Source organism: Cnephaeus nilssonii (assembly GCF_951640355.1).
Source record: "Cnephaeus nilssonii genome assembly, chromosome: 9".
NCBI lineage: Eukaryota > Metazoa > Chordata > Mammalia > Chiroptera > Vespertilionidae > Cnephaeus > Cnephaeus nilssonii.
In genome coordinates, this window is record NC_137080.1 from 96,886,919 (window position 1) to 96,947,866 (window position 60,948).

Sequence of the window (60,948 nt, forward strand, 5' to 3'; positions counted from 1 at the left end):
CAGCAGCTCAGCACTCTCAGCGGCGCCTGCAGCAGGGTGCCCTCTTGTCCGTGAGCAGCTGTCTCTAAGGCAGTTATGAAAACACTCGAGGCCCGGTGCACAAAATTCATGCGGGGGGGTGGGGGGCTGTCCCTCAGCCCAGCCTGCACCCTCTCCAATCTGGGACATCCTTCTCACAATCCGGGACCGCTGGCTCCTAACTGCTCACCTGCCTGCCAGCCTGATCACCCCCTAACTGCTCCCCTGCCAGCCCAATCACCCACAACTGCCCACCCCTGCCAGGACCCGCCTCCTCCGCTGGCCCCGCCTCCTATGTGCCAGCGGCCATCTTGTGACGCCACCTAGGCTATTATTAGTATAGATGTTGATTCTGTCCTGAGGTACTTCCATTACCACAAGATTTGCATGATGCCTTGCAGTTTAAAATGTTCACATGAATTTTGTAATTTGACCCACACAAGGGGCAAACCTGGGAGACACTAACCACCCGCCTTTGCATTCGGGGATCCTCTGTCCAGCTTTGTGTGAACACCAGCAGGTGAATGCCGGGCTGTCCCTGTGTCTGCGCCTTCGCTCTGCATAGCGTGTGCGTGTACATGTGCATGTGTGCGTATGCGTGTGTGCGTGTGCATGTGCGTGTGTGTGTGAGATGTGCCTGGTGAAGGGCCTCGCTGGCGTGTGGTTGCTCCGAGCTGAAGCCATTGAGACGCAGGGCCTGGGGGAAGCTGTGCTCTCCTTACCCGCCTGAGCCCCAGGCAGGGCTGGCCCCGGGAGGCCGTTCCTCTCAAAGACGTGCCTGCTTGGTGAGGGAGCCTCTGACGACCCAGTGCCCGCCCGCCCCCCACACACACACAGATACACACACACATACACACACACATACCCCCCCACACACACACACACACATACACACACACCCTGGTCCCTCCCCCCTGAGTCTCAGGTCGCCCTGGGCCCTTCCTGGGAGAACGCAGTACAATTTGTTTTCCCCTGTTAATGTCTTACGTCAATTTAATGATTACACCGGCCAACGAGCCCAGAAGGAAAGAAGGGGAAATGCCCCCCCCACACACACACACACACTGGTGTGCTGTGAATGTTGGGGTGTGTTTCCTGCGCGCTTCGCCGCTGGGCTGGGTCTGCGTGCGCCGAGTTCGCTCTTCTTCCTGAGCTTTGCTGTTCTGTACCCGTCCGGGGTGTTTTCTTGTGGGCCTACAGGCGTGCGCGTGCCCCTGGCTGCTGGTTCCCACCTCGCTGGGTCAGGCGGCCAGACCCCCTCACCGTGTCCCGCTGCTCCCGGGTGGGACTGCGGCCGCGCCTCCCCCTGACGCTGCCACGGCATCCTCAGCTCCACGGTCCGGACGTGTGCCCGAGTGCGGGATCTCGCCCACCCCACGCACAGCTCACATCACACTCACAGCATATGCACAGCTCACACACGCACAACTCACACACACATAGCTCACATGCACAGCTCACACACAGCACACGCACAGCTCACACTCACAGCATATGCACAGCTCACACACACACAACTCACACACACATAGCTCACATGCACAGCTCACACACAGCACACGCACAGCTCACATCACACTCACAGCATATGCACAGCTCACACACGCACAACTCACACACACAGCTCACATGCACAGCTCACACACAGCACACGCACAGCTCACACTCACAGCATATGCACAGCTCACACACACACAACTCACACACACATAGCTCACATGCACAGCTCACACACAGCACACGCACAGCTCACACTCACAGCATATGCACAGCTCACACACACACAACTCACACACACATAGCTCACATGCACAGCTCACACACAGCACACGCACAGCTCACACTCACAGCATATGCACAGCTCACACAAGCACAACTCACACACACATAGCTCACATGCACAGCTCACACACAGCACACACACAACTCACACAGCATATGCACAGCTCACACAGCACACACTCACAGCTCACAATCACAGCTCACACAGCACACACTCACAGCTCACAATCACAGCTCACACACACAGCTCACACAGCACACACTCACAGCTCACAATCACAGCTCACACACACAGCTCACACAGCACACACTCACAGCTCACAATCACAGCTCACACAGCACACACTCACAGCTCACAATCACAGCTCACACACACAGCTCACACAGCACACACTCACAGCACACATTCACAGCTCACACTCACAGCACACACACTCACAGCTCACACTCACAGCTCACACACAGGCGCAGCTATGGGTCACAGGCCAAGCCCCCACCCCTCCCCCCGCTGAGCGGTAGGAATTTCCGCGCCGCCCGCGCGGGGGGCGGAGTGAGAAGGGCGGCCCCGCCGACTGTACTTAACTCGCCCGGAGGCTCCGGGCCCCACTCGTCTTTCCTGCGCTCACCGCTCCGCCGCCATGTGTCGCTCCCGCTGCTCCCTCCCCACCTTGACCGTCCTGCGGGCCCCGACCCCGGCACCCTCCGCCAGCCCGGGGCCCCGGCGGGGCTCTGGGCCCGAGGTCTTCACATTCGACCCCCTCCCGGAGCCGGCGGCGGCCCCCGCCTCGCGCCCCAGCGCCTCCCGCGGGCACCGAAAGCGCAGCCGCCGGGTGCTCTACCCGCGAGCGGTGAGTGCCGCCGAAGTGGGGCGGGCGGGGGCGGGAACGGCCGCCGTCGGCCCGGCTGACCTGTCCCCTCGCCTGTCTCCGCGCAGGTCCGGCGCCAGCTGCCCGCCGAGGACCCCAGCCCCGCCCGCAGGCTGCTCGTCCTCCTGCTCGCCGTCGTCTTCTGCCAGATCCTGGCGGCGGAAGAAGGGGCGCCGGCGCCCCCGGCCGCGGAGGACGCCCCCAGCGCCGCGCCCCCTGCGCCCCCAGCCCTCGAGCCCCGCAATCTGACGGCGGCGCCCTCGGACTACGCTCCGGACCTCAGCGCTTTCCTCCAGCGCCCCCCGGCCGCCCTCTGACCGCGACCCCCTCCGACAGCGTCCGAGGCCGCTCGGCCCCGGGGAGCCGCCCGCCGCACCCGACGGGACGCGCGGACACTGGGCCGGGTGGGGAGGGGCTCTAACGTGTATTTATGTGTATTTATGTCCCCTGGTGACAGGGGCGTATTAATATTTATTTAACTTATGCGAGGGCGCCAGGCCCGCCGCTGCGGCCCCTGGTCCCTGGGACCCGGAGCGGGCGGCCCGGGGAGGCGGCTCCGGGCGGGCGCGGTATGTTCTGTGAACAAATAAACGCGGAGACTGTGGCCGGCGTCCGAGTGAGTCTGTCAGCGGCGAGTCCCCTTCGGGCGCCACGGACCGGCGGCCGCGCCCCCGACCCCGGGCCCCGGCTCCGGGCGCACAGGCCCGCGCTCAGCCTGCGGCTCCAGCCGCCGCCGGGCTTCCCGTGACGACGCCGCGTCACGCGCCGGGCGGAGCGGGGGCTGCGGGAAGCGGAGGTGGGAGCGGGGCCTGCCGGGAACGGGGCGGGGCCGCCGGGGCGGGGCGGGGCGCTGCCGCAGCCCTAGGGTGGGGCGGGGTGCGGGGCGCGCGGAGGCCGCGGGTTGGGCTTCCGGGACGCTGGTGCGCGGGTGGCCGAGGCTCGGCTCCCAGGTCCGGGCGGCGGGAGGCGGGGCCGGGCGCGGCGGAGCTTTATCGGACCCCGGAGAAGCGCCCTCGCCGCGGGCGGGGACGCAGGCGGCGGCCGGGCGGGCGAGCGGCGTCGCTGGAGTCTGCGGGCTCCCGGGGAAGCCTTAGCCGGGCCGGGGCGAGGGGGTGGGGCGGGCGGGCTGACGGGAAGCAGCCGCTCCCGGCCCCGCGGACGCCTCCGCTCTCCGCCAGCCCCACGCAGCCATGTTCTTCACCTGCGGCCCCAACGAGGCCATGGTGGTCTCCGGTAAGCGCCGCTCTCCCCCCGCCCGCCCCCCGCCCCCAGCCCCGAGCCTGGCTCTGCCCCCCCCCCCCCAGCTCCGCTGCGCCAGGGCTCCCGGCCCCCCTCGGCGCTGCTGCGCCCCCCACCCCCCTCCCCGCTCCCGGACTTCCGCCTGGGGGTAGCCCCCCCCCAGGTTCCCTACCCCCCGCACCCCAGCGCGACGCCAGCTCACTGCCCGCACCTTGCAGGCTTCTGCCGGAGCCCCCCGGTCATGGTGGCCGGCGGCCGCGTCTTCGTCCTGCCCTGCATCCAGCAGATCCAGAGGTGCGTGGGGAGAGCCCGAGGGCCGGTTTCCCCTCCTCCTCTCCTCACTGCCCCCTTCTGGTTCCCTCTAGGATCTCTCTCAACACATTGACCCTCAATGTCAAGAGTGAGAAGGTTTACACGCGCCACGGGGTCCCCATCTCAGTCACCGGCATCGCCCAGGTGCGCTTTCTGAGCCTCTCGCGGCGTCCACGCCCCACTCCCTCTGCGGCGCCTCCTCTCCTGTCCCTGCTCCCTCGACTCCAGACCCGCACCGCCCCCTCCCCACCCTCCTCTGCCCGCAGGTGAAAATCCAGGGGCAGAACAAAGAGATGCTGGCGGCCGCCTGCCAGATGTTCCTGGGGAAGACGGAGGCCGAGATCGCCCACATCGCACTGGAGACGCTGGAGGGCCACCAGCGGGCCATCATGGCCCACATGACTGTGGAGGTGGGCCTGACGCAGGGCAACACCTGGACGGTCCGCAGGGGGGCCGTGCCCCGGGACCGAGCTTACGTTCCTCCTCCCACCTCCTTGTCCTAGGAGATCTACAAGGACAGGCAGAAGTTCTCAGAGCAGGTCTTCAAAGTGGCCTCCTCAGACCTGGTGAACATGGGCATCAGTGTGGTCAGCTACACCCTGAAGGACATCCATGACGACCAGGTAAGCCGGGCAGGCGTCCTCTGGGTCCCTGCTCCTTGCTCCACCCTCTGCAGGACTGCAGCGTCTGCATCTCTCCCACAGGACTACTTGCACTCCTTGGGGAAGGCTCGGACCGCTCAAGTCCAGAAAGATGCTCGGATTGGAGAAGCGGAGGCCAAGCGAGATGCTGGGATCCGGGTGAGTGGGGGGCGGGGGGGCGGTCTGTGGTCCCCATGGGCACTTGAGCACGTGGGGGGAGTGCACCACGACGGGGGCTGATGGAACTGGGTTGGCAGAGGACAGAGATGAGGCCAGGGCTGGCCAAAGGCAGGGGAGCCCGGGGCCTTCCCACCCTGCTCTGACCCCGTGCCTGGTCTCTGTGCGGACAGGAGGCCAAAGCCAAGCAGGAGAAGGTGTCTGCTCAGTACCTGAGTGAGATCGAGATGGCCAAGGCCCAGAGGGACTATGAGCTGAAGAAGGCCACCTATGACATTGAGGTCAACACCCGCCGCGCCCAGGCCGACCTGGCCTACCAGCTGCAGGTCAGGGCCCCATCCGGCAGGCAGCCACGGGCCTGCCCGCACCCCCTCTCAGGCTCCCACTCTCATGTTCTGACTCTGATCCCCATATCCTGCTCCCCACTCTGACCCCACTCATCCAGATGAGGGGAATTTAAAAGACCCAACGTTTCAGCTAAAAAGCAAAGAAAAGGTCAAGAGGTATATGATCTGTAGGCTGGTCACGTGTTTGGAGCAGGTGGTGCCTGTGCGATGGCACCTGGATGGGGGTGAACCAGAGCTGAGCTCCAGCCCATGCCCCTCACCGGGCTGTGCATTCTGCACCCCCAGAGGACGAGCGCCTCTTCTCATCGCACCGGGCAGCCCTGGTGACCACAGGGTGTGAGGGCGGAAACCCTGAGGTCGGGCTCCGCCCCCTGCTGAGTGAGGTCCGGCAGCGCGGGCATAGCGAGGAGGTCCACTGGTCCTCACGTGTGGGCTCTGTACTGAGAACCTGCCTGCTCACTGAATGTATCGGTAACTCCCAAGTCGGCCCCTTGCAGACCCGCAGCGAGAGGCAGCCCCCGAGCTGCCGGCACACAGCTCCCAGCTGAGGTTGAGCAGATGTTCCGGAAAGGCTTATCCTATTAGCAATGTTGTCTTCGTAGTGTGTTTACTTCACAGTACATTCACCGCCACGTTCTTGTGTTCTTTGTTGGTGATCGCACTGTGTAAGTGGCCCGAGCACAGTGCTGGGTGCTGCCTAGTTTTCCTAAGTGCGGGGAGCGGTGCCGTGGCGTGTGGAGGAAATGCGTGTTAGATGAGCTTCGTCCAGGCACTCGTGCTGCTGTTGGCTGAAAGTTCGTTGGTAATGAACCAACAACATCTATTACATAAGATGGCTTTACACCAGGGTGGGGAACCTTTTTCCTGCCAAGGGCCATTTGGATATTTATAACATCATTCATGGGCCATACAAAATTATCAACTTAAAAACTAGCCTGCTATATTTGGCCAAACATTTATTTTTTTGGTTAATACTCACCCCAGGATATTTTTCCCATCCTACATAATAAAGAGGTGATATGCAAATTAACCCTCACAAGATGGCTGCCTACTACCAGGCATACAGGGGGGGTTAATGAGAGATCACCAAACGACTGAACAGCAGGCTGCATGGGGCAACCAGGCTGGCAGGGGGGGCAGTTGGGGGCAACCAGGCTGGCGGGGGGGGGGGCAGTAAGAGGTGACCAAGCCAGCAGGGGGGTAGTTAGGGGTGAACAGGCTGGCGGGGGCGTGCAGTAGGGGGCAACCAGGCCAGCAGGGGGGTAGTTGGGGGTGATTAGGCTAGCAGGGGGGGCAGTGAGGGGCGACCAGGCCGGCAGGGGGGCCGTAAGGGGTGACCAGGCCGGTGCGGGGGGCAGTGAGGGGCCATCAAGCCAGCAAGGGGAGGCAGTTAGGGGTGACCAGGCAGGCAGGCAGGTGAGTGATTAGAAGCCAGCATTCCAGGATTGTGAGAGGGACGTCCGACTGCCAGTTTAGGCCTGATCCCCAGCAGTCGGACATCCCCCGAGGGGTCCTGGATTGGAGAGGGTGCAGGCTGGGCTGAGGGGATTCTCCCCCCCCCCCCTCTGCCCCCATGCACAAATTTCGTGCACTGGGCCTCTAGTTGATATATATATATTTTTAGAGCGAGTGCAAGGGAGGCGAGGAGAGAGAGAAACATCAATGTGAGAGAGCCACATCAATTGGTACCTCCCACACTCACCCCCACCAGGGCTGGGGCCGGAACCTGCAACACAGGGACGTGCCCTTGATCAGGAATCGAACCCAAAACCCTTTGGTTCTCAGGCCAATGCTCGAACCACTGGGCAGCTCGGGCCAGGGCAATGGGCAGTCATTTAATAACTCACCCCTAATGCCTGGGCAGGGCCCTGCTTTAAACAGAAACAGGAAACAAGGTTATATGTTGCCCTATTGATAAAAACGTTGTGGCCAGAGGCTCATACCACCTAACGCCACATTTCCCCTGGGAACAAAATAAGTATTTTGTTCTACTGTATACAACAGAACTACCACGAAGAACGAGAGTCCACTGCACTTTGAGTACCCTTTACCCAAAGAATAGCAATATTAGGAAGTCCGTTTTTGCCAAGCATCGGTACAGGCTAAAAGCATAATAAGTGCAAAACACCTTTGGTTGCGGGGAGAAGTCCCTGGCTTGTGCGTTCCTACTTGAAGTGTGGTCTGCCTACCAGCAGCAGCCACCCTGGAGTGTTGGTTAAAAATACAAAGTCTCAGGCTCCAGCCCAGACTGAATCAGAACCTGCATTTTAACAAAAGCCCTAGGTGATTCAGGCATGCGTTGGAGTGTGAGAAGCAGTAACGTAATGAAACCACTAGCATGGGTAGGACTATGGATAAGGTCCTTAATGTAAATATGGCTTTTTTTTTTTTCTACAAATCAACGGATTGGGCTGGTTTGGGCTCTGTTTAACTTTAGTGAGTTCCTCATTTTGTGCCAGGCTTTGTGCTAGGTAATCATGAAATAATGATTCAGTCAACAAATACCTATGAAGTGCCTACTATGTGCCAGACGTTGTTTTAGAGGCGAGGGTATGAATGAGACAGAAGATTCCTGCTCTCAGAGAGCATACAGTGGGACAGAGCACGCCAGCGCGGCGCGGAGCGTCCGGGCGCCGGGCTGTGACAGCGGTGGCTAACTGTATGAGGCCGGGTGGTCAGAGAAGACTGCTGTAAGCAAATGATCTTTGAATTGAAATCTGAAGACGCGAAAGAACCAGCAATGTAGAGAGTTGTGGGCCAAGAGTTCTCTAAACCAGTGATGCTCACACAGAACCTTTGTGCTGATGGAAATGTTCTGCATTTTGCTGTGACGCTGAGCACTTGAAATGTGGCTGGTAGAATTGTGACTGAGGAACTGCATTTTAAGCTTATTGGCTACGAATTTAAATTTAAAAAGCCGCATGTGGCTAGTGGCTAGGCAGGGGACCAGCACGGGAAAGGCCCTGAGGTGGGAAAGAGCTTGGCGTGTCCCAGAAACAGAAAGGGGGGTTCTGAGTGGTGTGGCTGGCGCGCTGAGGGAGAGGAGGCCAGGCCAGGCACGGAGGGCTCAGGGAGCCGCGATGGCGACTTAGAAGAGACTCCAAGCACACTGGAAAGCTACTGGAGAACTCCAGGCAGAGAGGTGCTGTGGTCCAGTTGATGTTTGTGTGAGGATCAGACTGCTGCTGTGTGGAGAACTGATTGTCAGAAGAAAGGCAGTAAGGAGACAAGCTTTTTCAAAGATGATGGATTGGATAAATGCAGCTAAAACCTCATTAAAACCACGTGGCGTGATTTTGAGACGAGAGAAGGAAGGGAGGGAGGGAGGGAGGGAGGGAGGGCCACCGTAGCATCACTTTGGAAGCTGGAAGGCCTGGAAGGCCGAGGTAATTACTAGCATGGCTGAGCTGGCGCCATGGCTGAGGCTCTGGGCCTGAAGACTGTCGAAATCAGCAAAAACGGGAAGAGCCCCTTCGTGGACTCCCTGCCTCCGGGTCCCTCTCCCGGTCTCTCTGCCCAGCAGATGCCTGGAGGGCTATCTGGTGTGAGTAAACCAGAGGATGTGGCCTGGGGCAGCCAGACACAGGCAAGGACCTGGCACTCGGCAGCAGGGCCATGACCTGACCGTGGGCCTGTCGCATGCCACATGCTGGCCCCTTCCCTCCCCCGGCCCCACTCGGCTCCCAGAGCTCCGTCTGCCAAAGAATAGATTGGAAAAGTGCCCTGGGAACATGACCACTCCAAAGGGAGAGACTTAAAGTTCCTGGAGCCGAGGTTTCCCAGCTGTGGCCTGCCCAGACTGTGAGAGTGAGTTCTCAGCCCACAGGCCCCACCCACACCCCGGAGCTTCCTTCCAGGCCGGCCCGCCGCTCCTGCCTGGGAGGGAGACCGCAGAGCCGAGTGCAGGAGGCGGGCTGTGCAGGGAAAAGACAGCTTTGGGAAAGTAAATGTGCTCAGTGAGATAGAACAATCCACTTCCAGGAAGTCAGGATAGAGAACAAGAAGCCACTCTTAGAAATTAACAAACCCCAATAAGTTCAATAAAGGGGGAAGTAATAAAATGGCATAAATTTAAAAATCACTTTGGAAGAGAAATTCTAATAAAACTCCCCAGAAAAATAGAACAGAACAGATGGGTGGAGGAGCGGCCAGCCCAGCAGCTCCAACAGACCAAAGAAAATGGGAGGAAATAGCCAAATGGAAAATTTGCAAAATGTTTATGTTTTGAAGGGTGTGAGTTTCTAAGTGAAACAACCCACCAAGTGCCCGACACAATTAATGAAAAACATCTACATTGAAGCTCATCTCTGAAACTCCAGATCCCTGAGAACAAGGAAAGATCTAGACGCTTCCAGGGAACTTTTCTCAAAGGGTCAGGCACCAAAATGACTAGATTTCTTCACAAGTTAGAAGGCCATGGAGCAATGCCTTCACAATTCTGCTGAAAATGCTTTCAACATAGCAAGTGCACTCGGCCTGCCTAATCCGGATGGAAGGCAGAAGGAAGGTCTCGGAGAACCTACTGCCACGCACTCGGTCCAAGGAAGCTGCTGGAGGTTGAGTCCTCCGAAGGGGCCGGGCGGGCCGGCGGGGGAGGAGAGCGGCAAGTCCAGTTTGGAAAAGGCTTGACATCTTCAGGTGGGCCCAGTCCAGGCAGGGGCGCCCGCGCCGTGATGTGATGGGGGCTGGAGCAGCGGGACGGGGAGGACTCGCCCTCCTGCCGGCCAGGGCGCGCTGCTCCCTGGGTGCCACGGGGAGTGGGAATGGACTCTGCCCACTCCAGAGGCATTCTGTGTGCAGGCCCTGGAGCGCCTGTCGGGTGCCCTGGGAGGGTACACGGGGCGCCGGGCACTGGTGGCTTGAGGGGGAGGGAGCCTGGTTTCTCTCGATTGGGCACCAGCCGCAGAAGTAAGAGGGAAAAGGGCGCCGCGCACAGCCCCCAGGAAGGAAGCAGCGGGCGCAGAGACGGGTGGAGGGAGCCGGACGGGGTTGCCCTCATGCCGCCAGGTGCCCACACCAGAGGGAGAGAAGGCGGGAAACGAGTCCGGGGGCCTCCTGGAGGGGCTGCGGAGGCCGCTGGGTCCCAGCCCTGCCCAGCTCTGACAGGCTGCCCGGGAGCCCCGGTCCCGGGTGCGGGTCTGAGGAGGGTCGGCCGTGCATGCCTTGGGTCTGTATAAGAAACGGACCGCTCCACCTCCCCCACCCCGGACCCTGCCCTGGCCTCTCTGGTCCTGGGCACTTGCCGCTCAGCCCCGACACTGAGCACCCTCCTCCAGGTGGCCAAAACGAAGCAGCAGATCGAGGAGCAGCGGGTGCAGGTGCAGGTGGTGGAGCGGGCGCAGCAGGTGGCCGTGCAGGAGCAGGAGATCGCCCGCCGCGAGAAGGAGCTGGAGGCCCGCGTGCGGAAGCCGGCGGAGGCCGAGCGCTACCGGCTGGAGCGCCTCGCGGAGGCAGAGAAGTAAACGCCCTTCCCTGGCCCCTCGGCCCCTTCCCGCCCGGGCGGGCGCCCCCAGAGAAAGAGCCGAGGTCTTCACTACCCGGACTCCTATGGAGCTCAGGTGGTCGAGCCTCCACCCGCTGGGGCCTTCCCCGGAGCCCGGCCTCAGCTCTGCACCCCTGTTTGCCCAGGTGCCAGCTGATCATGCAGGCGGAGGCCGAAGCGGAGTCGGTGAGGGTGAGTTCGGGGCGCTGTTGTGGAGCTGGGGTTTCTCGCCCTCACCTGCTCCCCTCACATCACACTGTCCTGTGCCCTCCCCAGATGCGGGGGGAGGCCGAGGCCTTCGCCATCGGGGCCCGGGCCCGGGCTGAGGCTGAACAGATGGCCAAGAAGGCAGAAGCCTTCCAGCTGTACCAGGAGGCTGCTCAGCTGGACATGCTGCTGGAGAAGCTGCCCCAGGTCGGGTATCACCGGAACCGGTGTCACAGAACCAGGCTAGGGGACCACGAGTTAGGCTGCGAGTTATAAGCCAGTGACCACAGTGAAAAAGGATGATCTGTAAGACGGGCTCTTAAAAAACCCAGGGTCGCCAGCCGGCGTGGCTCAGTGGTGAGAGCATCCACCCCTGCACCCAGGGTCGTGGGTTCAATTCGCGGTCAGGAGCATGTACCTGGGTGGCAGGTTTGATCCCTGGCTATCAGGACACGTGGGAGGCAATCGATCGAGATGTTTCTCTCTCTCCCCCCTCCCTTTCACTCTCTCTAAAAATCAGTGGGAAAAATATCCTCGGATGAGGATTAAAGCCTTTCAGGAGGGTGTGATCGGGTCACGGGCGCTGAGTGGGCGTCTCACCCCCAGGTGGCAGAGGAGATCAGTGGTCCCTTGACCTCGACCAAAAAGATCACACTGGTGTCCAGCGGCAGCGGGGCCGTGGGCGCGGCCAAAGTGACGGGGGAAGTCCTGGACATCCTGAGCCGCCTGCCGGAGAGCGTGGAGAGGCTCACGGGCATCAGCATCTCCCAGGTGAGGCCGCGGCACGGGGACCTGCATCAGTTGCTGTCTCTGTGCCAGTGCTCAGCTTCGACATAAACCTTTTTCATAAAAGGATGTTTTACTGACACCAGCCCTGGGGTACGGAGTGTTTACAAAGTAGAGAAACTGAACTCCCACTTGGCCCCGTCATGCCTCTGGGCAGCCAGCTTCCAGCCCGCCCCGTCCAGGACAGGGAGCGGGGAGGTCTGTGGGCGTTAATTCCAAGGCCTCGCACTGCTCTTCTCCGGCCTGCTGGCTCACCTGAGTTACGGCAGAGGTCAGAGCGCCGCCGAAACCTGCCGTGCACATCCTGGCTCCAGTGCGTGCCGTGACCTCAGAGTTCTCAACTCTGCCCACGTCTCCTCACAGCCTGATAATAGCAACTACCTGTTGAATGGTTGCGGGGATTAAATGCATAATATTTGCGAAGTGTTTAGAACACTGCCTGTACGTAGTAACTACCATGTAGGAGTGTCTTAAATGAAGAAATTCATGTGTAAGGAAAAGCAATGGGCCACTTCGTGGCCTCCTTGAGGCCTGCAGTGGAGGGTTGGAGTCCGCAAGCCACGCTCCGGCCCCTCCCACACGCGCTCAGTAATTCACTGCTGTGCACGGATCCTGTGGCTGGGCAGGGGGGTGAGGGAGGGTGCCAGGAAACGGCAGACCCCTTACTGTGCCATATGCCGGAACTAATGCCAGTGCTATTGGTGTAAACTGTAATTGGGGAAAAAGAAGAAACTAGAAAAATTCTGGGTGTGCATTCCTCCTGCAGCCCATTCATCCAAATGGAGAGTGAGGGAAGCTCCCATGTCACCCTCTGTCGTCTTTTTTCCCAGGTGAACCACAAGCCTTTGCGAACAGCCTGAGCCCTCCACCTTCGCCGCGCCCAGCCTCGTGGTTCAAGCTGCCTGAGTGACCCCCGTGCTGCATGCCTGTCAGCTGGCCCCGAGCATGTCCTGGGGCAGTGGGATCCCACCGCTCATCTCTCCTTGCCAAATAGCCGTGCCTTGCCCTGGAGGGGAAGGGTTGCTCCTGCCCGGGCCCACACCACCGAGACTGCCAGTCCCCCGAGGGTTCCGTGCCAGCAGTTTGGCCACCCCACTCCACCCAGCCTGTTCAGTTTCCTAATTAAACGACGCTGAGCCTGTGGTCCACAATTGTTTTCTGGTGAGGCTGAGGGATGGCTGCAGGTTCTCAACTTGCCAGATAAATTGCTGTTAAGCATTGACACTTGTGAACAATTAAGGTAAAAAGAGCTCACTTGGAATGAATGTTAGAATACAGCTTGCTTCCTTCCAGTCGGCGTTTAGAATGGGAGAAAGTCATTTGTACGCAGAGGGATTGTAGAATTAACTCCTCCCCCAAAAAACCTTGGTTTAGTCAGAAAGCATGTTGACATGGGAGGAATGTGAGAATTGCATTAGTCCCTAGAATTACTGAAAATTGGCCAAGGGAAATGGACTTCAATTTCCAGGGTAACTTTGAGACTGACTTTGTGCAATCAGTGTCATCCGTGCACCTGGAGGTTGCCGCGTGCACCCCAGGACGGGGCGCGCAGGAGGCCGACCCATGTTCCACTCTCACAAGGATGTTTCTCCCTCTCCCTCCGTCTCTCTAGGAATCAATAAAAAATCTTTAAGAAAAGAACATGATAGAGCCGCAGTGTTTGGGCCCAGGGGCGGCCTCCCATGCTAGTTACCTTCATCTTAGGCTGACGGAGAAAACCCACGTGGTTGCAGATGCCACCCGCGGAGTCCTGGGTGCTGTGCCCGGGGCTGGCAGCAGTGGCCTAACTCATTCAGGATCCCCCGGGAGCGCGGACTGCTAGGAGCCGGCCGGTTTGGGTCAGTGCATCGACGGAACCTGCGTTTCTAGACTCCAAGGTGCTGGTCTAGGAACCACTTCTGCTCCTTCGACTTCCATCCGTTTCCATCCCAATTCCTACATGCTGCCCAAGCCTGCGCCGCCCAGGCCCACCCTAGTTAGGACTGTTGGTGGGGGTGGGTACCAGGGGTGAAGACAGGGTCAATTAAGGGTTTTCTCATCCATTCACAGAGAACAATACGTGTGAGTGAACCAGTCCGATAAATGAGCAAGTCTTGCAAATCTTTTTTCAATTCCCATTTACTTTAACTCCTCCATCCAGAGGAAGGAGTGACTTGATGTGAGGAGGAGGTAAAGTGGAAGAGAAGGATCCTACTGGGTAGAGGGGGCGAAGCTGGGAGACGGAACATTGAGACTGCCATTAGCACCTCCCCCAAAGCTAAAGGTGGAGCAGGAAAACACACCTGGAAACTAGGACTTGAACAACCCGAATCCCATTCTCCAAAAGCAGGGTGAACCCCGCCCATTCTTCATAGGAACTTCTACCAGCTGGTTAGCGTGGTTTTCCCCTCAGCTACCATGCGGGCGTAGCGTGTTTTCAGTACAGTTCTAAGTGGGATCTGGGTGACATCCAGCTTTCTTGGAGAATTATGTTGAAAACAGGAAAATATTAACTGGGCCCTGACTGGTGTGGCTGTTGGTTGAGCATCATCCCATGCATGAAAAGGTTGCTGGTTTGATTAGAGGTCAAGGGCACAAGCTCAATCCCTGATTGGGGGGGGGGGGGGGGTATGCGGGAGTCAGCTGACCCATGTTGTCCTCACAGTGTTTCTCTAAAAAACAATTTTTAAAAACCTATATACATAAAAGCCTGTGACTTACAACTGGTGGACCAAACGCTATGACACACACTGACCAGCAGTGGGCAGACGATCAACACAGGAGCTGCCCCTGATGGTCGGTGCCGTCCCAGCCAACCTCCTGCCGCCCTTCCCCCACCCTCCCACCCCCATCGGCCAGGCCTAGGGACCCCTCCCGCGCACGAATTTGTGGACCGGGCCTCTAGTATATATATAACAAAATTTTACTGGATAGGAGGAAATAAGGCATGAGAAGGAAATAAGTTACCCAGCAGAATGGCAGAAATATAGATTTCCCAGTATGGAACAAGAGAGGAGACATTCAAGAAACAATGAATGTTTATTGAGCCCTGTTATGTGCCAGGCATTGTTCTAGAACACCCCTAAAAGCAAAAAAAAAAAAAAAAGGCAAATGTTGAGGGAGAAGAAAGGGGCAGCTGAGGGAGCGGAGAAGGGGGTGCAGGCGCGGCCTCAGGCCTCCTCCTCGGCCTCCTCACCGAAATCCTCCTCCTCCTCGGCGGTGGCGTCCTGGTACTGCTGGTACTCGGACACCAGGTCGTTCATGTTGCTCTCGGCCTCGGTGAACTCCATCTCGTCCATGCCCTCGCCCGTGTACCAGTGCAGGAAGGCCTTGCGCCGGAACATGGCCGTGAACTGCTCCGAGATGCGCTTGAACAGCTCCTGGATGGCCGTGCTGTTGCCGATGAAGGTGACGGCCATCTTCAGGCCCCGCGGCGGGATGTCGCACACGGCCGTCTTCACGTTGTTGGGGATCCACTCCACGAAGTAGCTGCTGTTCTTGTTCTGCACGTTGAGCATCTGCTCGTCCACCTCCTTCATGGACATGCGGCCGCGGAAGACAGCAGCCACGGTGAGGTAGCGGCCGTGGCGGGGGTCGCAGGCGGCCATCATGTTCTTGGCATCAAATACCTGCTGGGTGAGCTCGGGCACCGTGAGGGCCCGGTACTGCTGGCTGCCGCGGCTGGTGAGCGGCGCGAAGCCGGGCATGAAGAAGTGCAGGCGCGGGAAGGGCACCATGTTCACGGCCAGCTTGCGCAGGTCCGCGTTCAGCTGGCCGGGGAAGCGCAGGCAGGTGGTGACGCCGCTCATGGTGGCCGACACCAGGTGGTTGAGGTCCCCGTAGGTGGGCGTGGTCAGTTTCAGGGTGCGGAAGCAGATGTCGTACAGCGCCTCGTTGTCGATGCAGTAGGTCTCGTCGGTGTTCTCCACCAGCTGGTGCACGGAGAGCGTGGCGTTGTAGGGCTCCACCACCGTGTCCGACACCTTGGGCGAGGGCACCACGCTGAAGGTGTTCATGATGCGGTCGGGGTACTCCTCCCGGATCTTGCTGATGAGGAGGGTGCCCATCCCGGACCCCGTGCCCCCGCCCAGCGAGTGGGTCAGCTGGAAGCCCTGCAGGCAGTCGCAGCTCTCGGCCTCCTTCCGCACCACGTCCAGGACGGAGTCCACCAGCTCGGCGCCCTCTGTGTAGTGGCCCTTGGCCCAGTTGTTGCCGGCCCCAGACTGACCTGGAACGGGGCCAGGAGGCAGGTTGATTAGTGAAGGGCAGCACACACACCACGCCCTCACCTCGCACCTCCTGGGACAATGCCTCTGGGTCTATTTTTTTCTCCCTCGCCTGTGAGATATGCCCCCAATAGTTTACCAAGTAAGGCACCACCCCCCACCTCCATTAGGTCTCAGAGCATGGCCCTATAAAAGCTCTCCAGTACAATGATCATTCCTAACTCTAACGGCCTTCTTGCACCCAAATAAATGGAGTATGATGGTATCTACGTGTATCTGTATAACTTACCAAAAACAAAGTTGTCCGGTCTGAAGATCTGGCCAAAAGGACCAGAGCGAACCGAGTCCATGGTACCTGGTTCTAGATCCACCAAGATAGCACGAGGGACATATTTCCCACCTACAGAGAAGAAAAGTAGAGGAGTGAAAATTGGCAGAAGGTAAACAAAGTGAGGCTGGATGACAGCCAGGGACCCAAACGTAATCCCAGGGGCTGCTACCAGGTGACAGCTGAGCTAGTCTTAGACCCCCGCGGTGAGAAATTAAGCAGGGGAAGGCTCACAAAGGGAAAGGATAGATCCATTCGAAGGAGTTAGGGGTTCCATAGGAATGGAAAGAGACACCGGGCGTAGGAGCAGATGGGCCTGATCTTCCGGCTCCTTCCCTCACCTGTGGCTTCATTGTAATACACGGAGATGCGGTCCAGCTGCAGGTCGCTGTCCCCATGGTAGGTGCCGGTGGGGTCGATGCCATGTTCATCACTGATCACCTCCCAGAACTGTCAGGAAAGAACGGTGACTCCTCAGTTATGCCCCTGCTTCCACCTCTTTAAGTCCAAACACACTGCAGGCATCCCCTCCATCTGCCCGCGCGCCCCTCCCTCGGACACCTCCACCCACGGGACAGCCGCCTTGGGGTGTGAAATGCTGTCCAGCTGGGAGGGCCGGCGACGGCACACAGATGAGGTGGCTAACCTAACTAGGTAAGCTCACCGCTCGCCCCCACGCAGGGCATGCAAGCCGCGCACAAAGGGCCCGAGAAACCAGCTGCCGCAGCGGCCGACCCCCAGCCCTCCACGCGGCTGTAGCGCTCGCCAAGCTGCTGACAAAGGGACGCGTCACGCGTGGGCGGGGCCGAGGCGCGAATTCAGCGCGCGAGGGGCGGGGCCTGCCTGAGCTAGCGCGCCCCCTGGCGGCCCGCGGGGTACAGTGCCCGCCCTGAGCCCAGCCCTTTTGCTACAAAGTAGCGGCCGATAGCGGCCGCACTTTCTCCCCCGCTACACTGTAGCCGCGCGCAAAAGGAAAGAAAGAAATACCCGCTTAGCCTCGGAATTGTATCCCTTGACTGACTTCCCCTCCTCTTGCTTTAAATGAGGATTGTCTTCCTTCCTCCCACAACTGAGTCCTGAGGGGACCCTTTAAAGAGAAGGAAGCCCTCCTTTTCTCCTTATCTGTTCAAGCCCTAAAGGGGTCTCTCAGCGGAAATAAAGGAAGCAAAATGAATCCAGCTCATATTAGCCTTCCATCCACGGGAAACTACAGGCCCGCCCCTCGGGAATCACAGGGGCGCGCTGAGACCCCTGGCCTTCGTGGAGGTAACGCGTCCCCAGCTTGGGAACCGGGGTCTGCAGGTGTCCCCCCAGCCTCGCCCCTTTCCCCTCGGCTTGGCCTCCGAAACCCCGCCAAGGGGGGGATGCACATGGAGGAACCTCGCCTCGCTTTGTCTCGGCCAGTTTCCGCATCTCCTTCCCTCCTCGACCCTCGGACCGTTAGATTCCCTTTAGGTAAAACCTTACAGAACCTCGGTCTTCCAGTCCCCCAAACCTCAAGGGTGCTTTTGATAGCTTCCCCAAAATGATTCTGCCAAAAAAAAAAAAAATCCTCATTTTCCAAAAGCAAATTCTAGTGCAAATGTGTGTTATACATATAAAACTTCCTTTTGGCCAAGGTTGGCTAAGGCTGGCGACTGCAAACAGCCCACAACCATTCTTCATAGTTTATCTGGATTCTTTAATTCTCAAAAAGAAAGAGTTAAAAGAGGTTTAAAATCCTTACCTTGGCACCGATCTGGTTTCCACACTGACCCGCCTGGATGTGCACGATTTCCCTCATGGTTCAAATTTAAAATTTTTGCCCGCTTCCAAAGTGTGTATGGGGCAAGAGAATACCTAATCTTTTTTTCTCCGCTGCTGCTCAAGGCTGATAGAATGGGACGTGGCCGGGAGGCTGGAGCAGCGAGGTCCGCACGCCGCGGCTGGCAGGCTGCGAGAGGCAGAAGAGCGAGCGCAGGGCGCGGGCGAAGGAGGGAGGGCGGGGCGCGCGTGCGCCGGCGGGAGGCGGGAGCCGGCCCGCGCCGCGCTCCGAGACAAAGCCTCCGCGAGGCGGGCCCTGATTAGTCGACGCCGGTCAGGTAGCCGACGTCCATTGGTCTCCGCTCGGGTGAGGGAGCGCAGTCCTCTCTGGGAGTTGTAGTCCTCCATTGTTGTCCGCACTGCAAAAAGAAGGGGCGGATGGGTGGATACTGGTTTGGGGTGTTTTGGATTTTAGAGGTTTTATGAAAATGATCTTGCCAAGATGACTTTCCTCTAGGTCTGAGTTTTTTTTTATGAAAAAAGGGAGTCGTTTTCGGGGCTGCAGGAGTTAGGAACTATGTGGTGCTGGCGTTGGAAGGTGGGGTGGCCACGCCCCGAAAGCTCCGGGCTGCGGTAGCTCTGGGGAAGCGGGACTGCTTAGCTCAGCGAAAAGTGCGGAGGACCCGCACTCTGCTCTGCTGTCTCACACGGGCCCTTCGGGGACCGCAGACAGGAACACTGCGCCGCTGCTCCCGCAGATGCCTCAAGAAGGAGGGGATTGCCTTCCTGCTATTTCCTTGGGCGTTTTCTAACGATAACATCTAGAAAGAGAAACAAAATTGCAGCAAGGGCTTACAGGATAGAGATGTAATTGTCTGGAGGGTATGTTCAAAGAATAAACGGAATGGTTTAGAGAAGCTGATATCCGGATCTGTGAGGCCAGAAGTCTCCGTCCGTGTAGGACATCTGGGCCTTAGAGCAGCGTTGAAGACTGTGGTTTTGTCAAACACAGAACTATGGGGTGAGATGCCTGCTAGACTTTCATTGTCTTTCCAGCCTGCCTGTAGACACTTTGAAGTCAGTGGTTTTTCAGTTCGCTGGTTTCACTGACTAGGACCTAGTCACTAGTGGCTGGCTTTCAAGAGCCTCAGGATACAAATTTCAAAATGGGGAGAGGGGGTATTCATGGGAGAAAATTGGATGGGCTCAAATCAAAGTGCCATGCTTTTCCTCCCGGATTAACTCACTTGGTAGATTCTGAATGTCCCCAAGCCAGGAGTGAGGGATACAAAAATAATTATGAATTAGCCTCCAGGACCTTGCAATTGGGTGAAAAATGGACAAAGAATAGAGTGTAGTAAGCACTATAATAGAGGACATGTGATATCAAGGTCATCGTTGTTAGTTCTTGAAGTCAATACACATCTCTGTCATAAATAAAAGAACATCCAATTGTGTAAGAAAACCCCTCTACCCATTTAAAATAGAATGTTTGGGGGCATAATCACGATGAAAGTAGTTCTTTTGTGGCAGTGGAGAGTTTAGAGTTTAGAATCAAAGGACTTGTTTCAATCACTCCCTACCTTACATGAGCTGTAGAGACCTAGCCAAGTGATTTAACTTAGCAGAGCAGAGCTTCCCTCTGTAAAATCTACTTCTGTTTGATAGTTGTGGTCAGAATAAAGTGAGATAGCGAATGAAAAAGGACTTTCTACATTATACACATGTCAAACTGTTACTATCCTCTTCTTGCTTGTCTTAGTATGAGATAATGAAATAAATTATTTTATCCTTTCTTCACTCCTTGAAATACCTCGGTCAGCCTTGAGACGGTTCGTAAAAAGGGTTCCCTCTGTGGGCCTAGGGAACTTTGCTTTAGGTAAACGATCTCAAAAGATCCATCAGGGCTATATTCTCACTTCTACACAAACAAATCAAAAGGAAATAAACTTCCATGGCAGTGAGGAGTCCTCAGGCGCCACGCCTGCGGGCTGTGCTCCAAACTGCAGCCTCCGGCCACGACAGCAACTCGTTTCCATTTCCATGAGTCAGCAACCACCGGGTCTGGGAGGACCTTGGAAGGACGCTCTGGCCGAACCAGGAGCCCCTCTAGGCGCCTCCCGCAGCGAGACTCTGTGGTCGTGGTTTGGGTGTCTGCGCGGAAATGGGCGGCGGGCGGTGACGCGGCCGGGGGTGGTTCCTGGACGTGCCCAATCGAGGTGCGCTATTTCGGGCGCGCGCGGCGGCCTCGCCTCTCTCAGCGCGTGTTCAGCCCCGGAGAGCTGCCACTTAGATGGGTAGGGGCGGGGCGGGGGCGGGGCCTCCGCCTGGGCTGCGTCAATCGGCTCGCAGCGGGCTGTGAAAGACAGCGGCTGGAACCAATCAGCGGACCGGCTCGGCTCGGCGGGAGCGCTCGCGCCACGGCGTCGCGGCCGTTACTGGTGGCGCGCGCGGGTCTCACCGCGGGTGAGTTCTGGGGGCCGAGCCCGCCCCTGCCCGGTGCCATCTTGTTCCTCCGGGGGCGGGAGGGGCGTGCTTTGGTGCGACTGGGCGGAGGCTACTTCGAAGCTGCGGGTGGGGTTATAATCCTCAGCCTTGCCCGACGCCCCGCCCCGAGCTGGGGTGCGGGCGCTGGGAGACGGGCCGGAGGGCGGCCTGTGGGTGGGAGCCGGGGTCCCTGATCCCGGTCCGGACGCGCGGGCACTGCCCTCCCTGTCAGCGGCTTCTCCCTAGGGTGGCCTCTCTCAGTGAATTCCTCTCGTGCTGTTTGAGTTTTCGTCCCCCTCGTTGGTCCTTTGGTCGGTAGAGTGGGATGTGCCTCCGGGCGGGCAGGGTTGCCTTGGCGTTCGGTTCATGAGTGGGTCTGACACTTGGGTCGGCACCAGGCGTGCTAAGTTCTGTGGGCGAAGATGACGGACCCTCGAGGGAAAGACAGTGCTGGTGCCGTCCGCGGGGGTGCCGGCGGCCGTGGCCACGACACGGTGAGAGCGCGGGAGCGCCGGCCCGAGGGCTCCGCGCAGCAGGCGGCGGGCGGGCGCAGGGAGGCCGCGCCCAAGCGGCGGCCTGGAGCCGAAGCGGCAAGGGTGGGTGGGAGCTGGACCGGGAAACTAGGAGCCCGGCGCGCAGAGGGGACGGCGGGCAGCGCCAGGGGCGGGGAGCTGCACGCGGCTTGGGACACCTCGCAGGACCCCGGTTTAGGTCCTGTTGGCTCTCGCTAAGGAGTTTACGTTTTATTTTATCCTGTGGACATGGAAAGCCATTAAAGAATATTAAACCGAGGAGAGACATTATCTGGGTGATCTTAGGCAAGTTCCTTACCCATCTGTGTTTCAGCTTCTTTTTTTTCTTTTTCTTTTATAGACTGGGTGGAAGGAGGGAGGAGGGTGAGAGAGAGAGAGACATGGATTGGTTGCCCCGCTGTGTCGTGTCCCCCCCCCATTTGGGCCAGGATCAAACCAGAGAACCTTTGGTCTGTGGGCCAACGCTCTAACCACTGAACAAATTGGCCAGGGCTCTATCTTCTCTTTGTATTTTTTAAAATTGATTTGAGAGAGAGAAACATCAGTTTGTTGTTCCACTTACTTATGCATTCATTGGTTGATTCTTGTTTGTGACCTGGCCAGGGATCGAACTCAAAACCTTGCCATGTCAGGATGATGCTCCAACCAACTGAGCCACCCCGCCAGGGCTGTGTCGCATTTCTTTATCAAATAGGACATAATAAACGCCACAGGGTTCTTTAGACATTAAATGAGTCAGGTTAGTCTGGTCACCTGAGGTAGTCTGGTAGAGTGTAAAAAGCACGGCGTTGCAGCCAACGCATACTTAGTCCTGTCCTTCACACTGCCTGCTGTGTTATCCTGAGCAAATGATTTAATATTTTTAGCCTTGGTTTCCTAAAGGCCTGCCTCATATGGCTACTATGCCTGACACATAACACAATGCCCAACATGTAGTTGATGCTTGGCAAAAGTTCACTCCCTAAAAATGGTGGTTTTCAAACTGAGTTGCAACCCAATAGTGGATATTGAAGTCAATTTAGTGGATTGCAAATCAGCATTATAAAAAAACAAACAAAACTATTACATATAGCAAGGCTGACCATTGTTTCTCAAAACACTTGTCTATATAAATAAGTGTGTGTATTTGTATATACACATATTCTCTAAGCAATGATTTTTTGACTTTACAATATTGTAAAAGTGGTATACATAATATATTACATTAGATACTCAACCCTCTATTATAAAATAGGCTCTGTGTTAGATGATATTGCTCAACTGTAGGCTAATGTAAGTGTTCCTAGCACATTTAAGGTAGGCTATGCTATGGTATATTAAATGCATTCTCATCTTATGATATTTTCCACTTATGATAGATTTATCGGGATGTAACTACATTGTAAGTTGAGGAACATTTACTTGTGAACTTGGGGCCTTATGATAATTATTTCTTATTCCGTGTCCTGGTCAAAAATATTTTTTCAATGCTTTAGAAGGATAACAACAGAATGCTTGGCATAAAGAGAAGCATCAAACTGAGTAAACATCCAGGTTTACCCCTAGTTGTGAGTCTCCTCTCTGAGACTGTGTGAACCAATGATGGAGATGATAATGTGTTTCCTTCCCAGGTCATGGAGGACACTCAGGCTGTTAACTGGGAGGCTGAAGAAGAGGAGGAGACAGAGAGACCCAGTGACTCCTTGGGGTGTAGCTTGGAGCCCCTAGGGCGACTGCATATCTTCAGTAGTGCCCACGGACCAGAAAAAGGTCAGGGGATATTGATGCTGGAGTACTAGTGTAGGCCTCTTATTTTTGTGGGGAGGTAGTTGGAGGATTGTAAGAAACTTATGTATATATTTTGTTAATCTTCACCTGAAAATATTTTTTCCATTGATTTTTTAATAATTTTTTAAAAAATGTTTTTATTGACTTCAGAGGGAGGCAGAGGGAGAGAGAGAAATATCAATGACAAGAGAGAATCATCGAACAGCTGCCTCCTGCATGCCCCCTACTGGGGATCAAGCCCGAAACCCAGGCATGTGCCCCACTGGGAATGGAACCGTGACCTCCTGGTTCATGGGTTGGTGCTCAACCACTGAACAATACCAGCCAGGCTCCATTGATTTTTAGAGAGAGAGGGAGGGGAGGAGAGAAGGAAAGAGAAACATTCATGTGAGAGAGAGACATCAGTTGGTTGCCTCTGACATGTGCCCTGACTGGGGCCTGGGATCGAACCTGCAACCCAGGTACATGCCCTTCATGGAACCAAACCCACAACCTTTTGTGCATAGGCCAGCACTCTAACCACTGAGAAATACCAGCCAGGGCAAAACTTGTTTTCAAGGAGATCTGAAAACTGTTTTACTGGGAATGGAGAAGAGCGGGCTGATTGATTTGTTCCAAGCAAGAGCTCTGGACTCTGGGGGTGATTTTACCGTACACTTAAAAATGCTTACAATGCTATATTTTATGTGTATTTTATCACAAATCCAGTATGGATGGGTGGAGTGTTGACTATGAATAATGTATTGCATATAATCTTCAATACTTAGATGTCCTAGGGCCTTTTATTTTTCTATTGCATGTGAGGACCTTGAATGAGTAGTCGGGTACTTAACCAGAAATTTTCCCAGTAGCAGGCCAGGAATGTGGCCTTGGAACCTATCTACCCCTCTAATTCTTAGATTTCCCACTCTACCTCGGGAAAAATGTGGTAGGCCGAATGCCTGATTGCTCTGTGGCCCTGCCCTTTCCATCCATCTCCAAGCAACATGCAGTGATTGAAATCTTGGCGTGGGACAAGGCACCTGTCCTCCGGGATTGTGGGAGTCTCAATGGTACGCAAATCCTGAGGCCTCCTAAGTTCCTGAGCCCTGGGGTGAGTCATCGTCTGAGGGACCAGGAGGTGGTGGTCTTTGCTGACTTGCCCTGCCAGTACCATCGCCTGGATGTCTCTCTGCCCTTTTTCTCCCGGGGCCCCCTAACTGTAGAGGAGACACCCAGGGTACAGAGAGGAACTCAACCCTGGGGGATCCTATTGGCTGAGGACTCAGAAGAGGAAGTAGGTAAGTGTATGTGTTGGGAGGGTGGGCAAGGAGACGGATGGTGAATGTAAAACTGTCACCTTTCTGCTCTTGGCAGATCCTCTTTCTGAAAGATACGTGGTGAATGAACCAAGGACCATGTCCTCCCTTTTGGCAACAGTCGTTCCAGAGAGGTGAGTGTTGAGGGCCAGACACCTAAGTCTTCAGAAAGAGAAGGAACCTGGGACTGAAGCATCCATCTGTAAGAGAGAATCATCATGGAAATGAGGGCTGGGGAGCCCCACATACCCTTTCATTAACGGAGTTGTCATTGAGCACCTTTGGTGTTCCAAGTGGAGAACTAATGGCTGGAGATAGAAAAACAAACACCACCTTGTTTCTGCTCTCCAGGAGCTCACAGCTGAATCAGGGGTCCCCTCCTAGGAAATGAGTCTCTAAACTCTTCTCTTCCCTTTATAGTGATGACGAGGGGCCTTCTGCCCCAGATGGCCCTGGGCCCCCCTATGCCTTCAACTTTGACAGCGACACAGATGAGGAAGAAAGGCAGCAACCAGCAACAGGGTGGGCCTCCTCAGCTGCCACGAGAGATGCTACTGCAGAGACAGAACAGCCTAAGGCCGTCAGAACTGAAATCCAGGTTGAAAAGGATCGGTCTTTGGGACAGGAGAGCAACAGTGACATCAGAGTCAAGAGAGTTGCAAGCAATGGGGTGATTCTGGAGAGGAGCCAGCCCGCTGGGGAGGACAGTGAGACAGATGTGGATGATGAGAGCAGGCCTCCAGGAAAGCCAGCTGAGGGTCATCTGGGAAGGGCCCAGCCTTCTGGCTTCATAGACAGTGATACTGACGTGGAAGAAGAGGGGATTCCCACGACCCCCGCTGTGGGGCCCATGAAAAGAAGGCAGATCTTCCACGGAGTTAATGCAGAGAGTCCTGGGGGGCCTGACCTGGCACATCTTCACGAGAGCCCGGCTGGCAGTGAGACAGATGTGGAGGAGGCTGAGGCCCCCCTCACAGTCCCTCTGGAGCGAAGCCGAGCCTCCATGGTGAGCGACAGCAATGTAGGTGACGAGGAAGGCGTGTCAGCCCCGCTCACTTTGGCGCATCTGACGGAGAGCCGAGCCACTGGCTGGAACAGAAATACAGATGGGGAGGAGGACAGAGCCCAGCCTCCGGCTTTTCTTGAGCAAAGCCAAACCTCTGCTGGGAGAGACCGTGACACAGACACGGAGGTGGAGGGGTTCCCAGTGGAAAAGAGAGAATATGTCCCCAAGAGTCACACAGACAAAGCTCAGACAGAAAAGAGCCAGTCTCTTGGGGACAGTGACAGAGAAGTGGAAGAAGATGGGAGCTCACCCGGAGTCCTGTCGAGAAGCCAGGCCTCTGCCACAGAAGGCATCCACACACCAGAGGAAGAGGGAGCCCCTCCGGGGCCAGCTGTTACACTACCAGCGAAGCATGGGGTGCCTCTGGCACGCACACACCCGACAGATGGGGAAGCAGAAGGGGGCCCAGCAAAGCTGCCTGCCGTGCGCCCAGAGGAAGCCCGGCCTCCTCCAGGTGGGTACTGTGGAACAGGTGCTGAGGAGGGTGCATCCTTAGCAGACTCTGGAGTGGCAGGTGTAAGAAAGAGCCAGCTTCCAGCAGAAGAGGATGCTGGGACAGAGTGGGTTGTTCCTGTCCTTCAGCAGGAGAGAGCTCTTGAGGCAGCAGCCCAGGGTGGGTCACGTTTAGCATAAGTGGGATAGGACCATCTCCTTGTCTCAAGGGAGAACCTAACAGATCTCTTGGTAGACACAGGTACTGCAGGGGAACCTACCCAGGCACAGAGAAAGGGAGCCCTGACCCCCAGAGAAAGTGGGGAAGAACCCCATGTGGACATGACCAAGAACTCTGAACACAGCCATGATGGTAAGTGCTGGCCTGCTCTCCTCCCTTGATCTCTGAGAGAAAGAAAGCTTACAGGGAGACTTAATCCATCCAAGCTGCTGTAACAAAATACCAGAGTGGATGGCTTGTAAGCAGGAACATGCCTCACAGTTCTAAAGGCTGGAAAGTCTAAGATCAAGGCACCAGCAGATTCAGTGTGTGCTGAGGGCTTCCTTGTTCATAGGTGGCCCACTTCTCACCAGGTCCTTAACTGGCAGAAGGGCACAAGGGTGCTTTTTGGGGTCTCTCTTATAAGGGCACTAATCTCATTCCTGGGGGCTCCACCCTGAGGACCTAGTCACTTCCCAAGGCCCCTGCCTTCTAGTACTATCTCATGGGGATATTAGAAATAAGAATGTGGGGTGGATTCTTCCCAAAAGTGGCCAAATGTGACCTCTGAAAATGGTTCACTATTCAAAAAACCCCCACAAAATCATGCAAATCAAGAGGTTCAAATCTTCGTGTTCACTTTAAGAACACTCATGAAACTGCCCAGGCCATCAGGGTATGCATGTCTAAAAAGTCACCAAGTATCTGAGGATGTCACTTTGCGGAAGCAATAGGTGTCATTCCATTGTTACAGTACCGACCTGGGCTGGTAGGTGCGCCCAGGCAAAACAGTGGGCTGGACACAGAGTCGGTGGCCCAAAAAGAGTGCCGAATGTTTGCTACACGTGCTGACAATGCAGAGAGCTTAGCTTAAGGGTTTAGATGTAGACTCTCTGATCACTGAGCACAGCCAAGTGAACCAAGTCCCCAAGATGAGGTGACTGTACTGAAAAGGACCAGATTGTTCCTAAACCAGAGAGGAGGTTGCACAGAAGAAAAAGATGTCCCAGAAGAAAGTGAAGAAACAAAAATGTAAGACCCGGGAGTAAATTCGGCATAAAATAAGTACTAATGAAAGTTTGTTGGGGTGTGTGTGTGTGTGTGTGTGTGTGTGTGTGTAATGAAAGTTTGTTGGTGTGTGTGTGTGTGTGTGTGTGTGTGTGTGTGTGTGTGTGTAATGAAAGTTTGTTGGGGTGTGTGTGTGTGTGTTTTAAAGAATGTGGGGTCATAACCAGTTTGGCTCAGTAGCTAGAGTGTCAGCCTGTGGATTGAAGGGTCCGCGGTTCAATTCCAATCAAGGGCATATACCTAAGTTGTAGGCTCAATCTCCGGCCCTGGTTAGGGCTTATGTGGGAGGCAACCAATCAATGTGTCTCTCTCACTTCGATGTTTCTGTCTCTCCCTCTCCTTTCCACACTCTCTAAAAATCAATGGAAAAATATCCTTGGATGAGGATTAACAAAAAAGAAGAAAAAATGTGGGGCGGGACACAGACATTCAGTCTGTTGCGTAGGGATTTGGGTTGGGGAGAGAATTGTAGAGAAAAAGTAAGACATTATGGGTCAGATAGGATTTTTTATTCTGTATTTCTCCACCACCAGATTCTGAAGATCTAGACCAACAAGCGACCCAGTGCTTTGTGGAGAGGGAGAGTCAGAGCCTGGAAGGTGAGGGCATTTGTGTCATGGGGTGCTGTACGCAGCAGGCGCAGGGAGATGACACTGGTGGTCCTGGGGGTGTGAGGCTGGCACAGGCAGGGCAGGAGACTGAGAACGGCCTGGAGTTCTGTGGAGGACCTGTGCTTAGGCCACCTTTTCCTGTGCAGCAGACCTGAGCATGGAGGATGAGCCCACCCAGGCCTTCCTGTTTACTCTGCCCCGAGAGCCTGGCCCTTCCCATGGCAGCTCCCAGGCCTCAGGTATGAGAAACGCCCCTGCTCTGTGCCCCTAACTTCCTCCTGTTTTCTCCCTATACACGTTTCTTTCCTATTTTATTATGTTGCTGATGTTTCTCCATCTTATTAGGGAAAAATGGTCCTATTCAGTTAGACCTATAGAGGAACTTGTCTAGCATAACTTTTACACTTGATCTTAGCCAAAAGACCAAGAAGCGTTCTGTAGCATAGTTTTTAAGAGGCTGCTGTGAGAGCTTTTATATGAAGGTATGGTCTTACTTTTTGAAACAAGCATTAAAGGTTACAACTATCCTCCTTACTTGTAGCTTTCTTTAAAATAGCCCATAGAGATTGACTCTGACTCTGACTCTGACTCTGACTCTCTCTGACTGTACTTCCAGGCGCCCTGGATGAGCCTTGGGAAGTCTTGGCTACACAGCCATTCTGTCTAAGAGAACCTGAGGCCTCTGAGACCCAGCCCATTGCTGCCCACCTTGAGGCCCATGGATCTTGCCCCTTTTCACCCAGGCCAACACCTCTAGACCAACATCTGGAAAGCCCAGTTCGCGCAGAGCCATTGGAGATTCGAGGCGGAGGGATGCAGACTGCGGAGAAAGGCATGGGTACACCAAGAGAAGCAGCAGGGAGGGGACCCAGAGAGGACCATTAGAGGGAAACTAAACTGCCACCAGAAGGGTCAAGAGAAGAAGTGCTGGGAGAGGAGGAATTAACCAGGGTGATGAAGGACAGGGAACAAAAGCAGGTGGTAGCTAGGCACTCAGAGACAGGAGTCCCATAGAACTGTGGAAAGGGCAAGTATGGAAAGGGATATGGAGAGTCTGGAGGTAGAAATGGAGACACCCAAGGAACTACACGAGGTGGGAAAGCAGACTCTTGCAAGAGAAGTATTTGAGAAGGAAGCTGAGAAACGAGCACCAGAGAGAGATTGTGAGCCAGGTAGGTTGGAAGTCAACATACCCAAAGTAATACTGGAAGGAGGCGCACAGAGGGGGTCAGAGAGGGAGCCAGGACCAGAAAGGGCAGGCCTCCAGTTCAACACTGGACCCTGAAGAAGGGGCGGGGGACCTTGTGGACTATCACTAGCCCTGATAGCGTCTAGGAGCCAGTCAGGTGGAGGAAGGTAAGTCCCAGGAGGCATCAGAGAGGTAAGTGAAGGCAGGGGGTGTAAGACCCAGGTGTGAACAAAGCCTCATGATAACCCCTAAGCAACTGCCTGCTTGGACCTCAGCCACATTGTCTTTACTTTCTGTCTAGGCCACCTGAACTGCAAGATGTCACCTGCTGAGAAGGCTTCTAGGGTGAGAGCTGCTTTCTCTAGCTCCCCTCCACTGCCCCTTCCCGGCCTTGCTTCACCTGCTCTTCCCCGTCTTCTCCATGGTCATTCCCACCACTCTTCAGCTGGCTTCTGGCCCTTCATGTTGGCACCCACTGTTTTCCATCTCTCTGTCCCCAGCTGTTTCCCTCTACCTGACTCGGAAAGAACATCCCTTTCTTCATGTCCCTTCCCTCTTTTCCCAGCCACCCACCATCCATATATTGACAGCACTGTCCTGGCCTTATGGGGAGAGGTCTGTGGGGAGAAGTCCCAGTCTAATGGAAGATGGTCAGAGACAGAAAGAGAAATGCCAGTGAGCGTACTTTCACTGTAACGAGTATCGAGAACAGAGTCCAGTCCTGTCTCTCCTCCCTCTGCCTCTCCCTCCCTCACTTGCTCTATTTCTCCCCAGGGTGATCCAGGATCCCTAGATGTTTGTCTGCCTCCAGCAGTCCCTGAAGCCTCAGCCCCAGTCCAAAACCCCCTCATCCCTCAGAACCAAAAACATCTTGCTTCACAGCCCCTCTTTGCTCCATCTCCACCTTCTTTAGAGTCCCCCATTCCCAGCTCCAGGCAAAACAGGAGTCAGGAAGCTCCGGAGAATCCCTTGTCCTCAGAGCTGGACCCTCTTCATGCAAAACCCAAATGCAGGCCCCAGGGGTGTTCCAGGATGACACCCTCTCCAGCTCCTTCTATAGCCCCTGAGGTCCACCCTGCCACCTCCAGAGAGCAGCCTGTCCCCCCTGTGCCCACATCTCGGGCCACTCGGAGTAGGACACACAGGGCCTCTGTGAAGACCCCTGAACCAACTGTCCCCACAGCCCCTGACCTTGAACCTCCGGCCCCTGCAGACCAGCCTGTCCCCCCTGAGCCCACAGCCCCTGACCTTGAATCTCCCGCCCCTACAGACCAGCCTGTCACCCCTGAGCCCACAGCCCCTGACCTTGAACCTCCGGCCCCTGCAGACCAGCCTGTCACCCCTGCGCCCACATCTCGGGCCACTCGGGGCAGGACACACAGGGCCTCTGTCAAGACCCCTGAACCGACTGCCCCCACACCCCCTGACCTTGAACCTCCGGCCCCTGCAGACCACCCTGTCACCTCCGAGCCCACGTCTCGGGCCACTCGGGGCAGGACCCACAGGGCCTCTGTCAAGACCCCTGAACCGACTGCCCCCACACCCCCTGACCTTGAACCTCCGGCCCCTGCAGACCAGCCTGTCACCCCCAAGCCCACGTCTCGGGCCACTCGGGGCAGGACCCACAGGGCCTCTGTCAAGACCCCTGAACCGACTGTCCCCACAGACCAGCCTGTCACTCCCGAGCCCACATCTCGGGCCACTCGGGGCAGGACCCACAGGGCCTCTGTCAAGACCCCTGAACCGACTGCCCCCACACCCCCTGACCTTGAACCTCCGGCCCCTGCAGACCACCCTGTCACCTCCGAGCCCACGTCTCGGGCCACTCGGGGCAGGACCCACAGGGCCTCTGTCAAGACCCCTGAACCGACTGCCCCCACACCCCCTGACCTTGAACCTCCGGCCCCTGCAGACCAGCCTGTCACCCCCGAGCCCACGTCTCGGGCCACTCGGGGCAGGACCCACAGGGCCTCTGTCAAGACCCCTGAACCGACTGTCCCCACAGACCAGCCTGTCACTCCCGAGCCCACATCTCGGGCCACTCGGGGCAGGACACACAGGGCCTCTGTCAAGACCCCTGAACCGACTGCCCCCACACCCCCTGACCTTGAACCTCCGGCCCCTACAGACCAGCCTGTCACCCCCGAGCCCACATCTCGGGCCACTCGGGGCAGGACACACAGGGCCTCTGTCAAGACCCCTGAACCGACTGCCCCCACACCTCCTGACCTTGAACCTCCCGCCCCTACAGACCAGCCTGTCACCCCCAAGGCCATAGCTCAGGGTGGTCAGAGCAGGACACTGAGGTCTACAAGAAGTACTGTGCCAGTTCCTACCACCCCTGAATTCCAGTCTCCTTTCCCCACAGACCAGCCTATTCCCCCTGAGGCCATCCCTCAAGCCAATTGTAGCAGGAGGCCAAGGGTCGCTAGGCAGCCCCTCGCAGCTCCCATTGTCTGTGAACCCTGCTCTGCACCCCTTGAACCTAACGCCTGGTCCTCACGGAGCCAAAGGCGAGGAGCAATGAGAGCAACCAAGTCCCTTAAGACCATTCCTGAGCCTGCCTTTGCCCAGCTTCCTGGGGCACCCACTCGTGCTCTCCAGGTCCAAAAGGTAGAGGCAACAGGTGGATATGAGTTCAGCCCAGAGTCCCAGCCTAAGGCCTTTCAAAACCACACGAGGCCTTCAGATACTGTGGATTCGCCCCCACTTCCAAAACGGCTGCGAAGAGAAGTCCCTCAGAAGACAGTGTTCCTCAAGGAAGAAGAGGACGAGAAGCCAGGGAAGGAAGAGGTGAGGAGAAGGCTGGGGCCGCAAGCTGGGAAGGGGCTGGGGGCTTATAGTTCCCACCAGGATCCTTCTCATTCCCAGGATGTGGTGATGCCAGGACCAGGCAAGAGAAAGAAAGACCAGGCTGAGGAAGAGGCCAAAGGAATGCCAGTCCGCAGCCTCCGACGGACCAAACCTAACCACGAGTCCACAGCCCCCAAAGTAGGAGAGAAGAGGCCTGGGGCTTCATGGGAGCAGATGTGGGGGTGGGAGGAGACTGGGCCTTGGGAGATAGGCTCTGGTGCAAGGCTTGCTGTGGCCAACGTCGGCCCATCCCCTCCACAGGTGCTCTTCACAGGAGTGGTGGATGCCCGTGGCGAGCAGGCAGTGCTGGCCCTGGGCGGGAGTCTGGCCAGCTCAGTGGCAGAGGCGTCCCACCTGGTGACTGATCGAATCTGCCGGACAGTCAAGTTCCTGTGTGCCCTAGGGCGGGGGATCCCTATCCTCTCCCTGGACTGGCTGTACCAGGTGAGAGAGAGGCCAGGAGAGGCCAGATGGTGGCAGACCAATAGAGGAAGTGGCGGGAGGAAGAGGGGTGCAGGAAGACCAGGGTGAATGAGCGGGAGCCTCATTCAGAAACACTGTGAGCCCCTGTAAAGGCTAGGCAGCAGAGCTGGTGACGCAGGCCTGGGCTTTGATTCTGACTGTGCCACCCTTAGTCCCGCAAGGCCGGCTGCTTCTTGCCCCCGGATGGATATGTGGTGACTGACCCTGAGCAGGAAAGGAACTTTGGCTTCAGCCTCCGTGACTCCCTGAGCCGGGCTCGTGCACGAAGGCTGCTAGAGGTGAGGGACTGTCTTCCTCCACGTGCTCTAGCCCTCCCTCCAGAAGTTTCCCAGCAGCCCATGGCCTCAGTGCAGCTCTCTACCACCTCCACCATTTCCTTCCTCCTAGGGCTATGAGATTCACGTGACCCCTGGAGTCCAGCCGCCACCACCTCAGATGGGAGAGATCATCAGCTGCTGTGGAGGCACTGTCCTACCCAGCATGCCCCGGTCCTATAAGGTATTGGTGGCTCTGGATCTGGGGAGTTGCAGATGGGAACACTGTAGTGAGAGGGTTGGGGGAAGACCTATGGTACGGAAAGGAGCCCAGCCAGTGTGGCTCAGTGGTTGAGCATCGACCTATAAACCAGGAGGTCACGGTTCAATTCCCGGTCAGGGCACATTCCCGGATTGCAGGCTCAGTCCCCAGTGTGGGGCGTGCAGGAGGCAGCCAATCGATGATTCTCATCACTGATGTTTCTCTCTCTTTTTCCCTCTCCTTTCCTCTCTGAAATCAATAATATTTTTTTTTAAGGAGGAGGGAGATAGGAATGGCAGAGGAGCTCTGCTGATACCAGCTGGATTTTGTTTTAATTTGCATTTTATTTTTTTAACTATCTTTTTATTGATTTTTTCTTTTTTAATTTTTTATAATTTCCTGGATTGGTGCAATAGCTTATTTTTTTAGAGCGAATCATCGATTGGCTGCCTCCTCCACACCCCACACTGGGGATTGAGCCAGCAACCCAGGCATGTGCCCTGTCCAGGAATTGAATAGGTCAGTGATCAACCACTGAGCCACATCGGCCCAGCCTTTTTTTTTATTCCTCACTGGAGGGTATTTTGTCCATTGAGTGGAAGGAGGAAAGAGGGGAGGAGGAGACAGAGAGAGAGAGAGAAACATTGATGACACATCAATTGGTTGCCTCCCAAATGAACCCCAACTAGGGATTGAACCACAACCAATGTACATGCCCTTGACTGGGAATCAAACCTGAGACCCTTTGGTCCTCGGGCCGATGCTGTAACCAAACTGGCCAGGGCCCGCTCCGCCTTTTTATGCCATTGACTTTCTGCAGGAACTAGGTCAGTTGTCCTTTAGAATGTTCCTCAGGCTGGATTCTTCTGTTTGCTGCCTGGTTGTACCACTTACCTTATTCTCTATCTTCTATATTTCATGTAAACTGTAATCCGTCTTAAAAGCTTGAATAAATTCAGTTTCCACACTTCTGGCAAGAGCACGTCATAGACAACGTAGTGTACTTCGTGTGGCATCGTGTCCCGAGCTCCTGTCTTGGTGATGCCTGGACTGCTGAGTGGTCCTAGCCCTACTTCAGGGCTCTTGTCCCTGACTCTCTGCCTCTGCTGTCTGTCCTCCCAGCCTCGCAGAGTCGTGATCACATGCTCCCAGGACGCCCCGCGATGCACCACGCCATTTCGGGTTGGGCTGCCCGTCGTCTCACCTGAGTTCCTGCTGACAGGAGTGCTGAAGCAGGAAGCCAACCTGGAGGCCTTTGTTCTCTCCACTTTGGAAATGTCGTGCCCCTGAAAACCCCACCAGGACCCTTTTTCTTCCCAGACCAATAAACAGGAAATAGTGGGGAGAAAGAACTTAGGGCTTAGGAAGGATTGGGGTGTGCTGATCTGATTTGTCTGGAAACGGGTGGGGCTGAAAAGGCTTATGGGAAAACAAAGATAGGGAGAGTGGGAGCCACAGGTTTTCTTAAATGGCCATTTAAAGTTGCTTAGTCTCGTGCTCACATGTCTTAAGTGTCGCTCATCTTTAGGTGTCTGAGGCCCTGACTGCTCAGTGCCCTGCCTCCCATTTGGACGCCATCTCACTTTTTCTTTGTTATTGGAATTCTTACTTATCCTCCAAAACATAGTAGAAATAATTCAATGCCAGAAACTTGAAGGGATGCTTGGAGTGAGTAAGTTTGAGGGTGGAGTTATGGAATGCTACGAAAATATTTACCTCTCTCCTGGCCCCATCTTGTTAGAAGATCCTTTAGCTTGGACTTTGAGCAAGTCTCTGCACTTTTTCAGGCCTGCTTTTCCAGTATTTATCAAATTAGAGCTTAGGCTTAAACTTTATGATAAATAAATATTCACTCTGTGCCTTATGGTGTAGTGCAGTTTTTTGGGTTTTTTTATCCTCACCCAAGGATATGTTTTTCTATTGGTTTGAGAGAGAGAGAGAGAAAACATCCATGTGAGAGAGAAACATTGATCAGTACATCCCAACCGGGGGTGGGGGGAGGGGTGTCAGGTTCAGCCTGACGATTGAATCGGGCTGAGGTAGGGAGGTGGGATTTGAGAAAAGAAAGAAAGAAAGGACAGTGGGATTCGGGAGGTCCACAGCTCTTGAGAAGCTCTGGCAACTTTTATTAGTAATACAGTGCTTTTTATACATAAGACACTAAGCAGGGAATCACTCACAAGGAAAACATTCTTTGTTTCTCTAAAATCACTACTGGAGGGATAAGTTGAAGGACAGGTTTCTTGTTACAATAAATCTCACTAGTTGGATACATATTTCTTGGTAAGCCATGAAAGTAGCTCTTATCCTACTGATAGCAGTCATATGAACAAACCCTGGGAAAGCTCTGTAGGCAGGGGCTGCTCTCGTTATACTGATTAGTTGCCATCCAAACAGGCCTGGGAAATCTGTGCGGGTAGGGTGCCAGCCTTGCTAGCCCCTACAGGTGCAAGGACCGTGTCAGCTTACAGCCCGTTCCCCACAGATCCCCCTTCTCTGTCTTTTAAGCGAAGTTCATGTAGTCTTATTTGCAGGGACCGGATGCTGGATCCAATGGTTCGGAAGCAGACTGGAATTAAACAGAGAATAACGAGAGCAAGGATAATAATAATTGACAGAGACCAGATAAATGATTGTAATCTATGAAAAGACATAAGGCTTAGGATTTTATCAAAAATATTTTGTGCCACTTCGCTAGGAGGCAACAGAGTAGAATCTGCATCATTAATAGCTTGAATCTCTCTATGTAATCTACTGATACCTGTTTTTTAGGCTATTAATAATAAAAGTAAAATTTAAATATCAATAACAAAGATCTAATATTAAAACAATGCCAATGCAAAATTAAATTATATACATGTTATTATTTTTAAAACTTGAATGTTAAGAGCAAAACTATGGCTATTAAATAATAATAAAATAATAAGAGAGAAATTAAAACTATGGATATATTAATATTTTTAGCTACTAAATGAAAGAAAGACTCTTTTGCTGCTGGTATTCCTGGTGTATATTTACTTAGAGTCTTTTGTTTGCCTGCGTAAAACTTTGCAGAAGACTGGCAGCTAATAGATGCTAGCATGAGCAGGAACATGGTTGAAGAAGTAGCTTCAACTTCTTGCTTTTCTATAATCTGCTGCACTTCAGTTGTTAACTTCTTCAGATGACTCTATGTTGGCACCTCAGTCCCTTGCGTAGCTTTCAGTTTTCTTCTTCCTCTGCTTTGCTGTTATTAGGGTAGTATTTAGTCCTTTCGAGTGAAGGGACACAGGAGCTTGTCTGAGTCCATTTCGGTGACACACGTAACTCTCTGGCACCCGAATTGGCTGCATTACTCCTTCTGGAAAGATATAAAACACAACCTCTTCTCTTTTTTTGTTTTTTAGTAAATGATTGTAAGAGTATGAATGGTTTTTTTTACAATTGAGTGATATTTTTTTGTTAGATATGATTAGGTTTAAGTTTTTGGGGATTTATTTTTAAAGTTGGTATAGGAAGGTGGATAATATATTGAGAATATTGGTTCTAATAAAATATGGAAATTGTTGTTCTTAAATAATATTTTAAAGACTGAAAATTGAATGAAAAATTTTTTGAGTTAGTGTGCTTTATAGTAGTTGTTTTAATAATTTTTGTTATAGTTATTATATAAGTATTATTATTATAGGTTGATGGGTTTTCTAGTAAAATTTGTTAAGGTATAAATAAGAGTTTGTATTTTTATTGAAATATAAGGGGTTTGAAGGACTTTTGTTCTTCTGTTGTAGTAGATTTAGTTTTTTTAGAATTGGATTTATTTGAAAAAATGGTTAATGCTTGAGGTATAATATTTTTTTTAATGTGGTAGTTAATATTATTTCTTATGTTAGAAATAAAGTAAGTTTGTAAGTCAGGGTTTTCGGTAGAATATAAAATATTAAATATTTTTATTTTTATGTAGAAGGGTGTGTATATAAGATTTGGAAGTATGTATATTGATTTTTTTTGTTTTTGGTTTTGGGTAATGTATAGTTGATTGCTAGTATGGTAAGGTATCTTTATTATATTTATTTTTGGATTATTTTATTTTTGTTTTTGTGGGCCACTGTCTATTTTGTGGTTGGATTTAGATATAGGGTAGTTGCTGTTAGCTATGTTTTTGTTATTTGGGTCTCGATCTGAGTTAGGCCAAGTTTTTGTCTGTTATTTGGGTCTTAATTTGGGCTGGGCGTGGGAAGCACGAAGTAGCCATGGGGGCAGGAGGCTTCTTTTAGAAGGGGCTAGAGTTCAGGCCTCTGTAATGTTGGCGGGGGGGTGAAGTTTTGCGCTTTATCTCTGTTGATTTTTAAGTTTTCTTTTGATGGCCCCCCTTCGACTGTGCTTGTTTTAGGTTGTTTTTCTTTTGAGGAATTTTATCTGTTTTTGATTAATGAGTTATTTTCCGGGGTTAAGCAGGGTGATGTGAGGTTTAGTTCTGTCTTTTTGTTAGTTTATGTCTTTGTGGCTTCTATGTCTAGTGCCTGTTTTGGGATTTCTTCGCTTGTTGGCGGGGCTCTGGCATTGATCACATATCTTGGGGAATCTAGGTTTTTTTTCTAGAGAGGGTCTAGTTCATGCTATTGGGTGAGAGATAGATCTATGGTACTAGTTATTATGAGGCTTCAACCTCAGTATGAATAGAGAGCTTAGGTAATAGCTGCGGGCAATTACATTGTGAGAAGAGGGTTTCTCTTGGTAAAAAGAGTAAGAAGGGCTAATATAGAATGTTTAGGTGTTTTTTTAGAGGGCCTTCTATATAGTAGAAGGGATTAAATTTTTTATGTCTTTTTAAATTGTTGCTGAATATTCAAAAAATTAGTTTGTAAATTTGTTTGGGATAAATGTATAATATGTTGTTGTAAAATATTAAAAAATTATAATGACATTGTAGAATAATATTATGTAAGGATATATTTTGTTTTAGGTATGGCAATTTAATTTTAAATTGGTTGTTATTTATTTTTTTGTATAGATAAGTTTTTAGTAATTTTTTTAGAATATTTAATTAAATTGCTTATAAAGATATTAGTTTTTTTAAGCTGAAATTTTTTATTATAATTTAATAAGCTAATATATTTAAGTAATTAAAGTAGGTATTTTTATTTAAAAAGTAAAGAAATTTATTTAGTAAAATTTATAGGTTTAATATTTTATTGGTTTGATTTAAAAGTATGGCTATATTTAAGAAATATATTGTTTTTGCTTTTTTTATAGGCGAAAATTTTTATAATATTTAATATATATGTATAAGTAAAATATATTAATTTATATCTGATAAAGCTTTTTATGTGACTTTAAGTATCAATTGGCTTAATTAAATTAAAAAAATTTTTTTAAGAGAGAACAGACTTTTGAATATTTCGGGGCCTAATGAAATGTTCAAAAGTCACTCTCAGTCTTGAAATAATTTGGAAAGATTAAATATATATATACTAGTAGCCCGTTTGCACGAAGATTCGTGCAATAGACCTTCATTCACCTGGCTGCCTGCACCAGTTTTCTGCCGGCACCAGGGACCCAGGCCTTGGCTGTGGCCACCGCCTTCTGCCTTTTTCAGGGTCGGGGCTTGGCCCCGGGCGGTGGCCTTGGGCTCCGCGGCACCCAACATCCTTGCTAAGGATCGCAGGAGCCGACCCCCAGTGGTTTCCTGCGATCCGTGCAGGCTGCCCACTGGTGCCCAAGGCCGGGAAAGCCTCCGCCCCAGGCTTTCCTGGCCTTGGGCTCCCCGCACCCAGCGTCCCTGCTACCGATCACAGGAGCCGACCCCCAGTGGTTTCCTGCGATCCGTGCAGGCTCCCCGCTGGTGCCCAAGGCCCGGAAAGCCTCGGCCCCTGGGACCCCCGGGAGGGGCGGGAGGGGCCAGGCCACGCCCCCCCAGCTGGCCGATCGACCCCGGGAGGGGCGGGGCCACGCCCCCCCGGGTGCCGATCGCCCCAGGCACCCCCGGGAGCGGCGGCATGGGCCCGGCCACTTGGCACCGCCATCTTGAACTTCTCAACGGCGGATATGCCACCCGGAGTCCCACCCCCAGCCTCCTGCCGGCCCAATCGTGGGCATAGCGGAGGTGCGGTCAATTTGCATGTTTCTCTATTATAAGGTAAGATGTATATATTTTTATATATGCTTTAAAAATTATATATCTAAATTATTTTAAAGAATATCAATTATATTTAAATTGGATTATAGAATTAATTTTCTTTTTAAAATTAGATTAATAATTAATATATTTTAAATTTTTAATTATTAGAGAAAATATAGTATTTTATTTTTTCAAAAATATATTTTTATATATTAGGTAATATAATTATTATATTTATAATTTTTTCTAATTTAATCTGTACTTTGAACTTTTAGAGCTTGTAAATTAAATATTTTTAGTAGTTTTTAGATTGATGACATTTTTATATTTCTAAGAGAAATATAAGACATAATTAATTAATGGCTTTAATTCTGTCCTCTAGATTTTTTTTATGAGATAAATTTAAATTTTATTTTTTATTTGCTAGTAATTTTGCTGGGGGAAGGGTATCTACCCCTTCCTCTATTAACAAAGGGTGTAGTTAGTTATCTGGGCTATTTAGATCTTTATAATTAATATATTATTTATATTTTAATAATTTTTGAGATTTAAATTTAATTTTAATTATTTTAAAGTATTTATTTTGAATAAATTTTATGACAGAGATAAATTTACTTATATTCTTGAAGGCTTTAAAAGTCAACCTTTTAACACACTTTATTAGTATTTTAAAAATAGCTCTTTATTATGGAAATGCGAATCTTGTTGTTGGAATTAGCTTGAATTTTTTTTAAGAAGAGTTTTTCGCCGTTTCTTTTAGGAAAAATAACTAGTTCTGGGTTTTTAATTTTTTATAGCTTTTGTAGAGAGATTCTAGCTGAAGACAATCTAAATGTCTGAAATCAGACTATGTGCGCATTTTGTTTTATAGCTAAGTTTTCTCCCCACTAGCACAGAAATTCTAGATACATTTTTAAGGCTTTTTCATGGCGAGAAAGGAAACTTTAAATTTGTATATTGGGAGAGTGGGCATTTATATTGGATCGTTACGTGTCTCTTTCTTCTTCTATATCTTGCTTACTTTAGGGGAAATATTAGTAACGGATCTGGCCAAATTTCTGTTTATGCTTAAAAGAAAGATAGATCTTAAATTTTTTCTTTCTTTTATGCTTTCTGAAGTAATAATTTATATCTAATTTAGCCAAGATTTACATTTCTCTGTAAGTTCTTTTATAATTTTTAAATGTAACTTTAAGTAATTTTATTGTAAGTAATTTTATTGTGGGAGAGCAGATAGCCTTGCCTTCTCCTGCCACTCCTGGTGTAATCTTTTTATAGTTAAATTGCTTCTATCTAGTAAAAGTCTAAACATCCTTTTAGGAGTAGGTCTATATACTCTTGTGGGGATGGCCTGTGGTCTCAATTCTGGAGTTAATACATATCGATTTATGGGTCTAAGGTCCACGCCGGCACTTCCGGGGGTTGCTCGGAATAACTCCTGTATCCGTTTTGCTCCTGGGGCAGGCTGGATTTTGCGCAGCCAGCTGGCCTTGAGGTGGCACAGGGGCAGGAGGGTAAACAGATAGTGCCCCCATTATTTGCCGGGGGTGAGCTGGCCCCTTTCGGGAGTTTCCCGACTGCTGCTGAGGCAAGGGATTTCCCTGGATATCTGTCTTAGATTTACACTCATTTGCCCAATGTTTTCCTCTTTTACATTTAGGGCACAGTCCAGGTTGTTTGGGACCTCTGTCATTTTCTTTATTAACCCCTTTATTGGAGGGACACTGCTTTGCCATGTGTCCTGTTCCTCTACAAGTGAAACACTTCTGTGTTTGACTTTTCCCTGTGCTGAACTGTTGCTGAAGAATTCCTTCAATGGTGGTTCCTTTTAATGCGGCTGTAATAGCGACTCCTTGTATATATGAGGGACTAATATCTGTACAAATGCGGATATAATCTGAGAGAGTCCCCTTTCTTTGATAGGGCCGCAATGTAGTTTGACAGGCAGTGTTAGCATTTTTATACGCCAATTGTTTGACTATTAATATGCCAGCCTCTCCATCCACCACTACTCGGCCAACAGCCTGTAACAGCCGAGAGACAAAATCCTGATACTTTTCATCTGGCCCTTGAATAATCTTTGAGAGCTCCTCTGTTTTCTGACCAGAGGTGGGAAGCTTTTTCTAGGCTTTGATCCTAGCTCTATTAATTTGTCCATAAGCTTCTAGGGGGTATTGAATTTGATTATGGGTATTAGTATAGTCTCCTTCTCCTATCAGCATTTTATAAGAAATATTAATCTGGGCTGCTCGATTACGAGCAGCTTGCTCCTTAGCCTTTTCATCATATTCTGATTTCCACAAGAGATAATCCCCTCCTGATAAACAGGCCTTGGCAATAGCTCTCCAATCATTAGGTGGGAGAGCCTCTGAGGCTATAGTTTCCAAGATGGTTAAAGTATAAGGAGAAGTAGGCCCATACTGAGCACAGGCTGTTTTTAACTCCTTTAGGGTTTTAAAAGGAAGCGGGTCATAAGTACGCTCACGCTGTCCCGTGTTAGGGTTCACCCGTTCCATAACGGGGAAGGCGTGAATGCCTAAGTCCTCACCAGCCTTTCGTGCCTCCTGCAAAGCCATCTGGAGAGGGGAGAGTGGAACTGGCGCTGCACAGGGCAGCGGAGAGCAGCGGGGACTGCCCCCACGGCTTCTCTTTTTCTTGCCAAGATGCTTTAATGCTTCTAAAAATTGTTCTAACACATCTTCCACATCACTACCCTCTTCAGTTCCAGCAGAGAAATAATCTTCCTCCTCTTTTGCCTGAACAACACCTGTATCATCATCATGACAAAGAGCAGTAGCTTCCTCAAGATCCTCCTCATCTTGAGGATTTAATTTGTCTTTAAAATTTACATTACTCTTTTTTAATATGCTGTCTTTTTTAGACCCCTTTTTTGTGCCAGTACACTGCTTTTCCTTTTTTCCTGGCTTAAGAGATGGTTGATTATGATCATACCTGGGATCTAAATAGTTCTGTATTGAACTCCATAAAGAAAATGTATCAATCGGGGTCTTATTTGGCCCAAAGGCTTTGTAATGATTGCACATTTGTTCTCCAACTTTTTGCCACGTTTGTAAGTTAACGGTTCCTTCCTCAGGAAACCAAGGGCAGACTTTTTGAATGAATTTTAAAAAATTTTCTACTTGCTTGTCAGTAACTTTAGTTCCTTTACTGTTGAGCATAGACTTTAATATTTGTCCATAAAAGGCATTTTCTCTAGATTCTAACTGTCCCATGCTTTACTCCCGACTATCAAAACAATGCTCCTCCCTTACCTTATCAAGTGCACTCTTTATCTGGAGGAGTTCCTCACCCTCTGCTTCCCAAGTCCTCAGGTCCCTGGTCGGGCGCCAATTTGTCAGGTCCAGCCTGACGATTGAATCGGGCTGAGGTAGGGAGGTGGGATTTGAGAAAAGAAAGAAAGACAGGACAGTGGGATTCGGGAGGTCCACAGCTCTCGAGAAGCTCTGGCAACTTTTATTAGTAATACAGTGCTTTTTATACATAAGACACTAAGCAGGGAATCACTCACAAGGAAAACATTCTTTGTTTCTCTAAAATCACTACTGGAGGGATAAGTTGAAGGACAGGTTTCTTGTTACAATAAATCTCACTAGTTGGATACATATTTCTTGGTAAGCCATGAAAGTAGCTCTTATCCTACTGATAGCAGTCATATAAACAAACCCTGGGAAAGCTCTGTAGGCAGGGGCTGCTCTCGTTATACTGATTAGTTGCCACCCAAACAGGCCTGGGAAATCTGGGGGGGGTAGGGTGCCAGCCTTGCTAGCCCCTACAGGTGCAAGGACCGTGTCAGCTTACAGCCCGTTCCCCACAGAGGGGTTGAACCCACAACCTTTTGGTGTACAGGACAACACTCCAACCAACTGAACCATCTGGCCAGGGTAGTGCAGTTGTTATTTTTTAATATGGCAGTCCTTAAATTTAAGTTTAAAAGGTTGATTACAAGGATATGGAGAAATTGGAACTTTTATACATTGCTGGCAGGAAAATAGAATGGTTCAGCCGTTGTAGTAAACAGTTTGATGGTTTCTCAAAAAGTTAAACATATAATTGCCAAATGACCTGGCAATTCCACTGGTAGGTATATACCTGAATTAAAATAGATGTTCACAAATACTTGTACACAAATGTTCATATAAACTCTTTTCATAAGAGCCAAAAGATAGCCAAAACCGGTTTGGCTCAGTGGATAGAGCATCGGTTTGCAGACTGAAAGGTCCCAGGTTCGATTCCGGTCAAGGGCATGTACATTGGCTGCGGGCACATCCCTGGTAGGGGGTGTGCAGGAGGCAGCTGGTCGATGATTCTCATCGATGTTAAAATGAGCAAGTGAGGATGTTAAAATGTTCCTTCCTCTCTGTAAAAAATCAATAAAATATATTTTTTAAAAAAGAGCCAAAAGATAAAGACAAATATTCCAAATTGTGGCATACCCATACAATGGATGATTATTCAGCTACAAAAAGAATGAAATACTGATTTATACCACAGTGCTTTGAGGATGAACCTTCAAAGCATGCTACACAAAAGAAGCCAGACACAAAAGGTCACATTGTCTGATTCCACTTACAAAATACCCAGAATAGATAAATCTATGGAGATAAAGAGTAGGTTGGTGGTGCCCGGCCAGCGTGGCTCAGTGGTTGAGCATCAACCTATGAACCAGGAGGTCCCGGTCAGGGCACATGCCCAGGTTGCAGGCTCAATCCCCGGTGAGGAGTGTACAGGAGGCAGCTGATCAGTGATTCTCTTCATTGATGTTTCTAGCTCTTCCTCTCTGAAATCAATAAAAATATATGTGTGTTTTTTTAAAAAGTAGATTGGTGGTTGCAGGGGCTGGAGGGAGGGGAGATGGAGAGTGACTGCTCGTGGGCACCAGGTTTATGTGGCGTGGTGAGCATGTTTGGGAATTAGACAGTTGATGGTTGCACATTTTGAATGCACTAAATGCCGCTCGCTTGTTCTCTTTAAAATGGTTAGTTTTATGTGAATTTCACTTCAATAAAAAAAAATTGTTGATTAGTTTTGTGCATTTTTCTGCAGGTAAGTTATACCTAAGTTTGGAAAACTTTGGTATAGTAGAAATAGCATAAGGTTTGCTGAACACTGCTGGCTTTTAAATAGACCTAATCTCTTACTGTAATATATTAAGCACGACTGTAGAAGGTGTGGCACATGGAGGACCCAAATGTTAGTCCCATTGCACAACTCAAAGCCTCACTGTGTGAAACTTCTCCAGGTTCAGGGATTCCTCTATAGCCCATTTAGCATTCCCACTTCATTAAGTGCCTCCATTTAAAATTGTGGAGAATCTAACCTTCAGTGAATCCTACAGCTTGTAGCACATTGTGTAATGTGTCTATCAGTCAGGGTCTGCCGGGGAAACAATAGCACAGTCAAATTGGGATAATTTGGGGAGCGTTTAACAAAGTGACAATAATTACAAAGAACTAGGCAGAGATTAGAGAAGTCACAAAGAAGAACGCAGTGCCCCCAGGGCTGTGATGGCCACCTCTCAGCCCACAGGAAGAAAGGCGGAGCAGTTCTATGGAGAGAGCGCCCTCAGTAAACGGATGTGCATTGATGTCGCCATCCCGGACAACTTCCCGAAGCAGAGTGGGTGGAGAGTGAATCTGGATGGAAAACACAAGATGTCTGGTACAGTACACCTCAGTTCTCGAACTTACTTTGTTTCGGAAGATTGTTCAAGAAACAATTTGTTTGAAAACCAAATCACTTTTTCCCATTAGAAATAATGTAAATTGAATTAATCGGTTCCAGGCCCCCAAATGATTTCCTGTTATAACCTTTCTTATATATAGTACATGTCTAACGTACTGTTTAATCTATAAATAAACACTTTCAAAACAAAAAGGACCCTAGCCGGTTTGGCCCAGTGGATGGAGCATCAGCCTGCAGACTGAAGGGTCCCGGGTTCGATTCTGGTCAAGGGCACATGCCCCGGGTTGCAGGCTCAAATCCTCAGTAGGGGGCATGCAGGAGGCAGCCAATCAATGATTCTCATTATTGATGTTTCACTCTCCCTCTGAAATCAATAAAAATATATTTTAATGAATAAAAACAAAAAGGAAGCCCGGCAGGTATGGCTCAGTGGTTGTGTGTCAGCCTATGAACCAGGAGGTCATAGTTTGATTCCTGGTCAAGGTACCTGACTGGGATGTGGGCTCAATCCCCAGTGTGGGGCATGCAGGAGGCAGCCGATCAATGATTCTGTCTCATGTTTCTATTTCTCCCTCTCCCTCTGAAATCAATAAAAACATATTTAAAAATATATAAAAACAAAAAGGAAAGGAAATGTACAGTGCAAAATGGGAATTTACAGACACACTAGAACTTAATGCTGAGAGCGACTGGTGACTGATGTGGAGGGTGGGTGTTCTTGTTTGGAAGGGAGCTCCTTCCATAAAAACGTCAGGTGGCTATTCTCCTGGGGTCCTTTCTCTTGCGTCTCTTTGCTCCACTAGAACGTGCTTCAGGCTCGCTGGGCCTCTGTCTCACTAAATACCTACCCAGTGACTGTTTTTGCCTGCGGTTTAACACTTGCCTGAAGTGCAACACTGCATTGTCATTGAATAAGCTTATTGCTCGGTTTGCTACTTCTTTGTCAGGGTGATATTTCTCAATGAAGCTTTGCATTTCTCCCCATTTCCCAAGCATTCCCTTGATTAGCGAAGTAGGAATATCCTCCCTTCCCTCCTCTGAAGAGCGCTCCTCAGCTGCCGGCTGTTGCTGCTCCCTCTGAAGGTCCTGGAGCTCCTCAGTGGTCAGCTCCGTGCTGTGGTCCTCCACCAACTCCTCCACATCGTCATCATCCACCTCCAAGCCCATGGACTTGCCCAGAGACACAATATCCTCCACCACAGACTCGGGCGGGTCCTCACAGGCTCTGTCAGCAGCAGACTCGGGCCACAGTTTCTTCCAGGCCGCTTGCAGGGTCCTGGAACACACTCCCCCCCACGCTTCATCTATGAGCCTCAAGCAAGTGAGGATGTTAAAATGTTCCTTCCAGAACTCGCTGAGGGTTAAATGCGTTTCAGAGGTCACCTCAAAACACCTCTGAAACAGCGCCTTTGTGTAGAGTTTCTTAAAGTCAGAGATGACCTGCTGGCCCATGGGCTGGATGAGAGGAGTTATGGGAGGTGGCAAGAACCTCACCGCGATGAAGCTGTGCTCCTCCGTCAGCTCGGCCTCCCAGCCGGGAGGGTGGGCAGGAGCCTCGTCCATGACAAGAAGTGCCCTGAGGGGCAGCTGTTTTTCCCAGAGGTATTTCTTCACACTTGGGGCAAACACCTCATGAACCCACTCGATGAAAATCTGCCTGGTCACCCAGCTTTGCTGTTAGCCCTCCACATCACATTCCACTTGTTTTGTTTTCTGTGACTTTTTTTTTTTTTTTTTTGAGAATTAAGTTGTATCATTCCTTTGTAAAAAATTTACCAAGAATAGTTGGAACAGCCGAAACTGGTTTGGCTCAGTGGATAGAGCATCGGCCTGCGGACTCAAGGGTCCCAGGTTCGATTCCGGTCAAGGGCATGTACCTTGGTTGCGGGCACATCCCCAGTAGGGGGTGTGCAAGAGGCAGCTGATCGATGTTTCTCTCTCATTGATGTTTCTAACTCTCTATCCCTCTCTCTTCCTCTCTGTAAAAACTCAATAATATATATATATTTTTTTATTTTTTTTTTAAAAGAATAGTTGGAACAGTGTTTGCTACCTCCTCATGTCACTCACAGCAGGGCGTGAGCATCTCTATGCCTTGGCAGATTCCATACTCCTAAGTTTCCTACATTTTATCCTTTCACTTCCACTGGCATGAAAGACTTCTAAGAATCCCTTTGATGGGAAATGTTTTCCTGGCATCATTCCCCCTGGGACATCTCCAACGTTTTCATCATGGGCACATCCTCATGTCTATAACTGCATCTTACAAACCTCTCGCTGCATATTAGAATCTCTTTTTTTTTTAATTCTTTTATTGTTTAAAGTATTACATGTAGTAGTACTTATATCTCCTTTTTTATTCCCCATTGACCTTCCCCCGGCCTCCCCTACCCCCTGTCGCATGCTCTCATCCCCCCCCCCCCCCAGTGTCTTGTGTCCATTGGTGTGCTTATATGCATGCATACAAGTCCTTTGGTTGATCTATTTCCCTCCCTCCTCAACACTCCCCAGCCTTCTCGCTGTAATTTGACAGTCTGTTCGGTGCTTTACTGCCTCTGTATCTGTCTTTTTGTTCATCAGATTATAATGTTCTTTATTTTCCATAAATGAATGAGATCATGTGGGATTTTTCTTTCATTGCCTGGCTTATTTCACTTAACATAATGCTCTCCAGGTCCATCCATGCTGCTGCAAATGGTGAGAATTCCTTCTTTTTTATAGCAGCGTAGTATTCCATTGTGTAGATGTACCATAGTTTTCTAATCCACTCATCTGCTGATGGGCATTTAGGCTGTTTCCAAATCTTAGCTATGGTGAATTGTGCTGCTATGAACATAGGGGTGCATATATCCTTTCTGATTTTTGCAGTAGGCTTGTAGACCTATGAACTTCCCTCTCAAGACTGAAGTTCGCTGTGTCCCCTAGATTTTGGATTGTTGTGTTTTCATTGTCATTTGTTGCCATGATGTTATTTATTTCTTCCTTGATGTCTCTGGTAACCCAGTCCTTGTTTAATAGCATGCTGTTTAGTCTCCATGTGTTTGATTTTTTTGGATTGTTTTTATTGTAGTTGATTTCCAGTTTTTGTTTTTAAATATATTTTATTGATTTTTTACAGAGAGGAAGAGAGAGGGATAGAGAGTTAGAAACATCGATGAGAGAGAAACATCAATCAGCTGCCTCTTGCACACCCCCTACTGGGATGTGCCCGCAACCAAGGTACATGCCCTTGACCGGAATCGAACCTGGGACCCTTGAGTCCGCAGGCCGACGCTCTATCCACTGAGCCAAACCGGTTTCGGCTGATTTCCAGTTTTATGCCACTGTGATCTGAGAAGATGCTTGATATGATTTCTATCTTCTTGAATTTGAAGAGACTTTGCCTATGACCCAACATATGGTCTATCTTTGAAAATGACCCATGTGCACTTGAGAAGAATGTATATTCTATGGTTTTGGGGTGAAATGTTCTGAAGATGTTAATTAATTCCATCTGGTCTAGTGAGTCATTAAGGATTGATGTTTCTTTGCTGATTTTTGGTTTAGAGGATTTGTCCGATGGTGATTAAAATCTCCTACTATGACTGTATTGCTCTCAATCTCTCCCTTGATATCCTCCAGGAGTTTTTTTATGTATTTGGGTGCTCCTGTATTGGGTGCGTATAGGTTTACCAGAGTTATTTCTTCTTGTTGGATTGCTCCCTTTAGTATTATGAAGTGGCCTTCCTTATCTCTTGTTATGTCATTCACTTTGAGATCTAATTTGTCAGATATAAGTATTGCTACCCCAGCTTTTTTTTCATTTCCGTTCACCTGAAAAACCTTTTTCCATCCCTTCACCCTCAGTCTGTGTGCATCTTTTTTTCTGAGGTGGGTTTCTTGTAGACAGCAGATATATGGGTCGTGTTTTCTTATCCAGTCCGTTACCCTATGTCTTTTGACTGGGGCATTTAATCCATTTACTTTAAAGTTATTATTGATAGGTACTTATTTGTTGCCATTTTTATTCTATACCCCTGTGTTCCTTCTTCACTTCCTATTTCTTTTTTTTTTACAGCAGACCCTTTAGCATTTCTTGCATTGCTGGTTTGGTGGTGATAAACTCCCTTAGCCCTTTTTTGTCTGTGAAGCTCCTGATTTCACCTTCAATTTTGATTGATAGCCTTGCTGGGTACAGTATTCTTGGATTCAGACCCTTCCTTTGCATGACTTTGTATATTTCATTCCATTCCCTTCTGGCCTGATGAGTTTCTGTTGAGAAATCAGTCGCTAGTCTGATGGGGGTTCCTTTGTACGTAACTTTCTGTCTCTCTCTGGCCGCTTTTAAGATTCTTACTTTGTCATTGGTGTTTGCCAATTTAATTATAATGTGCCTTGGCATCGGTCTTTTGGGGTTCATTTTGCTTGGGATTCTGTGAGCTTCTTGGATTTGTGTGGGGTTTTTCTTCCCTATATCAGGGAAGTTTTCTGTCATTATTTCTTCAAACAGGTTTTCTATTCCTTGCTCAGTTTGCTCTCCTTCAGTAACCCCTATTATTCGGATGTTGTTTTGTTTCGTGTTGTCCCAAAGTTCCCTTAGGCTCTCCTCCTACTTTTTAATTTTTTTTTCTAGAAGCTGCTCTACTTGGGTATTTTTTTCCGTCTTGTCTTCTAGCTCACTATGCGGTCCTCTTCTACTTCTAGTCTACTCTTGATGCTTTCTATTGAGTTCTTTACAGCAGCTATGTCATTTTTCATTTTTTCTTGGTTCTTCTTCATTTCCTCTTGGTTCTTACTCATATTGTCAAATTTGTCTTCCATTCTTTTCAGCCACCTTATGACCATTTCTCTGAATTCTTTCTCTGACAGGTTGCTTGCCTTCATTTCATTTACTTCCTTTTCTGGTGATGCCTGCTTTTCTTTCATATGCGGGCTGTTTCTTTGTCTCCCCATGGTCTCTCTTCTCCGGGTGTCTGGTTATGTAGTTCTCTCTCTCCTTTCCGTGGTGGAGTGTAGAGCTCCTCTGAATCCGCATGTTTGTGCCAATTGGGGACCGGTGTTCTGGGGTTTGCAGCTGTTCGGTGGGTGCCGTAGTTGTAGATTTTCAGGCTTCCAATAACATCCCTAGAATCTCTTGAATGACAGCAGTATCAACATTCCACAGTCAGCCATTTCTCCGACAACTCTATTGACATTCTATTTATTTATTGATATTTATACCTCTCTTAAATCTTCATTATTGAAAGTATTACATATGTTCCCTTTTTCCCCCATTGACCCCACCCCCCACCCCAGGCCTTCAGCACTCTATTGTCTGTGCCCATGGGTTATGCATATATGCATACAAGGTCTTTGGTTGATTACCTCCCACCCACCCAACCTCTCCTGACTTCCCTCTGAGATTCCTCACTCTGTTCCATGGTTGTATGTCTCTAATCCACTCTGTTCATCATATTATGTTGTTCATTAGATTCCACATATGAGTGAGATCATGTGAGACTTGTCTTTCTCTGACTGGCTTATTTCACTTAGCATGATACTCTCCAGGTCCCTCCATGCTGTCTCAAAGGGTAAGAGATTCTTTTTTACTGCTGCATAGTATTCCATGGTGTAAATGTACCACAGCTTTTTACCCACTCATCTACCGATGGGCACTTGGGCTATTTCCAGATCTTAGTTATTGTAAATTGTGCTGCTGTGAACATAGGAGTGCATACATTCTTTCTGATTGGTATTTGGGGTTTCTTAGGATATATTCATAGAAGTGGGATCACTGGGTCAAATAGCAGTTCCATATTTAATTTTTTGAGGAAACTCCATACTATTGTCCATAATGGCTGCACCAGTCTGCATTCCCACCAGCAGTGCACTAGGGTTCCCTTTTCTCCACAGCCTCACCAGCACTTGTCACTTGTTGATTTGTTGATGATAGCCATTGTGACAGGTGTGAGGTGATACCTCATTGTCATTTTAATTTGCATCTCTCTGATGATCAGTGACTTTCAGCATTTTGTCATATGTCTCTTGGTCATCTGTATGTTCACTTTGGAGAAGTGTCTATTTAGGTCCTTTGCCCATTTTTTAATTGGATTGTTTGTCTTCCTTTTGTTAAGTTGTATGAGTTCTTTATATTTTTTGGATATTAACCCTTTATCAGATGTATCATTGCCAAATATGTTCTCCCATACAGTGAACTCCCTTTTCATTTTGTTGATGGCTTCTATTGCTGTGCAGAAGCTTTTGTTTTGATGTAGTCCCATTTGTTTATTTTCTCTTTAGTTTCCTTTGCCCCAGGAGATGTATCTGTAAATATATTGTTACAAAAGATGTCTGAGATTTTGCTGCCTATGGTTTCTTCTAGGATTTTTATGGTTTCCAACTTATATTTAAGTCCTTTATCCATTTTGAGTTTATTCTTGTGTATGGTGTAAGTTGGTGGTCTAGTTTCATTTTTTTGCATGTATCTGTCCATTTTCCCCAACACCATTTATTGAAGAGACTGTCTTGACTCCATTGTATGCTCTTGCCTCCTTTGTCAAATATTAATTGAGCATAATGGCTTCGGTCAATTTCTGGGGTGTCTGTTCTGTTTCATTGATCTATATGCCTGTTCTTGTGCCAGTCCCAGGCTGCTTTGATTACGGGGCTTTGTAGTATAACTTGAAATCTAGTATTGTGATTTCTCCAACTTTGTTCTTCTTTCTCAAATTGCTACAACTATTCGGGGTCTTTTTTGGTCCCATATAAAAATTTGGAGTATTTGTTCTAGATCTGTGAAACATGCTGTTAGTATTATAATAGGGATTGCATTGAATCTATAGATTGCCTTGGATAGTATGGACATTTTAATGATGTTACTTCTACCAACCCATGAACACAATATAGTCTTCCACTTGTGTATATCTTCCTCTATCTCTTTTTTCAACATCCTATAGTTTTCTGAGTACACATATTTTACCTCCTTGGTAAAGTTTATTCCCAAGTATCTTAATTTTTTTGTTGCAATGGTAAATGGGATTATTTAGTTTCTCTTTCTGAGAATTCATTATTGATGTATAAAAAAAGCCATCGATTTTGGAGTGTTGATTGTGTATCCTGCTACATTGCCAAATTCATTGATTAAATCCAGTATTTTTTTATGGAGTCTTTAGGGTTTTCTATGTATGATATCATGTGATCTGTGAATAGTGACAGTTTTACTTCCTCCTTTCCAATTTGGATGCCTTTTATTTCTTCTTCTTGTCTGATCACTATGGCTAGGATGACCAGTACTATGTTGAATAAGAGTGGTGAAACCGGGCATCCTTTTCTTGTTCCTGTTTTTAGGGGAAATGGTTTTAGTTTTTGCCCATTGAGTATGATGTTGGCTGTAGGTTTGTCATATATGGCCTTTATCATGTTGAGATATGCTCCTTCAATTCCCACTTTGCTGAGAGTTTTTATCAGAAATGGGTGTCGAAGTGTGGGATGCAACTGCCAACTGCCACCCCGCTCCCTGTACCCGTCTCCAGCTCGCGCTGGCCCTGCGAGTCCATGGGCTCGTAGACCTTAGGACCTCTTCAGTCGCTACCCACCCCCTCAGCTGCCTCAAACGAACTCTGCAACTTCTCCATTCCTCAGTTCCCCTCAAGGGCTTCACCGTCAAAAGGTCCAGTTTGGTGGGACTGACCTGATTCTAAGACACAACCTTGGCACGTAGAGTGACCATGTGGCCTGGCTCTTCAAAAGAATGTGTGGTTGTGGAATCACTTAGGGGGACCAATTCTCTGAGCCTCAGTAACAGAGGGTAACTAGTAATTAATTGGGCCATTGGGAGGACGAAATGAGATACCACCACAGAGCAAGTAGCCCAGTGCCTGGCTGGAAGGAAGTCCTAAAACGTGGGAAGCCGGCATTACTCATTACTCAAAGGGGCCTCTGGACAGAGCCCGCCCTGCACAGGAGAGCCTCCCCAGGCTCCATCTCCCTTTGAGTTCCCTTTGTGCACCTCTGAGGTCACTCCCATACCCAGCTGCCGCCACATTGGAGCCCTTCTGCCATCTGTTGCCTAGAAGCCCTAGAGGCAGCAGGACATGCTGCAAAACTGAGTCAGCATTTGCTACCAGAGATGTCTGGAGCACGGAGGGCTGCAGTGAGAAGTGGAGCTGCTGAGGGCAGAGCCCACGGACTCCAGCACTCAGGACGCCTGGGGAGCCTGGGAAGGCACTGGCCATGCAGAAGGATGTACACAGGCCATCAGCTAGGATTCAGGGAGGGTTTGGTTGTGGTCCAATTCTGCCTCGAGATGGAGTGGAGTTTGACAAATAGGAGGTTGGGTAATGTTTGCTCCAGTGCCCATAAAGGCTAAGCTGACCCCAGGAGGACCTACATGGACAGGGCTCTGCTCCTGGGAGGACATTCCCGCCCAGGGAAACTTCCGTGCTACCCTCCTGATGCCGAGTGTTCCGATGTAGAGACTGGGGCTTCAGCTGCAACCAAGACAGAGCTGCCTCCTGAGGGCTGCCTGAGGCGCTGGGCTATAGGGTGACTCATCCCACCTCCGCTTCCTTTCCTGCATGACGGTGACGAGGCTTCTGACCAAGTGTGGCTGTAGAGTCATCTGAGAGGCCTGAGGCAAGGTCTGACTCACACAGGTTCCCTTCCCTCCCCAGTCCCTGTCCCTGGACACTGCCTGGGTGTGGTTGTGTCAGGACTAGTGTCCACAACCCTGTCACCTCTCAATAAAAGCCCATCCATGTTCCTGCCAGCTCACGGCAGGTTTTTGAAGAGCCAGGCCATACAGGGGGGTAAGGAGAGAGGAGGAGCATCCTAGCCCTCCCCAATAAGGAACCAAGGAATGTTGTGGGGGAGAAAGCCCAGTCACCACAAGAGTGTCTTGGGAGGAGTCTTCTAGACCAGCGGTCGCCAACCAGTGGTCTGTGGGCCACTGGTGGTCCATAAGGTCAAAAAGGTTGGTGACCATTGTGACTGTCGAGGTGTGCACTGTACAGCAGGGAGCTGGAAAGACAGGTTCAGTGTACAGCGGGCTGCAGAAGGACCAGAGCAGCAAGATAAGGGGCACATCTGTAGAATCAACTTGTGATCACCTATATATATAAAAGCCCAGCGACCGTTAAGGCGGAACGACCAGAATGACCAGTCGTTATGATGTGCACTGACCACTAGGGGGCAGACACTTAATGCAGGAGCTGCCCCGTGGTGGTCAGTGCGCTCCCACAGGGGGAGCACCGCTCAGCCAGAAGCCAGGCTCATGGCTGGTGAGCGCAGTGGCAGTGGCGAGAGCTTCTCCCTCCTCCACGGCAGCGCTAAGGAATGGCAGGCCAAGCAGTAAGAAACAGCGAGCCAAGTGGTAAGGAGCAAGCCGATGGGCGATGGGCGGTAAGGAATGAACAGGCGTACAGTTAGGAGCGAGCAGGCAGACGGTTAGGAGCAAGCAGGCAGGCATAAGGAGAGAGTAGGTGGGCGGTTAAGAACGAGAGGTCCCAGATTGCAAGAGGGATGTCTGACTGCCAGTTTAGGCCCAATCCACGAGGGGTCCCGGATTACGTGCACCCCCCTCCACATGCACGCATTTCATGCATTGGGCCTCTAGTTTTAAATATTCTGAGACACAGAGATGTAAATTTTAAATAACTATAAAGTTATTTGACTCCCCAGACCTTAACCAGTACCACCCCAGCCAGAGAACACCACCCTCACAACTCTAAAGATATAAAAGATAACCCGGCCGGTGTGTCTCAGTGGTTAAGCATCAACCTATGAACCAGGAGGTCAGGGTTCGATTCCAGTCAAGGGCACATGCCCAGGTTTCGGGCTCCATCCCCAGCAGGGGAGCACAGGAGGCAGCCAATCAGATTCTCTCTCATCATTGATGTTTCTATCTCTCCCTCCTTCTCCCTTCCTCTCTGAAATCATTAAAAATTAATTTTTTTAAAAAGAAAAAAAATGGGTATTGGATTATGTTGAATGCTTTTTCTGTGTCTATTGATATGACCATGTAATTTTGTCTTTCAATTTGTTTATGTGATGTATCATGTTTATTGATTTATGAATATTGTACTAGCCTTGCATCCCTGGAATTAAATCTCACTTGTTCATGCTATATGATCTTTTTAATATATTGCTGGATATTATTTGCTAATATTTTGTTGATAATTTTAGCATCTATGTTCATCAGGGATATTGGCCTCTCATTCTCTTTCTTTGTAGTATCTTTACCTGGTAAATTAGGCTAATGCTGGCCTAATAAAAAGAGCTTGGAAGTGTTCCTCCCTCTTAGATGTTTTCAAATAGTTTGAGGAGGACAAGTGTTAGTTCTTTTTTTAAAATATATATATTTTAATGATTTTTTTAAAAATGTATTGATTTTTTACAGAGAGGAAGGGAGAGGGACAAAGAGTTGGAAACATCGATGAGAGAGAAACATCAATCAGCTGCCTCCTGCACACCTCCTACTGGGGATGTGCCCGCAACCAAGGTACATGCCCTTGACCAGAATCGAACCCATGACCCTTCAGTCCACAGGCCAATGCTCTATCCACTGAGTCAAAATAGTCAGGGCAAGTGTTAGTTCTTTTTTTTTTTTCATTTCAATAAATCTTTATTGTTCAGATTATAATTGTTCCTCTTTTTTTCCCCCATAGCTCCCCTCCACCCAGTTCCCACCCCACCCTCTGGCCTTACCCCCTCCCCATCCTCATCCATAAGTGTACGATTTTTGTCCAGTCTCTTCCCGCACCCCCCACACCCCTTCCCCCCTGAGAATTGTCAGGCCACTCCCTTTCTATGCCCCTGATTCTATTATATCACCAGTTTATTCTGTTCATCAGATTTTTTATTCACTTGATTTTTAGATTCACTTGTTGATAGATATGTATTTGTTGTTCATAATTTTAATGTTTACCTTTTTCTTCTTCCTCTTCTTAAAGAATACCTTTCAGCATTTCATATAATACTGGTTTGGCGGTGATGAACTCCTTTAGAATTTTCTTATCTGTGAAGCTCTTTATCTGACCTTCAATTCTGAATGATAGCTTTGCTGGGTAGAGTAATCTTGGTTGTAGGTTCTTGCTATTCATCACTTTGAGTATTTCTTGCCACTCCCATCTGGCCTGCATAGTTTCTGTTGAGAAATCAGCTGACAGTTGTATGGGTGCTCCCTTGCTTTTCTCTTGCTGCTTTTAATATTCTCTTTGTCTTTTGCTCTTGGCATTTTAATTATGATGTGTCTTGGTGTGGTCCTCTTTGGATTCCTTTTGTTTGGGGTTCTCTGCGCTTTCTGGACTTGTAAGTCTATTTCTTTCACCAGGTGGGGGAAGTTTTCTGTCATTATTTCTTCAAATAGGTTTTCAGTATCTTGCTCTCTCTCTTCTTCGGGCACCCCCATAATTCGGATGTTGGTACGCTTGAAGTTGTCCCAGAGGCTTCTTACACTATCTTCATATTTTTGGATTCTTTTTGCTTTTCCGGTTGGGTGTTTTTGCTTCTTTGTATTTCAAATCTTTGACTTGATTCTTACAGTCCTCTAGTCTGCTGTTGGATCTCTGTATATTATTTTTTATTTCAGTCAGTGTATGCTTAATTTCTAGTTGGTCCTTTTTCATATCCTCAAGGGTATCACTAAATTTATCGGCCTTTTCTAGAAAATTCATGAAAAACCTTATAACCGTGGTTTTGAACTCTATATCCAATCGTTTGCTTTCCTCCATTTCTTTCATTTGTGATCTGTTTCTTTGTCTCCGCATTTTGGCTGCTTCCCTGAGTTGATAGAGTGGCTTTGTGTGCTAGGTGTCCTATAGGGCCCAGTGGCTCAGCCTCCCCAGTTACCTGAGGTGGACACTCTTGGTGCACCCCTTTGTGGGCTGTGTGCACAGTCTTGTTGTAGTTAAGCCTTGATGGTTGTTGGTATCACTGGGAGGAATTGACCTCCAGGCCAATTGTGAGGATCAGCTGTGTCTGTGCTGGAGACACCCTTATGAGGCAAGACTTGTTTCAGTGGGGCTTTGGTGCTCACTGAGTCTGCCCCCTGAGTGTGTCCCTTATGGATCTGAGTTGTAATATGAATGGTCCTACTCTGACCCCTGGGTACACTGGCTTTTGGATCTCCAAGGAGGTGCTAATTTAGCCTCTGCTGTCAGGTCCAGCCTGACGATTGAACCGGGCTGAGGTAGGGAGGTGGGATTTGAGAAGAGAAAGAAAGACAGGACAGTGAAATCAGCAGGTGTTAAAGTCACTTATCATAACTTCATTGTTGTCAATCTCTCCCTTAAAGTCCTCTAGAAGTTTTTTTGTATATTGAAGTGCTCCTATATTGGGTGCATATATGTTTACAATGGTTATATCCTCTTGTTGGATTGATCCCTTTAGTATTATGTAGTGACCTTTGTTGTCTCTTGTGATGGTCTTCATTTAGATATCTATTTTGTCAAATATGAGTATTGCTACCCAAGCCTTTTTTTTGTTTCCTTTTTTTTCGGTTGCCTCCTGCACACCCCACCTTGGGAATTGAGCCCGAAACCCAGGCGTGTTTCCCATCCAGGAATCGAACCATGACCTCCTGGTTCATAGATCGACACTTAACCACTGAACCACGCTGGCTGGGCTAAGGTTATTATTGATAGGTACTTATTTATTACCATTTTAATTCTGTATGCCTATGTTTCTCTTTCTGTCTTCTCATTACAGCAGTCCCTTTAGCATTTCTTGCAGTGCTTGTTTGGTGGTGATAAACTCCTTTAGCCTTCTTTTTTTCTGGAAGCTCTTTATTTCATCATCTATTTTTAATGATAGCCTTGCTGGATATAATAATTTTGGCTTCAGATCCTTGCTTTCTATTACCTTGAGTACTTCATGCCAATCCCTTTTGGCCTGTGGCATTTCTGATGAGAAATCACATAACAAGCCTTATGGAAGCTCCTTTGTAAGTAGCAGTTTGCTTTTCTCTTGCTACCTTTAAGATTCTCTCTTTGTCTTTTATTTTATTTTTTTATTTTTTTGGCATTTTAATTAAGTGTCTGGGCATGGGCCTGTTTGGGTTCTTCTTGCTTAGGACTCTCTGTGCCTCCTGAACTTGTGACTTTTTCCTTCCTCAAGTCATGAAGTTTTCTGCCATTATGTGTGTGTTTTTAATGTTTTTTATTGATTTTTTTTTTTTACAGAGAGGAAGGGAGACAGATAGAGAGTTAGAAACATCGATGAGGGAGAAACATCGATCAGCTGCTTCCTGCACATCTCCCACTGGGAATGTGCCTGCAACCAAGGTACATGCCCTTGTCTGGAATCGAACCTGGGACCTTTCATTCCGCAGGCTGACACTCTATCCACTGAGCCAAACCAGTTAGGGCTCTGCCATTATGTTTTTAAACATGTTCTCTATCCCTTTCTCCCTTTATGCCTCTTCTGGCACACCTACTATGTGAATATTGTGATGTTCCATGTTGTCACACAGCTCCCTTAAGGTGTCCTCCTGTTTTTATAATTTTTTTTCCTTTTGGTTCTCTAATTGAGTGATATTTTCAACTTTGTCTTCTGATTCTCTGATCCGATCCTCAGCTTCCCCTAATCTGCTGTGTATTCCTTCCAATGTGTTCTTTATTTGTGCTATGTCATTCTTTATTTCTGTTTCCATAGTTACTATATCTTTTCTAATGCTATTGAGCATCTTTACCTTCATTATTCTGAACTCTGTATCAGATAAATTTCTCATCTCCATTTCATTTATCTCTTTTTCTGGAGAATTCTCTTGTTCTTTCATTTGGGGGGGTTTTCTTTGTCTCATCATTTTGGTGCCTATTTGGGTTTGTGACTCTGTATTATCTAGATATGCTACGCCTTTCAGTCTCTAGTGCAGGGCAGTGTCAAACGTTCCTGCCTAATTATGTTATGTGAAGACTCAAAGCCTCCAGAGACTGCCTGTGCCTGCAGACTGATTGGTTTCAGTCTTGAGCAGCCCTCAGGCAATCGTCCACAGATTTGGGGAGAGTGTTTCCAACTGGGTGGGGCAATTGCTTCTGCCTGGAGGCTAATTGTTATTCTCAGAATCTTAATGCACCTCAGAAACTCCACACCATGGGGCAAGGTATTTTCCAATAGGTGGGTCAACTGTCTTCCCCCAGGCAAAACCACCTGGATAGCAAACGTCTGCATGAGAAAGAAGACCTCTGCAGCATGAGGCTTTTGACTCAGCACAGGAAACTAGGGTGTCTGCGTTCTGAGCTCTAACTCCAGAGCCCCAACCCTGGCTTCTGTTCACACAGCTCCAATCCACTCTTTCCCCCTCTGCTAGAGCACAATGTGAGTGGCTACACACAAAAATTTGTGCATTGGCCCTTTAAGAGCATGCCTGCATTTCCAGCCATCTCTTCTTGGGCAAACAGCAACCCTGCTGCTTCTCACAGCCAGATGTTATGTTGGCACTTTTCTCAGTTCTGGTGTTCTTTGCCTGGGCGTCCAGCTTGGGGATTGGACCCCAGACTTCTCAGTGGCAACCCCCCAAACTGAGATATCTCTCCAGAACTTCAGCTATGTCTGTGGGAGCCCTCCAGCCCTTTCATGTCTCTCCCCTTCCTACCAGTCCGTGTGGTCTCCACTTTCTGTCCTTGGTCATCAGGGTCCTCTCCAGCTAGTCTTCAGGTGACTATTCAGGATTTTTGTTTGTATTTTAGTTGTAATTCCAGTTTGGTTTGTATTTTAGTTGTAATTCCAGTTTGGAAGCATGTCTGTATAGCATCCACTTACTCTGCCACCATTTTTTATCTGTAACCTTAACTTGTTTTTTATGACATTATTTTCCTTGAAATCCGTGGGTTTTCAGACTAGTTAGCCAGTGATAGCATTTCAGAGGCAATGATCTGTGAAAAAGCAAAGACAGCCCTTACAAACATCTGAGCCTGGCTAGATCTTGGACTCCCAATTCTACAGAACTGTGGGGAAAAAAATGTATTGCTTAAGTCACCCAGCTTATTGTACTTTGTTATAGCATCCCTGAGCAGAAAAAAAATGGCTTACAGGGTAATATACCTAATAGAAAGTAAACTGCAAAAAATACCTTCACAGTAAACATAAAATGGACATTAGGTGAGATAATACTCTTAGGAAGCTAGAAATAGAGGGGAACTCAATTTGATAAAGATATGTTTTTTTTTAAAAAAACGCTGACCAGGTGGTTCAGTGGTTGAGCATTGACCTATGAACCAGGAAAGCATGGTTCATATCCCAGTCAGGATATATTCCCAGGTTGCAGGCTCAATCCCCAGTGTGGGGCATGCAGGAGGCAGTCGATCAATGATTCTCTCTTATCATTGATGTTTCTATCTCTCCCTCTTCCTCTCTGAAATCAATAAAAAAATATACTTTTTAAAAATCCTTACAACTAACATACCTAATGTTGAAATACTAGATGCTTTCCCCATAATATCAAGAGTAAAGTAAGGATGTATCTCTCTCCACTGTTATTTAACATTATACGAAAGTCCTAGCTGGTAAATTAGGAAAATATAGCCCTCGCCTGTTTGGCTCAGTGAATAGAGTGTCAACCCACTGATTGAAGGGTCCTGGTTAGATTCCGGTGTGTGGGAGGCAATCAGTTGATGTGTCTCTCTTACATGTTTCTCTCTCTGTCTCTCCCCCTCCCTTCCACTCTCTCTAAATATCAATGGAAAAATATCCTTGGGTGAGGATTAACTAAAAAAAAGTTTTTTAAAGAAAGAACATATATAGCCGAAACCGGTTTGGCTCAGTGGATAGAGCGTTGGCCTGCGGACTGAAGGGTCCCAGGTTCGATTCCGGTCAGGGGCATGTACCTTGGTTGCGGGCACATCTGTGCAGGAGGCGGCTGATCGATGTTTCTCTCACATCGATGTTTCTGACTCTCTATCTCTCTCTCTTCCTCTCTGTAAAAAATCAATAAAATATATTTTTTTAAAAAAAGAAAGAAAGAACATACATATAGTTTGAAAAGAAGAAAACTGTTTTTGTTAAAGATTACATGATTTTCTACATAGAAGATTTAAATAGTTGACAAAAATAATCTGGAACCAATAAGTGATTATAGCAAGATCACATAAGGTTAATATACAAATTTAATTGCTCTCCTAATACCAGCAAAGAGAAATTAGAATTTGAAATGAAAAACACAATACTAGTTACAAAGGCATAAAAAATGGAATACTTAGGTATAAATCTAACACAATATGTCCTCGGTTCTTATATAGAAAACTACAAAACCCTGATAAAACAACAATATCCAAATAAGTAGAGGGCTGCTCCATGTTCACAGGTTGGAAGAACCAATATGTTAAGATGTCAATTCTTCTCAACTTGATCAACATGACCACAATAAAAATTCCAACAGTATTTTGTAAAATCAACAAACTGATTCTAAAGTTTGAATGAGAAGGTAAAAGACCCACAAGAGCCATTATGATACTAAAAGAGAAGAAAAATGTTATGGACTAACACTATCTGACCTCAGGATTCAGTATGAAGCTGCAATAATTAAGTCAATAAAATATAT

General features: G+C 49.6%; 4 protein-coding genes across 10 annotated transcripts; 3 read left to right on the plus strand and 1 right to left on the minus strand.

Moving 5' to 3' along the window:
- Positions 1-2,382: 2,382 nt before the first annotated feature.
- IER3 (immediate early response 3) lies at positions 2,383-3,270 on the plus strand. The gene is made up of 2 exons (XM_079780499.1): positions 2,383-2,648; positions 2,735-3,270. Exons 1-2 carry the CDS (start codon positions 2,439-2,441, stop codon positions 2,981-2,983), a joined length of 459 nt encoding a protein of 152 aa, XP_079636625.1. The 5' UTR covers positions 2,383-2,438; the 3' UTR covers positions 2,984-3,270.
- A 456-nt stretch (positions 3,271-3,726) lies between these two features.
- On the plus strand, positions 3,727-13,000 carry FLOT1 (flotillin 1). Of its 2 annotated transcripts, XM_079780498.1 has the most exons (12): positions 3,729-3,899; positions 4,124-4,199; positions 4,271-4,361; positions 4,484-4,627; positions 4,721-4,840; positions 4,922-5,017; positions 5,209-5,361; positions 10,659-10,840; positions 11,011-11,056; positions 11,141-11,278; positions 11,678-11,842; positions 12,688-13,000. In XM_079780498.1, the coding sequence occupies exons 1-12, from the start codon at positions 3,857-3,859 to the stop codon at positions 12,715-12,717; spliced, it is 1,284 nt and encodes a 427-aa protein (XP_079636624.1). In that variant the 5' UTR covers positions 3,729-3,856; the 3' UTR covers positions 12,718-13,000. The 2 variants fall into 2 exon arrangements, with proteins under 2 accessions (XP_079636623.1, XP_079636624.1); XM_079780497.1 differs by lacking the exon at positions 12,688-13,000 and having other exon boundaries at positions 3,727-3,899; positions 11,678-12,679.
- Positions 13,001-14,856: 1,856 nt separating this feature from the next.
- Positions 14,857-18,394, minus strand: TUBB (tubulin beta class I). The gene is made up of 4 exons (XM_079780496.1): positions 18,117-18,394; positions 16,732-16,840; positions 16,352-16,462; positions 14,857-16,064 (listed from the first exon to the last, which is right to left on the minus strand). The coding sequence occupies exons 1-4, from the start codon at positions 18,171-18,173 to the stop codon at positions 15,007-15,009; spliced, it is 1,335 nt and encodes a 444-aa protein (XP_079636622.1). The 5' UTR covers positions 18,174-18,394; the 3' UTR covers positions 14,857-15,006.
- A 2,113-nt stretch (positions 18,395-20,507) lies between these two features.
- On the plus strand, positions 20,508-37,598 carry MDC1 (mediator of DNA damage checkpoint 1). Of its 6 annotated transcripts, XM_079779796.1 has the most exons (17): positions 20,715-20,931; positions 21,019-21,114; positions 22,764-22,902; positions 23,820-24,200; positions 24,277-24,352; positions 24,639-25,738; positions 25,973-26,089; positions 27,538-27,603; positions 27,762-27,854; positions 28,232-28,453; positions 29,106-29,149; positions 29,579-31,597; positions 31,658-31,795; positions 31,919-32,101; positions 32,293-32,418; positions 32,528-32,638; positions 33,779-37,598. In XM_079779796.1, the coding sequence occupies exons 2-17, from the start codon at positions 21,043-21,045 to the stop codon at positions 33,944-33,946; spliced, it is 5,055 nt and encodes a 1,684-aa protein (XP_079635922.1). In that variant the 5' UTR covers positions 20,715-20,931; positions 21,019-21,042; the 3' UTR covers positions 33,947-37,598. The 6 variants fall into 6 exon arrangements, with proteins under 6 accessions (XP_079635927.1, XP_079635922.1, XP_079635926.1 ...); XM_079779801.1 differs by lacking the exons at positions 20,715-20,931; positions 21,019-21,114 and adding an exon at positions 20,508-20,599; XM_079779800.1 differs by having other exon boundaries at positions 20,715-21,114; positions 31,676-31,795.
- Positions 37,599-60,948: the final 23,350 nt, after the last annotated feature.

Excerpts from the sequence above, each read along its gene's own strand:
- MDC1 (XM_079779796.1), top strand. The coding sequence starts at position 21,043 with ATGACGGACCCTCGAGGGAAAGACAGTGCTGGTGCCGTCCGCGGGGGT. Across the intron at positions 24,201-24,276 it reads GGACTCAGAAGAGGAAGTAG|ATCCTCTTTCTGAAAGATAC; the intron begins GTAAGTGTATGT and ends TGCTCTTGGCAG. Across the intron at positions 32,419-32,527 it reads GTGCACGAAGGCTGCTAGAG|GGCTATGAGATTCACGTGAC; the intron begins GTGAGGGACTGT and ends CCTTCCTCCTAG.
- IER3 (XM_079780499.1), top strand. The coding sequence starts at position 2,439 with ATGTGTCGCTCCCGCTGCTCCCTCCCCACCTTGACCGTCCTGCGGGCC. Across the intron at positions 2,649-2,734 it reads GGGTGCTCTACCCGCGAGCG|GTCCGGCGCCAGCTGCCCGC; the intron begins GTGAGTGCCGCC and ends GTCTCCGCGCAG.
- TUBB (XM_079780496.1), bottom strand. The coding sequence starts at position 18,173 with ATGAGGGAAATCGTGCACATCCAGGCGGGTCAGTGTGGAAACCAGATC. Across the intron at positions 16,841-18,116 it reads GAAACCAGATCGGTGCCAAG|TTCTGGGAGGTGATCAGTGA; the intron begins GTAAGGATTTTA and ends CTTTCCTGACAG. Across the intron at positions 16,065-16,351 it reads ACCGGACAACTTTGTTTTTG|GTCAGTCTGGGGCCGGCAAC; the intron begins GTAAGTTATACA and ends GCCCCGTTCCAG.
- FLOT1 (XM_079780497.1), top strand. The coding sequence starts at position 3,857 with ATGTTCTTCACCTGCGGCCCCAACGAGGCCATGGTGGTCTCCG. Across the intron at positions 4,841-4,921 it reads AGGACATCCATGACGACCAG|GACTACTTGCACTCCTTGGG; the intron begins GTAAGCCGGGCA and ends TCTCTCCCACAG. Across the intron at positions 11,279-11,677 it reads TGCTGGAGAAGCTGCCCCAG|GTGGCAGAGGAGATCAGTGG; the intron begins GTCGGGTATCAC and ends TCTCACCCCCAG.